Source organism: Pseudophryne corroboree, chromosome 4, assembly GCF_028390025.1.
Source record: "Pseudophryne corroboree isolate aPseCor3 chromosome 4, aPseCor3.hap2, whole genome shotgun sequence".
Taxonomy (NCBI): domain Eukaryota; kingdom Metazoa; phylum Chordata; class Amphibia; order Anura; family Myobatrachidae; genus Pseudophryne; species Pseudophryne corroboree.
In genome coordinates, this window is record NC_086447.1 from 914,913,767 (window position 1) to 914,985,855 (window position 72,089).

Below are 72,089 nucleotides of genomic sequence, written 5' to 3' on the forward strand. Positions count from 1 at the left end.
GCAAATGGTCCGGGTCCCATCTCCAGATGCAGCAAGCGGATAACCCTGTCGGCAAGGACCAGGGTGTCGCTGCTGTGGTGGCTGCAGAGGGCTCATCTACTAGAGGGCCGCAGATTCGGAATACAGGACTGGGTCCTGGTGACCACGGATGCCAGCCTTCGGGGCTGGGGTGCAGTCACACAGGGAAGAAATTTCCAAGGGACTATGGTCAACTCAGGAGATTTCACTTCACATAAATATTCTGGAGCTAAGGGCCATTTACAATGCCCTAAGCCAAGCAAGACCCCTGCTTCAGAACCAGCCGGTTACTGATCCAATCAGACAACATCACGGCGGTCGCCCATGTAAACAGACAGGGCGGCACAAGAAGCAGGAGGGCAATGGCAGAAGCCACAAGGATTCTCCGATGGGCGGAAATCACGTGTTAGCACTGACAGCAGTGTTCATTCCGGGAGTGGACAACTGGAAGCAGACTTCCTCAGCAGGCATGACCTCCACCCAGGAGAATGGGGACTTCATCCAGAAGTCTTCCAAATGCTGATAAACCGTTGGGAAAGACCACAGGTGGACATGATGGCGTCCCGCCTCAACAAAAAGCTAAAAAGATATTGCGCCAGGTCAAGGGACCCTCAGGCGATCGCTGTGGACGCTCTAGTAACACCGTGGGTGTACCAGTCGGTTTATGTGTTTTCTCCTCTGCCTCTCATTCCCAAGGTACTGAGAATAATACGAAGGCGAGGAGTGAAAACTATACTCGTGGTTCCGGATTGGCCAAGAAGAGCTTGGTACCCGGAACTTCAAGAGATACTTTCAGAGGACCCATGGCCTCTACCGCTACGGCGGGACCTGCTGCAGCAGGGGGCCCTGCCTGTTCCAAGACTTACCCGCGGCTGCGTTTGACGGACATGGCGGATTGAACACCGGATCCTGAAGGAAAAAGGCATTCCGGAGGAAGTCATCCCTACCCTGATCAAAGCCAGGAAGGATGTCACTGCAAAACATTATCACCGCATATGGCGGAAATATGTTGCTTGGTGTGAGGCCAGGAAGGCCCCAACGGAGGAATTTCAACTGGGTCGATTCCTGCATTTCCTGCAAGCAGGGGTGACGTTGAGCCTCAAATTGGGGTCCATTATGGTCCAGATTTCGGCTCTGTCGATTTTCTTCCAGAAAGAACTGGCTTCACTGCCTGAAGTTCAGACTTTTGTCAAAGGAGTTCTGCGTATTCAGCCTCCTTTTGTGCCCCCAGTGGCACCTTGGAATCTCAATGTGGTTTTGGAGTTCCTGAAATCACATTGGTTTGAGCCACTTAAGACTGTGGATTTGAAATATCTCACGTGGAAAGTGGTCATGCTGTTGGCCCTGGCTTCGGCCAGGCGCGTATCAGAATTGGCGGCTTTGTCTTGTAAAAGCCCTTATCTGATTTTCCATATGGATAGGGCAGAGTTGAGGACTCGTCCTCAGTTTCTCCCGAAGGTTGTTTCAGCGTTTCACTTGAACCAACCTATTGTGGTGCCTGCGGGTACTAGGGACTCCAAGTTGCTGGATGTAGTCAGGGCCCTGAAAATGTATGTTTCCAGGACGGCTGGAGTCAGGAAAACTGACTCGCTGTTTATCCTGTTTGCACCCAACAAGCTGGGTGCTCCTGCTTCTAAGCAGACTATAGCGCGCTGGATTTGTAGCACTATTCAGCTGGCGCATTCTGCGGTGGGATTACCGCAGCCTAAATCTGTAAAAGCCCATTCCACAAGGAAGGTGGGCTCATCTTGGGCGGCTGCCCGAGGGGTCTCGGCTTTACAACTTTGCCGAGCTGCTACTTGGTCAGGGGCAAACACGTTTTCAAAATTCTACAAATTTGATACCCTGGCTGAGGAGGACCTGGAGTTCTCTCATTCGGTGCTGCAGAGTCATCCGCACTCTCCCGCCCGTTTGGGAGCTTTGGTATAATCCCCATGGTCCTTACGGAGTCCCCAGCATCCACTAGGATGTCAGAGAAAATAAGAATTTACTCACCGGTAATTCTATTTCTCGTAGTCCGTAGTGGATGCTGGGCGCCCATCCCAAGTGCGGATTGTCTGCAATACTTGTACATAGTTATTGTTACACAAATCGGGTTGTTATTGCGAGCCTTCTGTTCAGAGGCTCCGTTGTTATCATACTGTTAACCGGGGTTCCTATCACGAGTTATATGGTGTGATTGGTGTGGCTGGTATGAGTCTTACCCGGGATTCAAAATCCTTCCTTATTGTGTCAGCTCTTCCGGGCACAGTGTCCTAACTGAGGCTTGGAGGAGGGTCATAGGGGGAGGAGCCAGTGCACACCAGATAGTCCTAAATCTTTCTTTAGATGTGCCCAGTCTCATGCGGAGCCGTCTATTCCCCATGGTCCTTACGGAGTCCCCAGCATCCAATACGGACTACGAGAAATAGAATTACTGGTGAGTAAATTCTTATTTTTTTATGCTTTGAATTAGTTACTCTGTTATTGAACATCTATAGTTAGCATGGGATATTTTTAGCTTGTATAACAAGTTGCTATTTATTTTCAACATATAGAAGTTATATATATTTCTCTTACGTCCTAGAGGATGCTGGGGACTCCAAAAGAACCATGGGGTATAGACGGGATCCGCAGGAGCTTGGGCACACTAAAAATAAGAATTTACTCACCGATAATTCTATTTCTCGTAGTCCGTAGTGGATGCTGGGGACTCCGTAAGGACCATGGGGAATAGCGGCTCCGCAGGAGACTGGGCACAAATAGAAAGCTTTAGGACTACCTGGTGTGCACTGGCTCCTCCCCCTATGACCCTCCTCCAAGCCTCAGTTAGGATACTGTGCCCGGAAGAGCTGACACAAAAAGGAAGGATTTTGAATCCCGGGTAAGACTCATACCAGCCACACCAATCACACCGTACAACTTGTGATATGAAACCCAGTTAACAGCATGATAACAGAGGAGCCTCTGGATAGATGGCTCACAACAATAACCCGATTAGTTAACAATAACTATGTACAAGTATTGCAGACAATCCGCACTTGGGATGGGCGCCCAGCATCCACTACGGACTACGAGAAATAGAATTATCGGTGAGTAAACTCTTATTTTCTCTGACGTCCTAGTGGATGCTGGGGACTCCGTAAGGACCATGGGGATTATACCAAAGCTCCCAAACGGGCGGGAGAGTGCGGATGACTCTGCAGCACCGAATGAGAGAACTCCAGGTCCTCCTCAGCCAGAGGGTCAAATTTGTAAAATTTTACAAAGGTATTTGACCCTGACCAAGTAGCAGCTCGGCAAAGTTGTACAGCCGAGACCCCTCGGGCAGCCGCCCAAGATGAGCCCACCTTCCTTGTGGAGTGGGCTTTTACAGATTTTGGCTGTGGCAGGCCTGCCACAGAATGCGCAAGCTGAATTGTACTACAAATCCAGCAAGCAATAGTCTGCTTAGAAGCAGGAGCACCCAGCTTGTTGGGTGCGTACAGGATAAACAGCGAGTCAGATTTTCTGACTCCAGCCGTCCTGGAAACATATATTTTCAGGGCCCTGACAACGTCCAGCAACTTGGAGTCCTCTAAGTCCCTAGTAGCCGCAGGCACCACAATAGACTGGTTCAGGTGAAATGCTGAAACCACCTGAGGGAGAAACTGAGAACGAGTCCTCAATTCCGCCCTGTCCGAATGGAAAATCAGATAAGGGCTTTTACAGGATAAAGCCGCCAATTCCGACACGCGCCTGGCCGAAGCCAGGGCCAACAGCATGACCACTTTCCACGTGAGATATTTTAAATCCACCGATTTAAGTGGTTCAAACCAATGTGATTTTAGGAACCCCAAAACTACATTGAGATCCCAAGGTGCCACTGGAGGCACAAAAGGAGGCTGTATATGCAGCACTCCCTTGACAAACGTCTGAACTTCAGGAACTGAAGCCAGTTCTTTCTGGAAGAAAATCGACAGGGCTGAAATCTGAACCTTAATGGATCCCAATTTGAGGCCCATAGATACTCCTGTTTGCAGGAAATGCAGGAATCGACCCAGTTGAAATTCCTCCGTTGGGGCCTTCCTGGCCTCACACCACGCAACATATTTTCGCCAAATGCGGTGATAATGCTTTGCGGTTACATCCTTCCTGGCTTTTATCAAAGTAGGGATGACTTCCTCTGGAATGCCTTTTTCCTTCAGGATCCGGCGTTCAACCGCCATGCCGTCAAACGAAGCCGCGGTAAGTCTTGGAACAGACAGGGTCCCTGCTGGAGCAGGTCCCTTCTTAGAGGTAGAGGCCACGGGTCCTCTGTGAGCATCTCTTGAAGTTCCGGGTACCAAGTCCTTCTTGGACAATCCGGAGCCACGAGAATAGTTCTTACTCCTCTCCGTCTTATAATTCTCAGTACCTTGGGTATGAGAGGCAGAGGAGGGAACACATAAACCGACTGGTACACCCACGGCGTTACCAGAGCGTCCACAGCTATCGCCTGAGGGTCCCTTGACCTGGCGCAATAACTTTTTTCTGCTGAGGAAGTCTGCTTCCCAGTTGTCCACTCCCGGAATAAACACTGCTGACAGTGCTATCACATGATTTTCCACCCATCGGAGAATCCTGGCAGCTTATGCCATCGCCCTCCTGCTTCTTGTGCCGCCCTGTCTGTTTACGTGGGCGACCGCCGTGATGTTGTCCGACTGGATCAACATCGGCTGGTCCTGAAGCAGAGGTCTCGCTTGACTTAGGGCATTGTAAATGGCCCTTAGCTCCAGGATATTTATGTGAAGTGAGGTCTCCAGGTTTGACCACAATCCCTGGAAATTTCTTCCCTGTGTGACTGCTCCCCAGCCTCGAAGGCTGGCATCCGTCGTCACCAGGACCCAGTCCTGAATGCCGAATCTGCGGCCCTCTCAAAGATGAGCACTCTGCAACCACCACAGGAGAGACACCCTTGTCCTTGGTGACAGGGTTATCCGCTGATGCATCTGAAGATGCGATCCGGACCATTTGTCCAGCAGGTCCCACTGGAAAGTTCTTGCGTGGAATCTGCCGATTGGAATTGATTCGTAAGAAGCCACCATTTTTCCCAGGACCCTTATGCATTGAAGCACCGATACTTGACCTGGTTTTAGGAGGTTTCTGACTAGATCGGATAACTCCCTGGCTTTCTCCTCCTGGAGAAATACCTTTTTCTGGACTGTGTCCAGAATCATCCCTAGGAACAGAAGACGTGTCGTCGGGATCAGCTGCGATTTTGGAATATTGAGAATCCAACCGTGCTGTCGTAACACTTCTTGAGATAGTGCTACCCCGACTACCAACTGTTCCCTGGATCTCGCCCTTATCAGGAGATCGTCCAAGTACGGGATAATTAAAACTCCCTTCCTTCGAAGGAGTATCATCATTTCGGCCATTACCTTGGTAAAGACCCGCGGTGCCGTGGACAATCCAAACGGCAGCGTTTGGAACTGATAGTGGCAGTTCTGTACCACAAACCTGAGGTGCCCTTGGTGAGAAGGGTAAATAGGGACATGCAGGTAAGCATCCTTGATGTCCAGTGACACCATATAATCCCCTTCCTCCAGGCTCGAGATAACCGCTCTGAGTGACTCCATCTTGAATTTGAACTTCTTTATGTAAGTGTTCAATGACTTTAGATTTAAAATGGGTCTCACCGAGCCGTCCGGCTTCGGTACCACAAACATTGTGGAATAATACCCCTTTCCTTGTTGCAGGAGGGGTACCTTGGTTATCACCTGCTGGGAATACAGCTTGTGAATAGCTTCTAATACCGCCTCCCTGTCGGAGGGAGTCGTCGGTAAGGCAGACTTTAATAAACGGCGAGGGGGAGACGTCTCGAATTCCAATTTGTACCCCTGAGATACTACCTGAAGGATCCAGGGATCTACTTGTGAGCGAGCCCACTGTGCGCTGAAATTCTTGAGACGGGCCCCCACCGTACCTGAGTCCGCCTGTAGAGCCCCAGCGTCATGCTGAGGACTTGGCGGAAGCGGGGGAGGACTTCTGTTCCTGGGAACTGGCTGTTTGCTGCAGCCTTTTTCCTCTCCCTTTGCCACGGGGCAGAAAAGAGGAACCCTTTGCCCGCTTGCCCTTATGGGGCCGAAAGGACTGCGTATGATAATACGATGTCTTCTTTTGCTGAGAGGCGACCTGGGGTAAAAACGTGGATTTCCCAGCAGTTGCCGTGGATACCAGGTCCGACAGACCTATCCCAAATAACTCCTCCGCTTTATAAGGCAATACTTCCATATGCCTTTTAGAATCGGCATCACCTGACCACTGCCGAGTCCATAACCCTCTTCTGGCGGAAATGGACATAGCACTTAATCTTGATGCCAGTCGGCAAATATCCCTCTGTGCATCACGCATGTATAAAAATGCATCTTTTAAATGCTCTATAGTCAGTAATATACGGTCCCTATCCAGGGTATCAATATTTTCTGTCAGGGAGTCTGACCAAGCCACCCCAGCACTGCACATCCAGGCTGAGGCGATCGCTGTTCGCAGTATAACACCAGTGTGTGTGTATATACACTTTAGTATAGTCTCCTGCTTTCTGTCAGCAGGTTCCTTAAGGGCGGCCATATCCGGAGACGGAAGTGCCACCTGTTTGGACAAGCGTGTGAGCGCTTTATCCACCCTAGGGGGTGTTTCTGAACGTGCCTTATCCTCTGGCGGGAAAGGGTACACTGCCAATAACCTCTTAGGAATTATCAGTTTTTTATCGGGAGAAACCCACGCTTCATCACACACTTCATTTAATACCCTTTTTAGTGGTATCTGTGGTATTATCAGAAATGTGTAAAACATTTTTCATTGCCTCAATCATGTAACGTGTGGCCCTACTGGAAGTTACATTTGTCTCCTCGTCGTCGACATTGGAGTCAGTATCCGTGTCGGCGTCTGTATCTGCCATCTGAGGTAGCGGGCGTTTTAGAGCCCCTGATGGCCTTTGAGATGCCTGGACAGGCACAAGCTGAGAAGCCGGCTGTCCCATGTCATCAAACTTCTTATGTAAAGAGTTGACACTTTCACGTAGTTCCTTCCATAAGCCCATCCACTCAGGTGTCGACCCCCTAGGGGGTGACATCTCCACTACAGGCAATTGCTCCACCTCCACATCATTTTCCTCTTCATACATGTCGACACAGCCGTACCGACACACAGCACACACACCGGGAATGCTCTGAAAGAGGACAGGACCCCACTAGCCCTTTGGGGAGACAGAGGGAGAGTATGCCAGCACACACCAGAGCGCTATATATACACAGGGATATCACTATATAGAGTGTTTTCCCTTATAGCTGCTGTTATATGTAATACTGCGCCTAAATAGTGCCCCCCCCTCTCTTTTTTACCCTTTTCTGTAGTGCAGGACTGCAGGGGAGAGTCAGGGAGACGTCCTTCCAGCGGAGCTGTGAGGGAAAATGGCGCCAGTGTGCTGAGGGAGATAGCTCCGCCCCCTTTCCGGCTGACTTTTCTCCCGCTTTTTTGTAAAATCTGGCAGGGGTTAATGTACATCCATATAGCCCTGGGGGTTATATGTGATGTATTTTTGCCAGCCAAGGTGTTAATATTGCTGCTCAGGGCGCCCCCCCCCAGCACCCTGCACCCATCAGTGACCGCAGTGTGAGGTGTGCATGAGGAGCAATGGCGCACAGCTGCAGTGCTGTGCGCTACCTTGATGAAGACTGATGTCTTCTGCCGCCGATTTTCCGGACCTCTTCTTGCTTCTGGCTCTGTAAGGGGGCCGGCGGCACGGCTCTGGGACCGGACTCTGAGGCTGGGCCTGTGTTCGATCCCTCTGGAGCTAATGGTGTCCAGTAGCCTAAGAAGCCCAAGCTGGCTGCAAGCAGGCAGGTTCGCTTCTTCTCCCCTTAGTCCCTCGGTGCAGTGAGCCTGTTGCCAGCAGGTCTCACTGAAAATAAAAAACCTAAAACTAACTTTCTTCTAAGAAGCTTAGGAGAGCCCCCTAGATTGCACCCAGCTCGGCCGGGCACAAAAATCTAACTGAGGCTTGGAGGAGGGTCATAGGGGGAGGAGCCAGTGCACACCAGGTAGTCCTAAAGCTTTCTATTTGTGCCCAGTCTCCTGCGGAGCCGCTATTTCCCATGGTCCTTACGGAGTCCCCAGCATCCACTAGGACGTCAGAGAAAAGACTTAATCTGGGTGTGAACTGGCTGCTCCCTCTATGCCCCTCCTCTAGACCCCAGTTAGACTTTGTGCCCAGGAGTGACTGGATGCACACTAGGGGAGCTCTCCTGAGTTTCTCTAGAAAAATACTTTTGTTAGGCTTTTTATTTTCAGGGAGTCCTGCTGGCTACAGGCTCCCTGCAGCGTGGGAGTGAGGGGAGAGAAGTCAGACCTACTTCTTCTTAGTTTAAGGGCTCTGCTTCTCGGCTACTGGACACCATTAGCTCCAGAGGGTTCGATCACTTGGTGCTCCTAGCTGCTTGTTCCCGGAGCCACGCCGTCGCCCCCTCACAGAAGCCAGAAGTCGGGTGAGTATGAGAAGAACAGAAGACTTCAGGACGGCAAAAGACTTCAGTAAAGGTACAGCACAGCGGCAACGCTGTGCTCCATGCTCCCACACACATCACCAACGGTATTTCACTGGGTACAGGGCACTGGGGGGGAGCCCTGGGCAGCATGTTACTGGAGTTGAGGGCGGCATAAAGAGATTGTAGGTGCCTTGTCACCCTTTACAGACCCCCGCCGGCATTTTCTTTCAATTTTGAAATTGGCGGGCCGAAGCCCGCCAGGAAGGGGGCGGAGCTTCGTCCCGCAGCTCACGGGCGCCATTTTCTCCCTACACGCAGCTGAGAGATAGGCGCTGCCGGGACCTCCACGCTTCTCTACAAAGTAACGGGGGGCATTTCCAAAGGGGGGCCTAAGTGTGGTGCTTGAATTTAACAAAGGCAGCGCTGGGTACATATATCGTTTGTGTCGATATAGGGGCGCTGGGGTGTGAGGTGGCATACTCCCTCTGTGTCCTCTCTCAGGGCTTCATTGTCACCTAGCTGGGACGTTCTGTGTGTTGAGGTGTGTCGGTACTACATGTCGGCATGTCTAAGGCTGAATGTTATTCACCAGAGGAGGTTATTGAGGGTGTGGATGCGGGGCTAGAATTGGGACTGTTGACGCAGCCGACACCTGATTTGCCAGCACTGCTCAATACGATAAATTCCAATGTAGCTTCCTTATCAAAGAGGTTAGATAAGTCTGAGTCACAGACGCAGGTGTGGAAAAAGTCCATGGAAGAGGCTTTGTCTCAGGTACAGACCCCATCCGGGTCCCATAAGAGGCCATTTACTCAAGTGGTAGATACTGATACCGACACGTACTCTGATTCCGAGGTCGATTTCACTGAGGCAGTTTTACATCCACGGTTAGTTAAGAGTATTCAGTACATGATTGTGGCTATAAAAGATGTTTTACACATTTCTTATGAACCTGCGGTACAGGAAACAAGGATTTGCTTGTTCAAGGAGAAAAAACCTGAGGTGAAGTTTCCCCCCTCTCATGAAATGAATACTCTTTGTGAAAAGGCTTGAGAGTCGCCGGATAAGAAATGGCAGATTCCCAAGAGGATTTACATGGCGTATCCGTTCCCCTCTGATGACAGGGAAAAATGGGAGACATCTCCAAATGTTGATAAAGCTCTGTCCCGTTTGTCTAAGAAGGTGGCACTTCCGTCTCCTGACACGGCAGCTCCCAAAGATCCGGCGGATCACAAGTTGGAGACGTGTCTGAAGTCCATTTTCGCTAATTCGGGGGCTTTGCTCAGACCCGCTGTGGCGTCGGTATGGGTGAGTAGTGCTATTGCTAAATGGGCTGAGAATTTAGCTAGTGATATGGATACCCTTGACAAAGATAATGTCTTTTTAACTCTCGGTTATATTAAGGACGCTGCAGATTACCTAAAGGACGCGGCAAGGAATGTCTGTCTCTTGGGTTCAAGAACCAATGCCATGTCGATATCTGCCAGGAGGGCCCTGTGGATCCATCAGTGGAACGCTGATGCCGACTCCAAGAGGTCTATGGAAGCACTACCCTTCAAAGGTACTGTCTTGTTTGAGGACGGCTTGGCGGACCTGCGGGTAAGTCTTTTCTTCCTTATGTGCCCACACAACAGAAAAAGGCACCACATCAGCAAATGCAGTCCTTTCGTCACAATAAATACAGGCGTGGAAAAGGTTTGTCCTTCCTCGCTTCAAAGGGTAGAGGAAGGGGAAGGAAACCTCCTGCAGGCTCAGGCGCACAGGACCAAAAGTCCTCCCCTGCTGCTACCAAGTCCACCGCATGACGCTGCGACTTCCCTGGGGGAGTCCGGACCGGTGGGGGGCCGTCTTCGGATATTCAGTCAGGTCTGGATTCAATCAGACCTGGATCCTTGGGTGTTAGAGATCGTGTTTCAAGGATACAAACTGGAGTTTCAGGAGATGCCCCCTCACCGGTTCTTCATTTCGGCATTACCAGTAGTTTTTCCGGACAGGGAGGTGGTGCTAGCAGCAATTCAAAAATTGTGTCTACAGAGGGTCATTATTCCCGTTCCCTCGTCCCAGCAGGGGGAGGGGTTCTACTCGAGCCTCTTTGTGGTGCCAAAACCGGACGGTTCGGTCAGACCAATTCTAAATCTAAAATCCCTTAATCCATACTTGAAAGTGTTCAAGTTCAAGATGGAATCCCTTTGAGCGGTGATTGCCAGCCTGGAGGGGGAGTATTTTATGGCGTCAGACGACATAAAGGATGCCTACTTACATGTGCCGATATATCTTCCTCATCAGGCTTTTCTCAGGTTTGCGATACAGGATTCTCATTGCCAATTTCAGACGTTGCCATTTGGGCTTTCCACGGCTCCAAGGATTTTCACCAAAGTCATGGTGGAAATTATGGTTCTTCGCAAACAAGGGGTTTCAATCATCCCGTAGTTGGACGATCTCCTGATAAAGGCGAGATCCAAGGAACGGTTGCTGAGAAGTGTAGAGTTGTCACTGTTGGTTCTGCGACAGCACGGTTGGGTGCTCAATTTGCCAAAATCCCAGTTGATTCCGACCACTCGGCTTCCTTTTCTGGGCATGATTCTGGACACGATTTACAGAAGGTATTTCTTCCAGGAGAAAAGGCTCTGGAACTGCAGACGATGGTCAGGGAACTTCTGAGGCCGACGAGTGTGTCGATCCATCATTGTACTCGGGTTCTGGGGAAGATGGTTGCGGCATACAAAGCCGTACCATTTGGCAGGTTTCACGCCCAGGTGTTTCAGTGGTACTTGCTGAGCAAATGGTCCGGGTCTCACCTGCACATTCACCGGAAGATAAGTTTATCTCCCAGAGCCAGAATTTCTCTCCTGTGGTGGCTACAAGGTCATAACCTCCTAGGGGGACACCGATTCGGTATCCAGGATACGGTACTTCCGACAACAGATGCAAGTCTCCGAGGCTGGGGCGCAGTCACCCAAGGAAGAAACTTCCAGGGAAAATGGTCGCTCCAGGAAGCCTGTCTCCACATAAATATTCTCGAGTTAAGAGCCATTTACAACGGCCTGCTACAAGCAAGAAGCCTTCTTCAGGGTCGTCCTGTCCTGGTACAGTCAGACAACATCACAGCGGTGGCACATATAAACCGTCAAGGCGGAACAAGGAGCAGAGCGGCAATGGCGGAGGCCACAAAAATCCTTCGCTGGGCGGAACAACACGTGAGCGCACTGTCAGCGGTCTTCCTACCGTGGGTGGACAACTGGGAAGCAGATTTCCTCAGCAGACACGATCTCCATCCGGGAGAGTAGGCTCTTCACCAAGAGGTATTTGCTGAGGTGACAGAACCCTGGGGAATTCCGTTGATCGACATGATGGCATCTCGTCTCAACAAGAAGCTCCCGAGGTATTGTTCCAGGTCAAGGGACCCCCAAGCCAGTGTAGTGGACGCCCTGGTGTCTCCGTGGGTGTTCCAGTCGGTGTATGTGTTCCCTCCACTTCCTCTCATTCCAAAGGTACTGGGGATCATTCGCCGTGCAGGGGTTCAGGCGATTCTCATCATCCCAGACTGGCCAAGTAGGGCCTGGTATCCGGATCTTCAGGACTTACTGGTGGAAGATCCTTGGCCGCTTCCTCTAAGAGAGGATCTGTTGTTGCAGGGTCCATGCGTGTTTCCAGACTTAACGCAGCCGCGTTTGACGGCATGGAGGTTGAGCGCCAGATCTTAGCTCGTAAGGGTATTCCCAGGGAGGTCATTCCAACTCTAATTAAGGCTAGGAAGGAGGTTACGGTGAAACATTATCACCGTATTTGGAGGAAGTATGTTTCCTGGTGTGAGTCTAAAATGGCTCCTGCAGAAGATTTTCACTTGGGTCGCTTTCTCCACTTTTTACAGGCGGGCGTAGATGCAGGCCTGAAATTGGGTTCCATCAAAGTGCAGATTTCGGCTTTGTCTATTTTCTTTCAAAAAGAATTAGCTGCCCTCCCAGAGGTTCAGACCTTTGTGAAAGGAGTAATGCATATCAATCCTCCGTTTGTACCTCCTGTAGCTCCATGGGACCTTGATGTGGTCTTACGGTTTCTCATGTCTTCCTGGTTTGAACCTTTGCGTAAGGTTGAGTTGAAGTTTCTCACTTGGAAGGTGGTTATGCTTTTGGCACTGGCATCTGCCAGGCGGGTGTCAGAGTTGGCGTCTTTATCTCATAAGAGCCCTACTTAATTTTTCATTCGGATAGGGCGGAATTGAGGACTTGCCAACAATTTCTACCGTAGGTGGTTTCTTCATTTCACATTAACCAACCTATTGTGGTTCCGGTGGCTACAGAAGCGGTGGCGATTCCAAAATCTCTGAATGTTGTAAGAGCGTTGAAGATCTACGTTTCTAGGACAGCTGTTGCTAGGAAGACTGAGGCGTTGTTTGTCTTGTATGCTACCAACAAGATTGGTCATCCTGCTTCAAAACAGACTATTGCACGCTGGATTTGTAGTACGATCCAGCAGGCTCACTCTTCGGTCGGACTACCGGTGCCGAAGTCAGTAAAAGCCCATCCTACCAGGAAGGTGGGCTCATCTTGGGCGGCTGCTCAGGGCGTTTCGGCGTTACAACTTTGCCGAGCGGCTACTTGGTCGGGGTCTAACACATTTGCTAAGTTCTATAAGATGAGGACCTGGCATTTGTTCAGTTGGTGCTGCAGAGTCGTCCGCACTCTCCCACCCGTTCTGGAGCTTTGGTATAATCCCCATGGTCCTTTTGGAGTCCCCAGCATCCTCTAGGACGTAAGAGAAAATAGGATTTTGGTACTTACCGATAAATTTTTTTCTCCTAGTCCGTAGTGGATTCTGGGCGCCCGTCCCGGTGCGGACTATTACTTGCAGTGTTTTTCTTGCTGGTTAAATTGGTTTATACACGGGTTGTGTATTGTTCATTGCAGCTTGTTGCTGGTGTTAATGCATATTAGGGGTAATTCCAAGTTGATCGCAGCAGGACAATTTTTAGCAGTTGGGCAAAACCATGTGCACTGCAGGTAGGGCAGATATAACATGTGCAGAGAGAGTTAGTTTTGGGTGGGTTATTTTGTTTCTGTGCAGGGTAAATACTGGCTGCTTTATTTTTACACTGCAGTTTAGATTGCAGATTGAACTCACCACACCCAAATCTATCTCTCTCTGCACATGTTATATCTGCCTCCCCTGCAGTGCACATGGTTTTGCCCAACTGCTATCAAAATTCCTGCTGCGATCAACTTGGATTTACCCCCATTGTTATCTGGTTTAAAGTTACTCCAGTTGTACGGTATGTTTGTGGTGTGGGCTGGTAGTTTTGTAGCCCTTAGTTTAAACAAAAATCTTTCCTTGAAATGTCCGTCTCTCCTGGTCACAGTTCTTATAACTGGGGTCTGGAGGAGGGGCATAGAGGGAGGAGCCAGTTCACACCCAGAGTAAGTCTTTTTAGTGTGCCCAAGCTCCTGCGAATCCCGTCTATACCCCATGGTCCTTTTGGAGTCCCCAGCATCCTCTACGGACTAGGAGAAAAGGATTTATCGGTAAATACCAAAATCCAATTTTTTTTTCATTTACCGTGTCTTTAGTATTCTTGTTGTATCTCACATATAGGGCCAGATGCATCATCGCTTGGAAAATGATAAAATGGAGAGTGAAAAAGCACGAGCCAATCAGCTCCTAACTGACATTTTTCAAACACAGCATGTGACACGGAAGTTAGGAGCTGATTGGCTGGTACTTTTTCACTCTCCATTTTATCACTCTCCAAGCGATGATGCATCTGGCCTATAGGGAGCTAGGCGTATGCTGGTCTCCTCAGTCCTGCTCCCTGTGATCCCTATAAGATGTGTCAGTAATGCCGCAATCACCCAGGGAACTCCGCTACAGCGATGATCTACAATATGTAAGAGTAGGAAACATCTACAATAATGCGTGTAAGACCAGGTCAGGTCCTATAGAGAAAGGCCAATGTAACGGCCACATGAGCTGTGGCGATGTACAGACCTAACCTATTTTATCATGTGTTCAGGGTTAGCGGATGTACAAGCCCTAGTAGTGAGGCAATGGGCTGTGTAGATGGTTAATGCTCTGCAATCAATTTTTCTCTAATGTCCTAGTGGATGCTGGGGACTCCGTAAGGACCATGAGGATAGACGGGCTCCGCAGGAGACATGGGCACTTTAAGAAAGAATTTAGGTTCTGGTGTGCACTGGCTCCTCCCTCTATGCCCCTCCTCCAGACCTCAGTTTGATACTGTGCCAAGACGAGCTGGGTGCTTTTCAGTGAGCTCTCCTGAGTTCCCTGAGAGAAAGTATTTTGTTAGGTTTTTTTATTTTCAGGGAGCTCTGCTGGCAACATACTCCCTGTATCGTGGAAGCAGCCCTACTCTCTGAAGCTAGGTCCTGCTTCTTAGGCTACTGGACACCATTAGCTCCAGAGGGATTATACGCAGGATCTCACCCTCGCCGTCCGATCCCAGAGCCGCGGGGCGCCGTCCCCCTCGCAGAGCCGGAAGACAGAAGCCGGGTAAGTATGAGAAGCAAGAAGACTTCAAATCGGCGGCAGAAGACTCCATTCTTTACTGAGGTAACGCACAGCACTGCAGCTGTGCGCCATTGCTCCCACACACCTCACATACTCCGGTCACTGTAAGGGTGCAGGGCGCAGGGGGCGGGGGCGCCTTGGGCATCATTTGGAACCTCTTTTTGGCAAAAGTAAACTTATATACAGTTGGGCGCTGTATATATGTATGAGCCCCCGTCAAGAAAATGCATATTTAAGCGGGACAGAAGCCCGCCGTCGAGGGGGCGGGGCTTCTTCCTCAGCGCTCACCAGCAACATTTTTTCTCTACAGCTCCGCTGACCGGAAGCTCCCCAGGCTCTCCCCTGCAGATTCACGATAGAAGAGGGTAAAAAGAGAGGGGGGGCACATAAATTAGGTGCAAAAACACAATATAAACAGCAGCTACTGGGTTAACATTTAGTTACTGTGTTATTCCTGGGTTATAGAGCTGGGGTGTGTGATGGCATACTCTCTCTCTGTCTCTCCAAAGGGCCTTGTGGGGGAACTGTCTTCAGTAAAGGCATTCCCTGTGTGTGTGGTGTGTCAGTACGCTTGTGTCGACATGTCTGATGAGGAAGGCTATGTGGAAGCAGAGCGGGAGCAAATTAATGTGGTGTCTCCGCTGACGGCGCCAACACCTGATTGGATGGATATGTGGAAGGTTGTAAATGATAATGTTAATTCCTTACATAAAAGGTTAGAAAAAGCTGAAGCCTAAGGAAAGTCAGGGTCCCAACCCATGCCTGATCCTATGTTGCAGAGGCCAACAGGGTCTCAGAAGCGCCCACTATCCCAAATTGTTGACACGAATACGACATGGATTCTGACTCCAGTGTCGATTACGATGATGCAAACTTACAGCTAAAATTGGCTACATCCATCCGTTATATGATTATAGCAATTAAGGATGTGTTGCACATCACAGAGGAAACCCCTGTCCCTGACAGGAGAGTACATATGTATGGGGAAAAGAAGCCACAGGTAAACTTTCCCAAGCCTTTCACATAACTCATTTAGCTCATGTGAGGAGGGAATCTCCAGATAAAAAACTGCAGATTTCCAAAAGGATTCTTATGGCGTATCCTTTCCCGCCAACGGACAGGTTACACTGGGAATCCTCCCCTAGGGTGGACAAAGCTTTAACACGCTTATCCAAGAAGTTAGCCCTGCCGTCACAGGATACGGCTACCCTCAAAGATGCTGCGGATAGAAAACAGGAGGGTACCCTGAAGTCCATTTAATACCTTAGACAAGGATACTATATTATTGACCCTGGGGCATATTAAAGACGCTGTCCTATATATGAGAGATGCTCAAAGAGACATTAGTCTACTGGGTTCTAGAATAAACGCTATGTCGATTTCTGCCAGAAGGGTCCTGTGGACTCGGCAATGGACAGGTGATGCCAACTCAAAAAGGCATATGGAGGTTTTACCTTACAAGGGTGAGGAATTGTTTGGGGAGGGTCTCTCGGACCTGGTCTCCACAGCTACTGCTGGAAAGTCAAATTTTTTGTCTTATGTTTCCTCACAGCCTAAGAGAGCACCGTATTCTCAAATGCAGTCCTTTCGATCACAGAAACACAAGAAAGTCCGAGGTGCATCCTTTCTTGCCAGAGGCAGGGGCAGAGGAAAGAAGCTGCACAATACAGCTAGTTCCCAGGAACAGAAGTCCTCCCCGGCCTCTAAAAAATCCACTGCATGACGCTGGGGCTCCACAAGCAGAGCTAGGACCGGTGGGGGCACGTCTGCGAAATTTCAGCCACAAGTGGGTTCACTCCCAGTTAGATCCCTGGGCAATAGATATTGTGTCTCAGGGATACAAGCTGGAATTCGAGGAGATGCCCCCGCACCGATACCTCAAATCGGCCCTGCCATCTTCCCCCCACAAGAGGGAAATAGTGTTAACTGCAATTCACAAATTGTATCTTCAACAGGTGGTGGTCAAGGTTCCCCTCCTTCAACAAGGAAGGGGTTATTATTCGACCATGTTTGTAGTCCCAAAACCGGACGGTTCGGTCAGACCCATATTGAATTTAAAATCCCTGAACATATACCTGAAAAGGTTCAAGTTCAAGATGAAATCGTTGAGAGCAGTCATCGCATTGGGGGATTTTATGGTGTCTCTGGACATAAAGGATGCATACCTTCATGTCTCCATTTATCCACCTCATCAGGCGTACCTCAGATTTGTGGTATAGGATTGTCATTACCAATTTCAGACGTTGCCGTTTGGTCTCTCCATGGCACCGAGAATATTTACCAAGGTAATGGCGGAAATGATGGTACTCCTGCGGAAGCAAGGAGTCACAATTTTCCCATACTTGGACGATCTCCTCATAAAAGCGAGATCAAGAGAGCAGTTGCTGATCAGCGTAGCACTTTCTCTGGAAGTGTTACGCAACATGGCTGGATTCTAAATATTCCAAAGTCGCAGTTGGTTTCTACGACTCGTCTGCATTTCCTGGGCATGATTCTAGACACAGACCAGAAAAGGGTTTATCTCCCGATGGAGAAAGCTCAGGAACTCATGACACTGGTCAGGAACCTATTAAAACCAAAACAGGTGTCAGTGCAACACTGCACTCGTGTCCAGGGAAAGATGGTGGCATCATATGAGGCCATTCCCTTCGGCAGGTTCCATGTGAGGACTTTTCAATGGGACTTACTGGACAAGTGGTCCGGATTACATCTTCAGATGCATCGGTTAATCACCCTATCCCCCAGGGCCAGGGTATCACTCCTGTGGTGGCTGCAGAGCGCTCACCTTCTCGAGGGCCGCAGATTTGGCATTCAGGACTGGGTCCTGGTGACCACGGACGCAAGCCTCCGAGGTTGGGGTGCATTCACACAGGGAAGAAATTTCCAAGGTCTGTGGTCAAGTCAAGAGACTTGCCTTCACATCAACATTCTGGAACTAAGGGCCATATACAACGCCCTACGTCAAGCGGAGACCCGGCTTCGCAAGCAACCGGTTCTGATTCATTCAGACAACATCACCACAGTGGCTCATGTAAACCACCAAGGCGGCACAAGGAGTAGAGTGGGGATGGCGGAAGCCACCAGAATTCTTCGCTGGGCGGAGAATCACGTAAGCGCACTGTCGGCAGTGTTCATCCCGGGAGTGGACAACTGGGAAGCAGACTTCCTCAGCAGACACGACCTCCACCCGGGAGAGTGGGGACTTCATCAGGAAGTCTTCGCACAGATTACAAGTCGGTGGGAACTGCCACAGGTGGACATGATGGCATCCCGCCTCAACAATAAGCTACAGAGGTATTGCGCCAGGTTTAGAGACTCTCAGGCGATAGCTGTAAACGCTCTGGTGACACCGTGGGTGTTCCAGTTGGTCTATGTATTTCCTCCTCTTCCTCTCATACCCAAGGTGCAGAGAATCATAAGAAAAAGAGGAGTGAAAACAATACTCATTGTTCCAGATTGGCCAAGAAGGACTTGGTATCCAGATCTGCAAGAAATGCTCACAGAGGACCCGTGGCCTCTTCCTCTAAGACAGGACTTGTTGCAACAGGGACCCTGTCTGTTCCAAGACTTACCACGGCTGCGTTTGACGACATGGTGGTTGAACGCCGGATCCTAGCAGAGAAAGGCATTCTGGATGAGGTCATTCCTACGCTGATAAAGGCTAGGAAGGACGTGACAGCTCCACATTATCACCGTATATGGCAAAAATATGTTGTTTGGTGTGAGGCCAGGAATGCTCCTACAGAGGAATTCCAGCTGGGCCGTTTCCTTCATTTCCTACAGTCCGGAGTGAATTTGGGCCTAAAATTGGGTTCCATTAAGGTCCAGATTTCGTCCCTATCCATTTTCTTTCAAAAAGAGTTGGCTTCTCTACCTGAAGTTCAGACATTGGTAAAGGGAGTGCTGCATATTCATCCCCCTTTTGTGCCTCCAGTGGCAGCTTGGGATCTTAACGTGGTGTTGAGTTTCCTGAAATACCACTGGTTTGAACCACTCAAAACGGTGGAGCTGAAATATCTCACGTGGAAGGTGGTCATGCTATTAGCCTTGACTTCGGCTAGGCGTGTGTCAGAGTTGGCGGCTTTGTCACATAAAAGCCCCTATCTGGTTTTCCATGCGGATAGAGCAGAATTGCGGACCCGTCCACAATTTCTGCCGAAAGTGGTTTCATCCTTTCATATAAACCAACCTATTGTGGTGCTGGTGGCTACTACTGACTTGGAGGATTCCAAGTTACTTGATGTGGTCAGGGCTTTGAAGGTTTATGTAGCCAGAACGGCTAGGGTCAGGAAAACAGAGTCTTTGTTTATCCTGTATGCTTCCAACAAGCTTGGTGCTCCTGCTTCAAAGCAAACTACTGCTCGCTGATCTGTAACACGATTCAGCAGGCTCATTCTGCGGCTGGATTGCCGCTGCCAAAATCAGTTAAGGCCCATTCCACTAGGAAGGTGGGCTCTTCTTGGGCGGCTTCCCGAGGGGTATCGGCATTACAGCTTTGCCGAGCGGCTACTTGGTCAGGTTCAAACACTTTTGCAAAGTTCTACAAGTTTGATACCCTAGCTGAGGAGGACCTTGTGTTTCCTCAATCGGTGCTGCAGAGTCATCCGCACTCTCCCGCCCGTTTGGGAGCTTTGGTATAATCCCGATGGTCCTTACGGAGTCCCCAGCATCCACTAGGACGTTAGAGAAAATAAGATTTTACTTACTGGTAAATCTATTTCTCGTAGTCCGTAATGGATGCTGGGCGCCCGTCCCAAGTGCGGAATTCTTCTGCAATACTTGTATATAGTTATGACTTCAATAAGGGTTATGTTATGGTTGCCTCAGGGTTGACCTAATGCTCTGTTGTTTAACATACTGTTAACTGATTGTTATCACATGTTATACGGTGTGATTGGTGTGGGCTGGTATGAATCTTGCCCTGGATTACCAAAATCCTTTCCTTGTACTGTCAGCTCTTCTGGGCACAGTTTCTCTAACTGAGGTCTGGAGGAGGGGTATAGAGGGAGGGGCCAGTGCACACCAGAATCTAAATTCTTTCTTAAAGTGCCCATGTCTCCTGCGGAGCCCGTCTATCCCCATGGTCCTTACGGAGTCCCCAGCATCCACTACGGACTACGAGAAATAGATTTACCGGTAAGTAAAATCTTATTTTCCAAAATACACTGATAAATATATCCGACTAATTATTAGCTCTTCAAAATGCCGGAACATTGTCGCGCCAAGAGAAGGCGGGTGTAGCCGTGTAAAGCAGCTTAACCCGACCAAAGTAATGGGTGCAATGTGGAAAGTCCCATTTGAGCATTTAAACAGGTAACTTCGCTCATTTCTGCTCGTGAGCTCAGGGGGCTGCGAGCAGAAATTTCAGCACCAGCGGCTGTGCGCGCCGGAATGGAATAGCAATTGAATTGCTCTGCCAGAAGCAGGCTAATGGTGGCCGGCATGCAACAAACTTGATTCCCCCCTTAGAGGTGAGGTGCAGTGTTAGCCTTTTATATATATACAGTGTGTGTATGTGTGTGTATTTATTTATATATATATATATATATATATATATACACATCCAACAATGCTGCTTAGATGTCTGCAGTATATATACGGCTATCCCGCATCACGCCGGCTTATTAGCTATGAGGAATTTCTTAAGGGCTGAACTTCCTGTACAGCTTTTTGACCACGACCTGTTTTTGTCCCTCCTTGAATTAACCCTCAATCGCAATTATTTTTTATTTGATGGCTCTTTTTTTCTTCAGCTCAGAGGCTGTGCGATGGGGTCCCCTGTGGCCCCGTCATACGCAAACATTTTTATGTTTGAACAAGAGCAAAATATTTTTTTCTCCAATTCATCGATAGGCGACAGTATTTTATTATACTGTCGCTATATCGATGATATTTTTCTATTGTGGGGTGGAGGTCTTGATAAGCTTGTGGAATATATAGATGGTGTTAACAGTTCGGATATTCCTATTAAATTCACATACTCGTGCAGTTTGACGGACATCCATTTTCTTGATGTGAAGATTCACCTTGAAAATGGCTGTCTGTCTACTGAGGTTTTTCATAAACCGACCGACCGGAATACCCTTTTATTAGCGTCTAGTCACCATCCCGAGCCCCTGAAGAAAGGGCTCCCTCGGTTGCAGATGATGCGAATAGCTCATATAGCTTCAGACCCCTCCAAAGTTCCTGAAGAACTTGACTCCTTGGTCCATAGGTTTGCCTCACGTGGGTATGATCCTGTCATGCTTAACAGACAGAAAGAGGAAGTGCTGGGTATGTCTCGGCAAACCCTTCTGGAACCAGAGTTCAGACATCTCACTCGTAGGATTCCCTTCCCCAGTGACTACACCTCTTCTAGTGGGGGTGTCAGTAGAGCCACCAAGGCCTTGTAGCCTATTGTGTCATCAGACCCTGAGTTAAAAGTGTTCCATCATACCACTCCTCTGATGTTGTTTCGTCGGGGGCGTAACATCAAGGATAGAGTAGTGAGAACTGACATCACTGGTATGGGTCTGACTAGGCACCCTAATGTTCACTATAAATCTAATGGATGTTACCGTTGTAGTGGATGTGCGACATGTAAATTTATGCTGAACTGTAAATCTTTTAAGCATCCCCGTTGCAACAAAACATATGATATCAGGTTTGTTTTAACCTGTTCATCTATGTTTGTTGTATATATCATCATTTGCCCTTGTGGGCTCATGTATGTCGGCCAGACTACACGCAAGTTTTCTGAAAGGATGGCCGCACATAGATCGGCCATCAAACTCACCCTGGAAGGTAAACCTATTGACCAACCGGTGGCCAAACACTTTAAGAGTGCGTGCCATTCGTTGGAGTCTTTGCGATACTTTATCATCGATCATGTGCCCTCAATTTAAGGGGTGGTGATCGTGCTAAGTCTCTGCTAGTTAAAGAAACCAAGTGGATCATGAGACTGGGTACTTGTGCTCCCGGTGGTTTAAATGAAAAAATCAACTGGAATATGCTTGTGTAATCTTGTTGCTTCATTTGTGTCTATTTTGGGATGTTGGGTTAAATGTTATCTGTGACAAGTTCTATAGATACTGTTTATTTTTCTTCGGTATGTCTTTTATATGTACAGTGTCTCATTACAGTGTCCGTCCCTTTCTCGTTACAGCTCTGCCTCCTCTGTTTGCGCGGCCTGCGTCTCACCCCGCTGTTGGAACGCAGCCGGGGACGTTGTGAACCGCAAGCTGTGGTTCCCATGGAAACCGCGGCTTCCGGAAGTGGAGGGTTAGAGACGTCGGCGGAAGCAGTGAGAGCTGCGGGCGTGCGCCGAAGGATTGGCGGCGATGAGCACTGCTCGGGTATTTAGGAGGGTAAGTGATCGTCTTGTCTGTTACTTTGCTGTGTATTTGTCCTGACGACGGGGATTGTCTCCCCGAAACGTTGACTGATGGTTTGGAATACAATTTTTCTCATGTTTTGTCTCTGAGTGCCGTTCTTTGTTGGATGTGTGCATATGCTTCGTTCTGGCACCTGAGCATCAGTGACTTTGTTATAGGAGTGCCGGCTGCTGCTGGATTTGTGTATATATATATATATATATATATATATATATATTTATATAAATATAGTAAAAATAAGAATTTACTTACCGATAATTCTATTTCTCGTAGTCCGTAGTGGATGCTGGGGACTCCGTAAGGACCATGGGGAATAGCGGCTCCGCAGGAGACAGGGCACAAAAGTAAAAGCTTTAGGATCAGGTGGTGTGCACTGGCTCCTCCCCCTATGACCCTCCTACAAGCCTCAGTTAGGATACTGTGCCCGGACGAGCGTACACAATAAGGAAGGATTTTGAATCCCGGGTAAGACTCATACCAGCCACACCAATCACACTGTACAACCTGTGATCTGAACCCAGTTAACAGCATGATAACAGCGGAGCCTCTGAAAAGATGGCTCACAACAAGAATAACCCGATTTTTGTAACAATAACTATGTACAAGTATTGCAGACAATCCGCACTTGGGATGGGCGCCCAGCATCCACTACGGACTACGAGAAATAGAATTATCGGTAAGTAAATTCTTATTTTCTCTGACGTCCTAAGTGGATGCTGGGGACTCCGTAAGGACCATGGGGATTATACCAAAGCTCCCAAACGGGCGGGAGAGTGCGGATGACTCTGCAGCACCGAATGAGAGAACTCCAGGTCCTCCTCAGCCAGGGTATCAAATTTGTAAAATTTTTCAAACGCGTTTGCCCCTGACCAAGTAGCAGCTCGGCAAAGTTGTAAAGCCGAGACCCCTCGGGCAGCCGCCCAAGATGAGCCCACCTTCCTTGTGGAAAGGGCAGTTACATATTTTGGCTGTGGCAGGCCTGCCACAGAATGTGCAAGCTGAATTGTACTACACATCCAACTAGCAATCGTCTGCTTAGAAGCAAGAGCACCCAGTTTGTTGAGTGCATACAGGATAACAGCAAGTCAGTTTTCCTGACTCCAGCCGTCCTGGAAATATTTTCAGGGCCCTGACAACATCTAGCAACTTGGAGTCCTCCAAGTCCCTAGTAGCCGCAGGTACCACAATAAGCTGGTTCAGGTGAAACGCTGACACCACCTTAGGGAGAAACTGGGGACGAGTCCGCAGCTCTGCCCTGTACGAATGGACAATCAGATATGGGCTTTTGTGAGACAAAGCCGCCAATTCTGACACTCGCCTGGCCGAGGCCAGGGCCAACAGCATGGCCACTTTCCATGTGAGATATTTCAAATCCACAGATTTAAGCGGTTTAAACCAATGTGATTTGAGGAATCCCAAAACTACATTGAGATCCCACAGTGCCACTGGAGGCACAAAAGGGGTTGTATATGCAGTACTCCCTTGACAAACTTCTGGACTTCAGGAACTGAAGCCAATTCTTTCTGGAAGAAAATCAACAGGGCCGAACTTTGAACCTTAATGGACCCAAATTTGAGGCCCATAGACACTCCTGTTTGCAGGAAATGCAGGAATCGACCGAGTTGAAATTCCTCCGTGGGGGCCTTCCTGGCCTCACACCATGCAACATATTTTCGCCAAATGCGGTGATAATGTTGTGCGGTCACCTCCTTCCTGGCTCTGACCAGGGTAGGGATGACCTCTTCCGGAATGCCTTTTTCCCTTAGGATCCGGCGTTCAACCGCCATGCCGTCAAACGTAGCCGCTGTAAGTCTTGGAACAGACATGATCCTTGCTGAAGCAAGTCCCTTCTTAGTATCTCTTGAAGTTCCGGTTACCAAGTCCTTCTTGACCAATCCGGAGCCACGAGTATAGTTCTTACTCCTCTCCGTCTTATAATTCTCAGTACCTTGGGTATGAGAGGCAGAGGAGGGAACACACACACCGACTGGTACACCCACGGTGTTACCAGAGCGTCCCAGCTATTGCCTGAAGGTCTCTTGACCTGGCGCAATACCTGTCCAGTTTTTTGTTCAGACGGGACGCCATCATGTCCACCTTTGGTTTTTCCCAACGGTTCACAATCATGTGGAAGACTTCCAGATGAAGTCCCCACTCTCCCGGGTGGAGGTCGTGCCTGCTGAGGAAGTCTGCTTCCCAGTTGTCCACTCCCGGAATGAACACCACTGACAGTGTTATCACATGATTTTTCGCCCAGCGAAGAATCCTTGCTGCCATTGCCCTCCTGCTTCATGTGCCGCCCTGTCTGTTTACGTGGGCGACTGCCGTGATGTTGTCCGACTGGATCAGCACCGGTTGACTTTGAAGCAGAGATCTTTCTAGGCTCAGAGCATTGTAAATTGCCCTTAGCTCCAGTATATTTATGTGGAGAGAAATCTCCAGACTTGACCACACTCCTTGGAAATGTCTTCCCTGTGTGACAGCTCCCCAGCCTCTCAGGCTGGCATCCGTCGTCACCAGGACTCAGTCCTGAATGTCGAATCTGCTGCCCTCTAGTAGATGAGCACTCTGCAGCCACCACAGAAGAGACACCCTTGTCCTTGGAGACAGGATTATCCGCTGATGCATCTGACGATGCGATCCGGACCATTCGTCCAGCAGATCCCACTGAAAAATTCTTGCGTGAAATCTGCCGAATGGAATCGCTTCGTAAGAAGCCACCATTTTTCCCAGGACTCTTGTGCATTGATGCCCTGACACTTGGCCTGGTCCTAGGAGGTTCCTTAACTAGCTCGGATAACTCCCTGGCTTTCTCCTCTGGGAGAAACACCTTTTTCTGCACTGTGTCCAGAATCATCCCTAGGAACAGCAGACGTGTCGACGGAATCAGCTGCGATTTTGGAATATTTAGAATCCACCCGTGCTGTCGTAGAACTACTTGAGATAGTGCTACTCCGACCTCCAACTGTTCTCTGGACCTTGCCCTTATCAGGAGATCGTCCAAGTAAGGGATAATTAAGACGCCGTTTCTTTGAAGAAGAATCATCATTTCGGCCATTACCTTGGTAAAGACTCGGGTTGCCGTGGACAATCCAAACGGCAGCGTCTGAAACTGATAGTGACAGTTCTGTACCACAAACCTGAGGTACCCTTGGTGAGAAGGGCAAATTGGGACATGGAGGTAAGCATCCTTGATGTCCAGGGACACCATTAGTCCCCTTCTTCCCGGTTCGCTATCACTGCTCTGAGTGACTCCATCTTGATTTGAACCTTTGTATGTAAGTGTTCAAAGATTTCATATTTAGAATAGGTCTCACCGAGCCGTCTGGCTTCAGTACCACAAATAGTGTGGAATAATACCCCTTTCCTTGTTGTAGGAGGGGTACTTAGATTATCACCTGCTGGGAATACAGCTTGTGAATTGTTTCCAATACTGCCTCCCTGTCGGAGGGAGACGTTGGTAAAGCAGACTTCAGGAACCTGCGAGGGGGAGACGTCTCGAATTTCCAATCTGTACCCCTGGGATACTACTTGTAGGATCCAGGGGTCCACTTGCGAGTGAGCCCACTGCGCGCTGAAACTCTTGAGACGACCCCCCACCGCACCGGAGTCCGCTTGTACGGCCCCAGCGTCAGAAGGCGCTTGGCAGAAGCGGTGGAGGGCTTCTGCTCCTGGGAAGGGGCTGCCTGCTGCAGTCTTCTTCCCTTTCCTCTACCCCTGGGCAGATATGACTGGCCTTTTGCCCGCCTGCCCTTATGGGGACGAAAGGACTGAGGCTGAAAAGACGGTGTCTTTTCCTGCTGAGATGTGACTTGGGGAAAAAAGGGTGGATTTTCCAGCTGTTGCCGTGGCCACCAGGTCCGATGGACCGACCCCAAATAACTCCTCCCCTTTATACGGCAATACGTCCATGTGCCGTTTGGAATCTGCATCACCTGACCACTGTCGTGTCCATAAACATCTTCTGGCAGACATGGACATCGCACTTACTCTTGATGCCAGAGTGCAAATATCCCTCTGTGCATCTCGCATATATAGAAATGCATCCTTTAAATGCTCTATAGTCAATAAAATACTGTCCCTGTCAAGGGTATCAATATTTTCAGTCAGGGAATCCGACCAAGCCACCCCAGCGCTGCACATCCAGGCTGAGGCGATCGCTGGTCGCAGTATAACACCAGTATGTGTGTATATACTTTTTAGGATATTTTCCAGCCTCCTATCAGCTGGCTCCTTGAGGGCGGCCGTATCTGGAGACGGTAACGCCACTTGTTTTGATAAGCGTGTGAGCGCCTTATCCACCCTAGGGGGTGTTTCCCAACGCGCCCTAACTTCTGGCGGGAAAGGGTATAACGCCAATAATTTTCTATCGGGGGAAACCCACGCATCATCACACACTTCATTTAATTTATCTGATTCAGGAAAAACTACAGGTAGTTTCTTCACACCCCACATAATACCCTTTTGTGGTACTTGTAGTATCAGAAATATATAACACCTCCTTCATTGCCCTTAACATGTAACGTGTGGCCCTAATGGAAACTACGTTTGTTTCTTCACCGTCGACACTGGAGTCAGTGTCTGTGTCTGTGTCGACCGACTGAAGTAATGGGCGTTTTAAAGCCCCTGACGGTGTTTGAGACGCCTGGACAGGTACTAATTGGTTTGCCGGCCATCTCATGTCGTCAACCGACCTTGCAGCGTGTTGACATTATCACGTAATTCCCTAAATAAGCCATCCATTCCGGTGTCGACTCCCTAGAGAGTGACATCAGCATTACAGGCAATTGCTCCGCCTCCTCACCAACATCGTCCTCATACATGTCGACACACACGTACCGACACACAGCACACACACAGGGAATGCTCTGATAGAGGACAGGACCCTCACTAGCCCTTTGGAGAGACAGAGGGAGAGTTTGCCAGCACACACCAAAACGCTATAATTATACAGGGACAACCTTATATAAGTGTTTTCCCTTATAGCATCTTAATATATTATAATATTGCCACACAAAATGCCCCCCCCTCTCTGTTTTAACCCTGTTTCTGTAGTGCAGTGCAGGGGAGAGCCTGGGAGCCTTCCTAGCAGCGGAGCTGTGTAGGAAAATGGCGCTGTGTGCTGAGGAGAATAGGCCCCGCCCCCTTTTCGGCGGGCTTCTTCTCCCGTTTTTCTGACAACCTGGCAGGGGTTAAATACATCCATATAGCCCCAGAGGCTATATGTGATGTATTTTTAGCCAGCATAGGTACTTTCATTGCTGCCCAGGGCGCCCCCCCCCAGCGCCCTGCACCCTCAGTGACCGTTGGTGTGAAGTGTGCTGAGAGCAATGGCGCACAGCTGCCGTGCTGTGCGCTACCTTAAGAAGACTGGGAAGTCTTCAGCCGCCGATTTCTGGACCTCTTCACTCTTCAGCATCTGCAAGGGGGTCGGCGGCGCGGCTCCGGTGACCCATCCAGGCTGTACCTGTGATCGTCCCTCTGGAGCTAATGTCCAGTAGCCTAAGAAGCCAATCCATCCTGCACGCAGGTGAGTTCACTTCTTCTCCCCTAAGTCCCTCGTTGCAGTGAGCCTGTTGCCAGCAGGACTCACTGAAAATAAAAAAACCTAACAAAACTTTTACTCTAAGCAGCTCTTTAGGAGAGCCACCTAGATTGCACCCTTCTAGGCCGGGCACAAAAACCTAACTGAGGCTTGGAGGTGGGTCATAGGGGGAGGAGCCAGTGCACACCACCTGATCCTAAAGCTTTTACTTTTGTGCCCTGTCTCCTGCGGAGCCGCTATTCCCCATGGTCCTTACGGAGTCCCCAGCATCCACTTAGGACGTCAGAGAAATTGGAATGAAGGCAAAAGCGACAAATGGTGTATAACAAGGTGATATGCCCAATTGATAAAATATAAATATACAATTTATTAAACAATTATACAGTTTTTAAAAAAAATGGGACAATAAATACAAAACACAAATGAACTATAGTACTTAATATCAAAATGAAAAGACTATTAAAAGATAATTCCTTATCTGGATATGTGGTCAGTACAGGTCTTCCAATGCGTTTCGTCACTTAGACTTCATCATGGGGTTAAGGTGGTCTGGGACTGAATGGCCTTTTAGTGATATTAATCAGGAATCAATTATGACATCACTTCCTGTCTATGAGATCATGAATTAATAGAGATCTTATAAAATCATACAGATCTGGGCAGAGCGTCCCAACTGGTTGGCTCATTTACAGTATTTGTGTGTGTGTATAAATATACAGTGTGCGTGTGTATGTGTGTGTGTATGTATATATATATATATATACATACTGTGTGATGTGTAGGCACTGTCCCTGCTGGTAATGTCACATTGTGCACTATGTTGAGGTGTCAGAGGTGGCTGCCTGTGTGGTGTGGTGTCAGTGTGACCAGGATGTATGGAAGTGAGGTGCTGTGAGTGCAGGTTATACTCTTCTATAAGATCTATGGCCCTCATTCCGAGTTGTTCGCTCGTTCTTTTTCATCGCATCGCAGTGAAAATCCGCTTAGTACGCATGCGCAATGTTCGCACTGCGACTGCGCCAAGTAACTTTGCTATGAAGAAAGTAATTTTACTCACGGCTTTTTCATCGCTCCGGCGATCGTAATGTGATTGACAGGAAATGGGTGTTACTGGGCGGAAACACGGCGTTTTAGGGGCGTGTGACTGAAAACGCTACCGTTTCTGGAAAAAACGCAGGAGTGGCCGGAGAAACGGTGGGAGTGCCTGGGCGAACGCTGGGTGTGTTTGTGACGTCAAACCAGGAATGACAAGCACTGAACTGATCGCACAGGCAGAGTAAGTCTGAAGCTACTCTAAAACTGCTACGAGGTTTGTGATCGCAATATTGCGAATACATCGGTCGCACTTTTAAGAAGCTAAGATACACTCCCAGTAGGCGTAGGCTTAGCGTGTGTAACTCTGCTACATTCGCCTTGCGAGCGAACAACTCGGAATGAGGGCCAATGATGCTTGCTGTACAGTGCAGATGTTTGTTACCAACCTCGATACTGGAGAGAACACCATCAGACATGATACTTTTTCTGTTCTTTATCAGGGTGTACTGATTCTCTGGGCCTATGTATACACACGCTTTCTCCTCATGCCTCTCCCCATGTCTCTCTCTTCTCCCCATGTCTCTCCATCACTTTCCTCATACCTCTCCCTCCGTCTCTCCCCAAGCCTCTCTCTTACTCTCTCCCAATGACTCTCTTTTTCTCTGCCCCTGGTCTCTGCCTCTTTTTCTCCTCCATCTCTCTCTCCTCCCCCGCCTCTCTCTTCCCATGCCTCCCCCTCTCTTTCCTCCCTCTCTCCCCATGCCTCTTTCTCACAGTTACTCGCCAAAAAAGTTAAACCACGCCCCTCTCATAGATGACCATGTCCATTTTCCGGAGGCGGAGCGCGTGCTTGGATACTGTTTTTATTTGAAAGGAGGGGATTCAGTATTTTGCCCTGGGTACGAGAGGCAGAGGAGGGAACACACACACCGACTGGTACACCCACGGTGTTACCAGAGCGTCCCAGCTATTGCCTGAAGGTCTCTTGACCTGGCGCAATACCTGTCCAGTTTTTTGTTCAGACGGGACGCCATCATGTCCACCTTTGGTTTTTCCCAACGGTTCACAATCATGTGGAAGACTTCCAGATGAAGTCCCCACTCTCCCGGGTGGAGGTCGTGCCTGCTGAGGAAGTCTGCTTCCCAGTTGTCCACTCCCGGAATGAACACCACTGACAGTGTTATCACATGATTTTTCGCCCAGCGAAGAATCCTTGCTGCCATTGCCCTCCTGCTTCATGTGCCGCCCTGTCTGTTTACGTGGGCGACTGCCGTGATGTTGTCCGACTGGATCAGCACCGGTTGACTTTGAAGCAGAGATCTTTCTAGGCTCAGAGCATTGTAAATTGCCCTTAGCTCCAGTATATTTATGTGGAGAGAAATCTCCAGACTTGACCACACTCCTTGGAAATGTCTTCCCTGTGTGACAGCTCCCCAGCCTCTCAGGCTGGCATCCGTCGTCACCAGGACCCAGTCCTGAATGTCGAATCTGCTGCCCTCTAGTAGATGAGCACTCTGCAGCCACCACAGAAGAGACACCCTTGTCCTTGGAGACAGGATTATCCGCTGATGCATCTGACGATGCGATCCGGACCATTCGTCCAGCAGATCCCACTGAAAAATTCTTGCGTGAAATCTGCCGAATGGAATCGCTTCGTAAGAAGCCACCATTTTTCCCAGGACTCTTGTGCATTGATGCCCTGACACTTGGCCTGGTCCTAGGAGGTTCCTTAACTAGCTCGGATAACTCCCTGGCTTTCTCCTCTGGGAGAAACACCTTTTTCTGCACTGTGTCCAGAATCATCCCTAGGAACAGCAGACGTGTCGACGGAATCAGCTGCGATTTTGGAATATTTAGAATCCACCCGTGCTGTCGTAGAACTACTTGAGATAGTGCTACTCCGACCTCCAACTGTTCTCTGGACCTTGCCCTTATCAGGAGATCGTCCAAGTAAGGGATAATTAAGACGCCGTTTCTTTGAAGAAGAATCATCATTTCGGCCATTACCTTGGTAAAGACCCGGGTTGCCGTGGACAATCCAAACGGCAGCGTCTGAAACTGATAGTGACAGTTCTGTACCACAAACCTGAGGTACCCTTGGTGAGAAGGGCAAATTGGGACATGGAGGTAAGCATCCTTGATGTACAGGGACACCATTAGTCCCCTTCTTCCCGGTTCGCTATCACTGCTCTGAGTGACTCCATCTTGATTTGAACCTTTGTATGTAAGTGTTCAAAGATTTCAGATTTAGAATAGGTCTCACCGAGCCGTCTGGCTTCAGTACCACAAATAGTGTGGAATAATACCCCTTTCCTTGTTGTAGGAGGGGTACTTTGATTATCACCTGCTGGGAATACAGCTTGTGAATTGTTTCCAATACTGCCTCCCTGTCGGAGGGAGACGTTGGTAAAGCAGACTTCAGGAACCTGCGAGGGGGAGACGTCTCGAATTTCCAATCTGTACCCCTGGGATACTACTTGTAGGATCCAGGGGTCCACTTGCGAGTGAGCCCACTGCGCGCTGAAACTCTTGAGACGACCCCCCACCGCACCTGAGTCCGCTTGTACGGCCCCAGCGTCAGAAGGCGCTTGGCAGAAGTGGTGGAGGGCTTCTGCTCCTGGGAAGGGGCTGCCTGCTGCAGTCTTCTTCCCTTTCCTCTACCCCTGGGCAGATATGACTGGCCTTTTGCCCGCCTGCCCTTATGGGGACGAAAGGACTGAGGCTGAAAAGACGGTGTCTTTTCCTGCTGAGATGTGACTTGGGGAAAAAAGGGTGGATTTTCCAGCTGTTGCCGTGGCCACCAGGTCCGATGGACCGACCCCAAATAACTCCTCCCCTTTATACGGCAATACGTCCATGTGCCGTTTGGAATCTGCATCACCTGACCACTGTCGTGTCCATAAACATCTTCTGGCAGACATGGACATCGCACTTACTCTTGATGCCAGAGTGCAAATATCCCTCTGTGCATCTCGCATATATAGAAATGCATCCTTTAAATGCTCTATAGTCAATAAAATACTGTCCCTGTCAAGGGTATCAATATTTTCAGTCAGGGAATCCGACCAAGCCACCCCAGCGCTGCACATCCAGGCTGAGGCGATCGCTGGTCGCAGTATAACACCAGTATGTGTGTATATACTTTTTAGGATATTTTCCAGCCTCCTATCAGCTGGCTCCTTGAGGGCGGCCGTATCTGGAGACGGTAACGCCACTTGTTTTGATAAGCGTGTGAGCGCCTTATCCACCCTAGGGGGTGTTTCCCAACGCGCCCTAACTTCTGGCGGGAAAGGGTATAACGCCAATAATTTTCTATCGGGGGAAACCCACGCATCATCACACACTTCATTTAATTTATCTGATTCAGGAAAAACTACAGGTAGTTTCTTCACACCCCACATAATACCCTTTTGTGGTACTTGTAGTATCAGAAATATGTAACACCTCCTTCATTGCCCTTAACATGTAACGTGTGGCCCTAATGGAAACTACGTTTGTTTCTTCACCGTCGACACTGGAGTCAGTGTCTGTGTCTGTGTCGACCGACTGAAGTAATGGGCGTTTTAAAGCCCCTGACGGTGTTTGAGACGCCTGGACAGGTACTAATTGGTTTGCCGGCCATCTCATGTCGTCAACCGACCTTGCAGCATGTTGACATTATCACGTAATTCCCTAAATAAGCCATCCATTCCGGTGTCGACTCCCTAGAGAGTGACATCAGCATTACAGGCAATTGCTCCGCCTCCTCACCAACATCGTCCTCATACATGTCGACACACACGTACCGACACACAGCACACACACAGGGAATGCTCTGATAGAGGACAGGACCCTCACTAGCCCTTTGGAGAGACAGAGGGAGAGTTTGCCAGCACACACCAAAACGCTATAATTATACAGGGACAACCTTATATAAGTGTTTTCCCTTATAGCATCTTAATATATTATAATATTGCCACACAAAATGCCCCCCCTCTCTGTTTTAACCCTGTTTCTGTAGTGCAGTGCAGGGGAGAGCCTGGGAGCCTTCCTAGCAGCGGAGCTGTGTAGGAAAATGGCGCTGTGTGCTGAGGAGAATAGGCCCCGCCCCCTTTTCGGCGGGCTTCTTCTCCCGTTTTTCTGACAACCTGGCAGGGGTTAAATACATCCATATAGCCCCAGAGGCTATATGTGATGTATTTTTAGCCAGCATAGGTACTTTCATTGCTGCCCAGGGCGCCCCCCCCCCAGCGCCCTGCACCCTCAGTGACCGTTGGTGTGAAGTGTGCTGAGAGCAATGGCGCACAGCTGCCGTGCTGTGCGCTACCTTAAGAAGACTGGGAAGTCTTCAGCCGCCGATTTCTGGACCTCTTCACTCTTCAGCATCTGCAAGGGGGTCGGCGGCGCGGCTCCGGTGACCATCCAGGCTGTACCTGTGATCGTCCCTCTGGAGCTGATGTCCAGTAGCCTAAGAAGCCAATCCATCCTGCACGCAGGTGAGTTCACTTCTTCTCCCCTAAGTCCCTCGTTGCAGTGAGCCTGTTGCCAGCAGGACTCACTGAAAATAAAAAACCTAACAAAACTTTTACTCTAAGCAGCTCTTTAGGAGAGCCACCTAGATTTCACCCTTCTAGGCCGGGCACAAAAACCTAACTGAGGCTTGGAGGAGGGTCATAGGGGGAGGAGCCAGTGCACACCACCTGATCCTAAAGCTTTTACTTTTGTGCCCTGTCTCCTGCGGAGCCGCTATTCCCCATGGTCCTTACGGAGTCCCCAGCATCCACTTAGGACGTCAGAGAAATTGGAATGAAGGCAAAAGCGACAAATGGTGTATAACAAGGTGATATGCCCAATTGATAAAATATAAATATACAATTTATTAAACAATTATACAGTTTTTAAAAAAAATGGGACAATAAATACAAAACACAAATGAACTATAGTACTTAATATCAAAATGAAAAGACTATTAAAAGATAATTCCTTATCTGGATATGTGGTCAGTACAGGTCTTCCAATGCGTTTCGTCACTTAGACTTCATCATGGGGTTAAGGCGGTCTGGGACTGAATGGCCTTTTAGTGATATTAATCAGGAATCAATTATGACATCACTTCCTGTCTATGAGATCATAAATTAATAGAGATCTTATAAAATCATACAGATCTGGGCAGAGCGTCCCAACTGGTTGGCTCATTTACAGTATTTGTGTGTGTGTGTATAAATATACAGTGTGCGTGTGTATATATATATATATATATATACTGTGTGATGTGTAGGCACTGTCCCTGCTGGTAATGTCACATTGTGCACTATGTTGAGGTGTCAGAGGTGGCCGCCTGTGTGGTGTCAGTGTGACCAGGATGTATGTAAGTGAGGTGCTGTGAGTGCAGGTTATACTCTTCTATAAGATCTATGGCCCTCATTCCGAGTTGTTCGCTCGTTCTTTTTCATCGCATCGCAGTGAAAATCCGCTTAGTACGCATGCGCAATGTTCGCACTGCGACTGCGCCAAGTAACTTTGCTATGAAGAAAGTAATTTTACTCACGGCTTTTTCATCGCTCCAGCGATCGTAATGTGATTGACAGGAAATGGGTGTTACTGGGCGGAAACACGGCGTTTTAGGGGCGTGTGACTGAAAACGCTACCGTTTCTGGAAAAAACGCAGGAGTGGCCGGAGAAACGGTGGGAGTGCCTGGGCGAACGCTGGGTGTGTTTGTGACGTCAAACCAGGAATGACAAGCACTGAACTGATCGCACAGGCAGAGTAAGTCTGAAGCTACTCTAAAACTGCTACGAGGTTTGTGATCGCAATATTGCGAATACATCGGTCGCACTTTTAAGAAGCTAAGATACACTCCCAGTAGGCGTAGGCTTAGCGTGTGTAACTCTGCTACATTCGCCTTGCGAGCGAACAACTCGGAATGAGGGCCAATGATGCTTGCTGTACAGTGCAGATGTTTGTTACCAACCTCGATACTGGAGAGAACACCATCAGACATGATACTTTTTCTGTTCTTTATCAGGGTGTACTGATTCTCTGGGCCTATGTATACACACGCTTTCTCCTCATGCCTCTCCCCATGTCTCTCTCTTCTCCCCATGTCTCTCCATCACTTTCCTCATACCTCTCCCTCCGTCTCTCCCCAAGCCTCTCTCTTACTCTCTCCCAATGACTCTCTTTTTCTCTGCCCCTGGTCTCTGCCTCTTTTTCTCCTCCATCTCTCTCTCCTCCCCCGCCTCTCTCTTCCCATGCCTCCCCCTCTCTTTCCTCCCTCTCTCCCCATGCCTCTTTCTCACAGTTACTCGCCAAAAAAGTTAAACCACGCCCCTCTCATAGATGACCATGTCCATTTTCCGGAGGCGGAGCGCGTGCTTGGATACTGTTTTTATTTGAAAGGAGGGGATTCAGTATTTTGCCCTGGGTACGAGAGGCAGAGGAGGGAACACACACACCGACTGGTACACCCACGGTGTTACCAGAGCGTCCCAGCTATTGCCTGAAGGTCTCTTGACCTGGCGCAATACCTGTCCAGTTTTTTGTTCAGACGGGACGCCATCATGTCCACCTTTGGTTTTTCCCAATGGTTCACAATCATGTGGAAGACTTCCAGATGAAGTCCCCACTCTCCCGGGTGGAGGTCGTGCCTGCTGAGGAAGTCTGCTTCCCAGTTGTCCACTCCCGGAATGAACACCACTGACAGTGTTATCACATGATTTTTCGCCCAGCGAAGAATCCTTGCTGCCATTGCCCTCCTGCTTCATGTGCCGCCCTGTCTGTTTACGTGGGCGACTGCCGTGATGTTGTCCGACTGGATCAGCACCGGTTGACTTTGAAGCAGAGATCTTTCTAGGCTCAGAGCATTGTAAATTGCCCTTAGCTCCAGTATATTTATGTGGAGAGAAATCTCCAGACTTGACCACACTCCTTGGAAATGTCTTCCCTGTGTGACAGCTCCCCAGCCTCTCAGGCTGGCATCCGTCGTCACCAGGACCCAGTCCTGAATGTCGAATCTGCTGCCCTCTAGTAGATGAGCACTCTGCAGCCACCACAGAAGAGACACCCTTGTCCTTGGAGACAGGATTATCCGCTGATGCATCTGACGATGCGATCCGGACCATTCGTCCAGCAGATCCCACTGAAAAATTCTTGCGTGAAATCTGCCGAATGGAATCGCTTCGTAAGAAGCCACCATTTTTCCCAGGACTCTTGTGCATTGATGCCCTGACACTTGGCCTGGTCCTAGGAGGTTCCTTAACTAGCTCGGATAACTCCCTGGCTTTCTCCTCTGGGAGAAACACCTTTTTCTGCACTGTGTCCAGAATCATCCCTAGGAACAGCAGACGTGTCGACGGAATCAGCTGCGATTTTGGAATATTTAGAATCCACCCGTGCTGTCGTAGAACTACTTGAGATAGTGCTACTCCGACCTCCAACTGTTCTCTGGACCTTGCCCTTATCAGGAGATCGTCCAAGTAAGGGATAATTAAGACGCCGTTTCTTTGAAGAAGAATCATCATTTCGGCCATTACCTTGGTAAAGACCCGGGTTGCCGTGGACAATCCAAACGGCAGCGTCTGAAACTGATAGTGACAGTTCTGTACCACAAACCTGAGGTACCCTTGGTGAGAAGGGCAAATTGGGACAGGGAGGTAAGCATCCTTGATGTACAGGGACACCATTAGTCCCCTTCTTCCCGGTTCGCTATCACTGCTCTGAGTGACTCCATCTTGATTTGAACCTTTGTATGTAAGTGTTCAAAGATTTCAGATTTAGAATAGGTCTCACCGAGCCGTCTGGCTTCAGTACCACAAATAGTGTGGAATAATACCCCTTTCCTTGTTGTAGGAGGGGTACTTTGATTATCACCTGCTGGGAATACTGCTTGTGAATTGTTTCCAATACTGCCTCCCTGTCGGAGGGAGACGTTGGTAAAGCAGACTTCAGGAACCTGCGAGGGGGAGACGTCTCGAATTTCCAATCTGTACCCCTGGGATACTACTTGTAGGATCCAGGGGTCCACTTGCGAGTGAGCCCACTGCGCGCTGAAACTCTTGAGACGACCCCCCACCGCACCTGAGTCCGCTTGTACGGCCCCAGCGTCAGAAGGCGCTTGGCAGAAGCGGTGGAGGGCTTCTGCTCCTGGGAAGGGGCTGCCTGCTGCAGTCTTCTTCCCTTTCCTCTACCCCTGGGCAGATATGACTGGCCTTTTGCCCGCCTGCCCTTATGGGGACGAAAGGACTGAGGCTGAAAAGACGGTGTCTTTTCCTGCTGAGATGTGACTTGGGGAAAAAAGGGTGGATTTTCCAGCTGTTGCCGTGGCCACCAGGTCCGATGGACCGACCCCAAATAACTCCTCCCCTTTATACGGCAATACGTCCATGTGCCGTTTGGAATCTGCATCACCTGACCACTGTCGTGTCCATAAACATCTTCTGGCAGACATGGACATCGCACTTACTCTTGATGCCAGAGTGCAAATATCCCTCTGTGCAGCTCGCATATATAGAAATGCATCCTTTAAATGCTCTATAGTCAATAAAATACTGTCCCTGTCAAGGGTATCAATATTTTCAGTCAGGGAATCCGACCAAGCCACCCCAGCGCTGCACATCCAGGCTGAGGCGATCGCTGGTCGCAGTATAACACCAGTATGTGTGTATATACTTTTTAGGATATTTTCCAGCCTCCTATCAGCTGGCTCCTTGAGGGCGGCCGTATCTGGAGACGGTAACGCCACTTGTTTTGATAAGCGTGTGAGCGCCTTATCCACCCTAGGGGGTGTTTCCCAACGCGCCCTAACTTCTGGCGGGAAAGGGTATAACGCCAATAATTTTCTATCGGGGGAAACCCACGCATCATCACACACTTCATTTAATTTATCTGATTCAGGAAAAACTACAGGTAGTTTCTTCACACCCCACATAATACCCTTTTGTGGTACTTGTAGTATCAGAAATATGTAACACCTCCTTCATTGCCCTTAACATGTAACGTGTGGCCCTAATGGAAACTACGTTTGTTTCTTCACCGTCGACACTGGAGTCAGTGTCTGTGTCTGTGTCGACCGACTGAAGTAATGGGCGTTTTAAAGCCCCTGACGGTGTTTGAGACGCCTGGACAGGTACTAATTGGTTTGCCGGCCATCTCATGTCGTCAACCGACCTTGCAGCGTGTTGACATTATCACGTAATTCCCTAAATAAGCCATCCATTCCGGTGTCGACTCCCTAGAGAGTGACATCAGCATTACAGGCAATTGCTCCGCCTCCTCACCAACATCGTCCTCATACATGTCGACACACACGTACCGACACACAGCACACACACAGGGAATGCTCTGATAGAGGACAGGACCCTCACTAGCCCTTTGGAGAGACAGAGGGAGAGTTTGCCAGCACACACCAAAACGCTATAATTATACAGGGACAACCTTATATAAGTGTTTTCCCTTATAGCATCTTAATATATTATAATATTGCCACACAAAATGCCCCCCCTCTCTGTTTTAACCCTGTTTCTGTAGTGCAGTGCAGGGGAGAGCCTGGGAGCCTTCCTAGCAGCGGAGCTGTGTAGGAAAATGGCGCTGTGTGCTGAGGAGAATAGGCCCCGCCCCCTTTTCGGCGGGCTTCTTCTCCCGTTTTTCTGACAACCTGGCAGGGGTTAAATACATCCATATAGCCCCAGAGGCTATATGTGATGTATTTTTAGCCAGCATAGGTACTTTCATTGCTGCCCAGGGCGCCCCCCCCCAGCGCCCTGCACCCTCAGTGACCGTTGGTGTGAAGTGTGCTGAGAGCAATGGCGCACAGCTGCCGTGCTGTGCGCTACCTTAAGAAGACTGGGAAGTCTTCAGCCGCCGATTTCTGGACCTCTTCACTCTTCAGCATCTGCAAGGGGGTCGGCGGCGCGGCTCCGGTGACCCATCCAGGCTGTACCTGTGATCGTCCCTCTGGAGCTAATGTCCAGTAGCCTAAGAAGCCAATCCATCCTGCACGCAGGTGAGTTCACTTCTTCTCCCCTAAGTCCCTCGTTGCAGTGAGCCTGTTGCCAGCAGGACTCACTGAAAATAAAAAACCTAACAAAACTTTTACTCTAAGCAGCTCTTTAGGAGAGCCACCTAGATTTCACCCTTCTAGGCCGGGCACAAAAACCTAACTGAGGCTTGGAGGAGGGTCATAGGGGGAGGAGCCAGTGCACACCACCTGATCCTAAAGCTTTTACTTTTGTGCCCTGTCTCCTGCGGAGCCGCTATTCCCCATGGTCCTTACGGAGTCCCCAGCATCCACTTAGGACGTCAGAGAAATTGGAATGAAGGCAAAAGCGACAAATGGTGTATAACAAGGTGATATGCCCAATTGATAAAATATAAATATACAATTTATTAAACAATTATACAGTTTTTTAAAAAAATGGGACAATAAATACAAAACACAAATGAACTATAGTACTTAATATCAAAATTAAAAGACTATTAAAAGATAATTCCTTATCTGGATATGTGGTCAGTACAGGTCTTCCAATGCGTTTCGTCACTTAGACTTCATCATGGGGTTAAGGCGGTCTGGGACTGAATGGCCTTTTAGTGATATTAATCAGGAATCAATTATGACATCACTTCCTGTCTATGAGATCATAAATTAATAGAGATCTTATAAAATCATACAGATCTGGGCAGAGCGTCCCAACTGGTTGGCTCATGTACAGTATTTGTGTGTGTGTGTATAAATATACAGTGTGCGTGTGTATATATATATATATATATATATATATATACTGTGTGATGTGTAGGCACTGTCCCTGCTGGTAATGTCACATTGTGCACTATGTTGAGGTGTCAGAGGTGGCCGCCTGTGTGGTGTCAGTGTGACCAGGATGTATGTAAGTGAGGTGCTGTGAGTGCAGGTTATACTCTTCTATAAGATCTATGGCCCTCATTCCGAGTTGTTCGCTCGTTCTTTTTCATCGCATCGCAGTGAAAATCCGCTTAGTACGCATGCGCAATGTTCGCACTGCGACTGCGCCAAGTAACTTTGCTATGAAGAAAGTAATTTTACTCACGGCTTTTTCATCGCTCCAGCGATCGTAATGTGATTGACAGGAAATGGGTGTTACTGGGCGGAAACACGGCGTTTTAGGGGCGTGTGACTGAAAACGCTACCGTTTCTGGAAAAAACGCAGGAGTGGCCGGAGAAACGGTGGGAGTGCCTGGGCGAACGCTGGGTGTGTTTGTGACGTCAAACCAGGAATGACAAGCACTGAACTGATCGCACAGGCAGAGTAAGTCTGAAGCTACTCTAAAACTGCTACGAGGTTTGTGATCGCAATATTGCGAATACATCGGTCGCACTTTTAAGAAGCTAAGATACACTCCCAGTAGGCGTAGGCTTAGCGTGTGTAACTCTGCTACATTCGCCTTGCGAGCGAACAACTCGGAATGAGGGCCAATGATGCTTGCTGTACAGTGCAGATGTTTGTTACCAACCTCGATACTGGAGAGAACACCATCAGACATGATACTTTTTCTGTTCTTTATCAGGGTGTACTGATTCTCTGGGCCTATGTATACACACGCTTTCTCCTCATGCCTCTCCCCATGTCTCTCTCTTCTCCCCATGTCTCTCCATCACTTTCCTCATACCTCTCCCTCCGTCTCTCCCCAAGCCTCTCTCTTACTCTCTCCCAATGACTCTCTTTTTCTCTGCCCCTGGTCTCTGCCTCTTTTTCTCCTCCATCTCTCTCTCCTCCCCCGCCTCTCTCTTCCCATGCCTCCCCCTCTCTTTCCTCCCTCTCTCCCCATGCCTCTTTCTCACAGTTACTCGCCAAAAAAGTTAAACCACGCCCCTCTCATAGATGACCATGTCCATTTTCCGGAGGCGGAGCGCGTGCTTGGATACTGTTTTTATTTGAAAGGAGGGGATTCAGTATTTTGCCCTGGGTACGAGAGGCAGAGGAGGGAACACACACACCGACTGGTACACCCACGGTGTTACCAGAGCGTCCCAGCTATTGCCTGAAGGTCTCTTGACCTGGCGCAATACCTGTCCAGTTTTTTGTTCAGACGGGACGCCATCATGTCCACCTTTGGTTTTTCCCAATGGTTCACAATCATGTGGAAGACTTCCAGATGAAGTCCCCACTCTCCCGGGTGGAGGTCGTGCCTGCTGAGGAAGTCTGCTTCCCAGTTGTCCACTCCCGGAATGAACACCACTGACAGTGTTATCACATGATTTTTCGCCCAGCGAAGAATCCTTGCTGCCATTGCCCTCCTGCTTCATGTGCCGCCCTGTCTGTTTACGTGGGCGACTGCCGTGATGTTGTCCGACTGGATCAGCACCGGTTGACTTTGAAGCAGAGATCTTTCTAGGCTCAGAGCATTGTAAATTGCCCTTAGCTCCAGTATATTTATGTGGAGAGAAATCTCCAGACTTGACCACACTCCTTGGAAATGTCTTCCCTGTGTGACAGCTCCCCAGCCTCTCAGGCTGGCATCCGTCGTCACCAGGACCCAGTCCTGAATGTCGAATCTGCTGCCCTCTAGTAGATGAGCACTCTGCAGCCACCACAGAAGAGACACCCTTGTCCTTGGAGACAGGATTATCCGCTGATGCATCTGACGATGCGATCCGGACCATTCGTCCAGCAGATCCCACTGAAAAATTCTTGCGTGAAATCTGCCGAATGGAATCGCTTCGTAAGAAGCCACCATTTTTCCCAGGACTCTTGTGCATTGATGCCCTGACACTTGGCCTGGTCCTAGGAGGTTCCTTAACTAGCTCGGATAACTCCCTGGCTTTCTCCTCTGGGAGAAACACCTTTTTCTGCACTGTGTCCAGAATCATCCCTAGGAACAGCAGACGTGTCGACGGAATCAGCTGCGATTTTGGAATATTTAGAATCCACCCGTGCTGTCGTAGAACTACTTGAGATAGTGCTACTCCGACCTCCAACTGTTCTCTGGACCTTGCCCTTATCAGGAGATCGTCCAAGTAAGGGATAATTAAGACGCCGTTTCTTTGAAGAAGAATCATCATTTCGGCCATTACCTTGGTAAAGACCCGGGTTGCCGTGGACAATCCAAACGGCAGCGTCTGAAACTGATAGTGACAGTTCTGTACCACAAACCTGAGGTACCCTTGGTGAGAAGGGCAAATTGGGACAGGGAGGTAAGCATCCTTGATGTACAGGGACACCATTAGTCCCCTTCTTCCCGGTTCGCTATCACTGCTCTGAGTGACTCCATCTTGATTTGAACCTTTGTATGTAAGTGTTCAAAGATTTCAGATTTAGAATAGGTCTCACCGAGCCGTCTGGCTTCAGTACCACAAATAGTGTGGAATAATACCCCTTTCCTTGTTGTAGGAGGGGTACTTTGATTATCACCTGCTGGGAATACAGCTTGTGAATTGTTTCCAATACTGCCTCCCTGTCGGAGGGAGACGTTGGTAAAGCAGACTTCAGGAACCTGCGAGGGGGAGACGTCTCGAATTTCCAATCTGTACCCCTGGGATACTACTTGTAGGATCCAGGGGTCCACTTGCGAGTGAGCCCACTGCGCGCTGAAACTCTTGAGACGACCCCCCACCGCACCTGAGTCCGCTTGTACGGCCCCAGCGTCAGAAGGCGCTTGGCAGAAGCGGTGGAGGGCTTCTGCTCCTGGGAAGGGGCTGCCTGCTGCAGTCTTCTTCCCTTTCCTCTACCCCTGGGCAGATATGACTGGCCTTTTGCCCGCCTGCCCTTATGGGGACGAAAGGACTGAGGCTGAAAAGACGGTGTCTTTTCCTGCTGAGATGTGACTTGGGGAAAAAAGGGTGGATTTTCCAGCTGTTGCCGTGGCCACCAGGTCCGATGGACCGACCCCAAATAACTCCTCCCCTTTATACGGCAATACGTCCATGTGCCGTTTGGAATCTGCATCACCTGACCACTGTCGTGTCCATAAACATCTTCTGGCAGACATGGACATCGCACTTACTCTTGATGCCAGAGTGCAAATATCCCTCTGTGCATCTCGCATATATAGAAATGCATCCTTTAAATGCTCTATAGTCAATAAAATACTGTCCCTGTCAAGGGTATCAATATTTTCAGTCAGGGAATCCGACCAAGCCACCCCAGCGCTGCACATCCAGGCTGAGGCGATCGCTGGTCGCAGTATAACACCAGTATGTGTGTATATACTTTTTAGGATATTTTCCAGCCTCCTATCAGCTGGCTCCTTGAGGGCGGCCGTATCTGGAGACGGTAACGCCACTTGTTTTGATAAGCGTGTGAGCGCCTTATCCACCCTAGGGGGTGTTTCCCAACGCGCCCTAACTTCTGGCGGGAAAGGGTATAACGCCAATAATTTTCTATCGGGGGAAACCCACGCATCATCACACACTTCATTTAATTTATCTGATTCAGGAAAAACTACAGGTAGTTTCTTCACACCCCACATAATACCCCTTTGTGGTACTTGTAGTATCAGAAATATGTAACACCTCCTTCATTGCCCTTAACATGTAACGTGTGGCCCTAATGGAAACTACGTTTGTTTCTTCACCGTCGACACTGGAGTCAGTGTCTGTGTCTGTGTCGACCGACTGAAGTAATGGGCGTTTTAAAGCCCCTGACGGTGTTTGAGACGCCTGGACAGGTACTAATTGGTTTGCCGGCCATCTCATGTCGTCAACCGACCTTGCAGCGTGTTGACATTATCACGTAATTCCCTAAATAAGCCATCCATTCCGGTGTCGACTCCCTAGAGAGTGACATCAGCATTACAGGCAATTGCTCCGCCTCCTCACCAACATCGTCCTCATACATGTCGACACACACGTACCGACACACAGCACACACACAGGGAATGCTCTGATAGAGGACAGGACCCTCACTAGCCCTTTGGAGAGACAGAGGGAGAGTTTGCCAGCACACACCAAAACGCTATAATTATACAGGGACAACCTTATATAAGTGTTTTCCCTTATAGCATCTTAATATATTATAATATTGCCACACAAAATGCCCCCCCCTCTCTGTTTTAACCCTATTTCTGTAGTGCAGTGCAGGGGAGAGCCTGGGAGCCTTCCTAGCAGCGGAGCTGTGTAGGAAAATGGCGCTGTGTGCTGAGGAGAATAGGCCCCGCCCCCTTTTCGGCGGGCTTCTTCTCCCGTTTTTCTGACAACCTGGCAGGGGTTAAATACATCCATATAGCCCCAGAGGCTATATGTGATGTATTTTTAGCCAGCATAGGTACTTTCATTGCTGCCCAGGGCGCCCCCCCCAGCGCCCTGCACCCTCAGTGACCGTTGGTGTGAAGTGTGCTGAGAGCAATGGCGCACAGCTGCCGTGCTGTGCGCTACCTTAAGAAGACTGGGAAGTCTTCAGCTGCCGATTTCTGGACCTCTTCACTCTTCAGCATCTGCAAGGGGGTCGGCGGCGCGGCTCCGGTGACCCATCCAGGCTGTACCTGTGATCGTCCCTCTGGAGCTAATGTCCAGTAGCCTAAGAAGCCAATCCATCCTGCACGCAGGTGAGTTCACTTCTTCTCCCCTAAGTCCCTCGTTGCAGTGAGCCTGTTGCCAGCAGGACTCACTGAAAATAAAAAACCTAACAAAACTTTTACTCTAAGCAGCTCTTTAGGAGAGCCACCTAGATTGCACCCTTCTAGGCCGGGCACAAAAACCTAACTGAGGCTTGGAGGAGGGTCATAGGGGGAGGAGCCAGTGCACACCACCTGATCCTAAAGCTTTTACTTTTGTGCCCTGTCTCCTGCGGAGCCGCTATTCCCCATGGTCCTTACGGAGTCCCCAGCATCCACTTAGGACGTCAGAGAAATTGGAATGAAGGCAAAAGCGACAAATGGTGTATAACAAGGTGATATGCCCAATTGATAAAATATAAATATACAATTTATTAAACAATTATACAGTTTTTAAAAAAAATGGGACAATAAATACAAAACACAAATGAACTATAGTACTTAATATCAAAATTAAAAGACTATTAAAAGATAATTCCTTATCTGGATATGTGGTCAGTACAGGTCTTCCAATGCGTTTCGTCACTTAGACTTCATCATGGGGTTAAGGCGGTCTGGGACTGAATGGCCTTTTAGTGATATTAATCAGGAATCAATTATGACATCACTTCCTGTCTATGAGATCATAAATTAATAGAGATCTTATAAAATCATACAGATCTGGGCAGAGCGTCCCAACTGGTTGGCTCATTTACAGTATTTGTGTGTGTGTGTATAAATATACAGTGTGCGTGTGTATGTGTGTGTATGTATATATATATATATATATATATATATATATATACTGTGTGATGTGTAGGCACTGTCCCTGCTGGTAATGTCACATTGTGCACTATGTTGAGGCGTCAGAGGTGGCCGCCTGTGTGGTGTCAGTGTGACCAGGATGTATGTAAGTGAGGTGCTGTGAGTGCAGGTTATACTCTTCTATAAGATCTATGGCCCTCATTCCGAGTTGTTCGCTCGTTCTTTTTCATCGCATCGCAGTCAAAATCCGCTTAGTACGCATGCGCAATGTTCGCACTGCGACTGCGCCAAGTAACTTTGCTATGAAGAAAGTAATTTTACTCACGGCTTTTTCATCGCTCCAGCGATCGTAATGTGATTGACAGGAAATGGGTGTTACTGGGCGGAAACACGGCGTTTTAGGGGCGTGTGGCTGAAAACGCTACAGTTTCTGGAAAAAACGCAGGAGTGGCCGGAGAAACGGTGGGAGTGCCTGGGCGAACGCTGGGTGTGTTTGTGACGTCAAACCAGGAATGACAAGCACTGAACTGATCGCACAGGCAGAGTAAGTCTGAAGCTACTCTAAAACTGCTACGAGGTTTGTGATCGCAATATTGCGAATACATCGGTCGCACTTTTAAGAAGCTAAGATACACTCCCAGTAGGCGTAGGCTTAGCGTGTGTAACTCTGCTACATTCGCCTTGCGAGCGAACAACTCGGAATGAGGGCCAATGATGCTTGCTGTACAGTGCAGATGTTTGTTACCAACCTCGATACTGGAGAGAACACCATCAGACATGATACTTTTTCTGTTCTTTATCAGGGTGTACTGATTCTCTGGGCCTATGTATACACACGCTTTCTCCTCATGCCTCTCCCCATGTCTCTCTCTTCTCCCCATGTCTGTCCATCACTTTCCTCATACCTCTCCCTCCGTCTCTCCCCAAGCCTCTCTCTTACTCTCTCCCAATGACTCTCTTTTTCTCTGCCCCTGGTCTCTGCCTCTTTTTCTCTTCCATCTCTCTCTCCTCCCCCGCCTCTCTCTTCCCATGCCTCCCCCTCTCTTTCCTCCCTCTCTCCCCATGCCTCTTTCTCACAGTTACTCGCCAAAAAAGTTAAACCACGCCCCTCTCATAGATGACCATGTCCATTTTCTGGAGGCGGAGCGCGTGCTTGGATACTGTTTTTATTTGAAAGGAGGGGATTCAGTATTTTGCCCTGGGTACCAAAGACCCTAGTTACACCTTTGCTAATGGGCCAATTGAATTTCTCCCTCGCCATGCTCAAACAATTGACTTCCCCCCAATGTGTGTTTATTTTCCTGTGGGGGCCAATGTGTTTTATTTTGTTCTTGTGCAATGTTATTCGCCTGGTTTGAGTTGCACCGTGAATGCGACACATTCATACAGAGTTGGAGTATGGATTCACAAGCATGCACAAAGAAGTGTATCAGAAATGTGTTGGGTGTTCCTGGGTGGTTTCAGGAGGGTAACTAATCAGACACAGATGTAACATAGTATGGGCGTGATATTGGAGTAACAGGGTGTGTTGCTGTAGTGGTTGCATACAGAGACGTTGAATCACAATGGAGGCCTACTCATATGGATGATCTGCACTTAGCTCTGGGCAGGTGAAAGTTTCAGTGTTGCGGCCGCTGGTGACGGATAAGGACGCACAATGCATGGTTGCAGCGTCTGCAGACACGGACGGGGGCATCTCAGTCTAACATCATTTCGTTAATAGGTTTTCCGACGGTTTTGGCGTTAGTAAATGTGTGGCTTTGGTCAGTTTACACAACCAACCGAAAATCGTCCCAACACCCAAAACTGATGGTCTGTGAATTTAACCCCCTGTCCATTTTTTGGACCAACGCTGTTTAACCCTTTCACAACTACATCTTATTCAAAATGACAAAATCTGGTGCCTGTGCCCGATCCACAAGCCAGTGTCGTGCCCAAATGCTTGTTGGTCCAGGCAAATTGCATTTTAAATTGGTGTAAGGAACACAATTTTATGTTATACAAGGTTAACGTAGTGATCTAACCTTACTTAATTGTTTTACTATAATGTTCTGAATGAAGCTGGAGCCAAATGAGGAGCTAACTTCAGCCTCATTTTCCAGCTCTCATGAAGCAATAATAAGAAATGGTGATTGCCTGTGCTGTGACTGTCTGTTATTGCGGCAAGCCAGCCGCAGCCGCTCCACCACCATGGCGTGCAGGGCAGAAGGATGGAGAGGCCGACTTACCGGCGACCCGCCTTGTTGCCAACCAATAACTGAGACGAGACCACGTAAATTGAGCAATAAAATTCGGTCACAGCTTTATTTCCATAACACAATCACAACAAAACAATCGCAGAGCAAGGAAAGGGGAGTGGTGCACACAAAAGGTCTCTCAACGCTGAAACCACCTGGGGCATGCCCCTCCCAACCTTGTAGGTACGCGACCACGCCCCCTACCATTTGGGACCAGCTACCATCTGCACAACACCCTCACCTGGCGCGCAACCCGTATGGGCCATATTGCTGGAACCAGGCGTGCGGCCACCTATTGGTGAATATGCGAGGCATTCTGACAATCCCCTACTTATCATGCCTTGTGCACCACTCCCTCCCCGCCACACGAGGACCCAGAGACCTTTGCACCAGACCCCCTTTGGTTCCTCACCAAGCTAGCCTTGCTATGATTATGACCATATTATGCGCAGCACTGCCCCGTTATTCAAGCTGTGACCTCCCGGGCAGGCTTTGATGGGGGCTAACAACATAATCTCACCAATGTCATTCCTTCTGAGGCACTGTGCTTTTGCCACAGGCCACCCTGCTCCTGGCTCCACCTCTGGTGGGGCCTCTCTAGCCCTTACCCACCACCTGCCAGTGCTGCCCAACCAAAATGCAGATCCTGACACTTTCTGCAGCTCCCATATGCCCCAGTAATGGCCATATGTAGGCCCACCCTTGAGCATTACCTGTCAGCAACCTTGTGCCCGCCTCTGGCCTGGGAACAGCTATTGGATTTCTCAATCCTCTGTGCCCAGATTTCCCATGGAGTGCGCAGGCTTCCCATTCCTGTAAGGATCAGTCGAAGGTCTCATCCCCTGCGCCGCATGTGGCACAGAGCCATAGACTAGGAAAACTAACCGTCAAATTGAACAGGGAAACAATGACATTGCCGATGCCCTCCCTGGCTTTTGCTAGCAAGGCTGCCATTCTTCGCCTTCTGATTGCGCTGATTATTCAGCTGCCCGACTGCTATTACACCAGATACTGTCCCTTGTCCGGGGCGTCGTTAACAGCTGCCCCCTACAGAGAGGATAGGTGCTGAAATAAGCGTGCAACTTACCTTTCTGTCTTGCGCTCTTGCCTGCACTTTCACCCCCCAGCCCGCTATCATGCGCCAAGATTACACTGCCTGCAGGGGCCACCTACTCTACTAGGGATCGTGTTCCAGACTGATTCCTTGAATTATACGCCTTACATTATATTGTACAAGACTATAGTGCATTTTCTACCAAGTATTGCTGCAAGAGAGCCGTTACGCTATACTAATGCACTAGCAATGCCTTTTAAATATATTCTTGACTTGGGCCCGGACCATGCTCACTCTGCAGTGGCTGGCCACGTCCCCTCTTGCAGATGGCCACGGATCTACGCGAGGGCCTCTATCCTTACTTTCCCCCGTTGGACCCTTACTGGCCTGAGCCGACACTGGACGAACCTGAAGTATCTCATCGCATTCAGACCATGTTAGAGTATGCTTCCCCGCAACCGTACGTAACACACAACTGTCCTCATTTATCATGAAGAAAAATACAGTTTTCCACCGCCGTGGCATAGTGGCATCGCGCTCTTCTATTTAAGAAGTGCCTATGCCACGGTGAGCAAATGCAGCACTTGCCGCGTCAGTGCTGATGTTTACCTTACATTAGCGCTGACAAAGGGAGAGTCTGCGCATGTGCCGGAATATGGAAATTTCCAGGACATGCACAGTAGTGATTTGCAGCCATGGTGGCCATTTGGGACTCCTCAGGCTTCCTGTCTCTATAGCGTGCTGCATGCCGGGATTGCTGCGGGAGGGTGGAGCTGGAGCGCAGGACGGACTCCACTGCAGCGGTGTCCTAACGTCTGGCCGGAACAGACGAAGCCATTTCAGGTAAACGAGTGCTATTTCAGAAATAGGGCTCGTTCTTAAATACAGTTTATATGGCCGCAGTATGGGGAATATGAAAGGCCAATAGCGCTGCTAATTAGCCTTGTTAAATAGCGATTAATCCCATTTAACTTCAAAAACGAGTTTCCGGCAAGGAAACTCGTTGTTAAATGGGGGCCAACATGTCAGAAGTGGGATTGGCACCCACGCCTCCATTCGGGTCCCTGAACACCCACATCCCGGCAAGGAAACATCCCTGCGTCTGGCACCTTATACCATTCAGCCATCATGCTGTGACCCTGCCAAATGGCGCTGTGTTTTCAGCTCTTGTCAGGATCCATTGTCCTCTGAAGTAACCCGGTGGCTCGCCTGCGCGCTCCCAGTACCCTCAGTCTGTGCCTCAGGAAGCTTACTTATAACTTGCCCCTCGCTGGCATTACTATTATGACCTTCGCTTGCTATATTTGAATTAACGCCGCTTTGCGTGTTAACGCACCTTATTGTGCTGCCAACTCTCATTATCCCCCCTTGCGGGTACCCTTGAGCGAGATACAGGAGATATACAAATGTACTCCTTGCAGTTATCCCCCCTCTATAGTGTGCTGCCACCTGGGGCGTTAGCGTAAGAATTGAATGTTAATCTTTCTGTATTTACACATTAGAATTACTCTGAGTATCTGGTGACAGAAAGCTGTATGGGGAATAGAACCTGTGTTTCCATGTCACTAATGTGGACAGTATCGGGCTACAAGCCCTGTGCGTCAGCACAGCACCTTCCTTAATGATTTGGTTAATGCTGTAACGGTATGAAAAAAATAGCACATACCATAAATATAGGTAAAGCCTGCAAGATGTAAGCGAGCCGATGCTCATGATAGAGACATTCCATACCCCAAACTCATAATGTTCTTGTGTGTCTAGGGATGCCTTCACAGGTCTAATGCATAAGCAATGTATTGTATGGGGATCACCCCTTTATCTACAGTATGTGAATAAAAGACATGTCATAGTAAATGTATATTGCAAACAAGAAACCCAAATTGCAGACAGCACCGCTAACATCCATACTTGCAAAACTACCTAAATTACATTACTACTGTCACCTAGAAATATCTTACCTCAATGAGTCTTTAGGCCTAGACACTACCATATGTGGAACTAGCCACGTCTTTTGTGCAGCGTTTGCCCTTGGTGGCGCGATTTTCCTTATTGTAACTTCCACAAGTAAGCAGGCATGCCCTTGTAAATGCTGATTTACTTACAGGACTAAAAGCAATACCTTAATACATTCAATACACTTTAAAACCTAGCCGTTGCGGCTGCTGTATTCAATCCTTAACCTACGTACTTTTTCCTCAATTAGCATACAAAGGCCCGTACCGTGTACGCACTTTGCGTACATACGCCGCGATGGACATACAAAGTACACGCAGTGCATACACACACACCGACACGCTGAGAGCACAATGCAGCTTCACGTGTGGCTGAAATACACCTATAACCTTAGCAGGGAAAGAGACAAGACACCAATTGTATTTAAGAAGTTGGGATCCGACCCGCCAACATATAATTAATAAAAGGGGGTTACAACAAATATATAATTACAATAAAAGAAAAGAGGCTACAATACAATGGTACATACGTTTGGTTTCGCCAGCGCCACACGGTCCCGGTGCTCAGATCAATCAAGCAAGATGGCCTTCAGAGAGAGAGAGAGAGAGAGAGACCGCCTAGGCAGCTTTGGCTTTTATACAGTTGGTAAAAACACAATACAATGGAAACTGTAACCTCTTCATGTATAGGTCAATGGGCTGGTCATTTACAGTACAGGAGAGATCATAGGTTGGTTTCAATAGGTGGGCGATGTCTGTTCCAGGTGTACTTGCAGTTGGTCTCCACTGGGTTCCCGCCGAATATCAAAGTACAGTAAACACAGTATAATATTAATATGCTATTGCTGGGCATCACTATGTGCAGGAGCGTGGTATCTTCTGCAAACTGCTACCGGAATGTTGCCCTTAAAATACCCTACAGCTGGATACCAAACACCACCTCATAACCTAAGATAAAGTTATACAGCGCTAGATTGACACAGAATAATTTTCACAATGGATTTGTTTAATTATATAAAAAATCAATTACACCATAAAAAATGGTTAAGATAACACTATAATAAATATAGGTAGAGCTTCATACCCATGTATGTCTCACTAATATGACCTTGGTGTGTTTACTGACCCTTTTGAGTTCTTGCACCAATAACAATACAGTCACTAATTAGGACCAACATAAGAATGAATCATCCAATTTGATGTGTTTTACCACAGCTGTGTTCCAATTTGGGAGGCTCCTATAAAGACTGGTTCGTATGGCAACGGCAGCGGATGAGTCCTGGTTCACAGAGGTCAACAAACACCAGTGGTGGAGTCCTGGTTTTGGCAAATATTCTGTGTTCCAAATGGTTGAGATCTCCAGAGAAGATTTATAATCAGTAGCACTGCCGGAACTGGAGTCCTGGTCCACAGAAGGAAATAGGTCCACAAAAGTCCTGACTGTAAGCGTATGGATGGTAATGGTGCTGGTCACAATTGATACACCCAAGGTCACAACCTGGCGCGTTTCGCTGCACCAGGCAGCTTTATCAAAGGTCATAACCTAATGCTGTCCCCTCATATCCTGTAAAGGTGAATCCCTTTGTTGTTGTACCATTTAAACAAGTATAAATTGCTGGTGTGGTGCATGTGGGCTATGTGTTCATTGTGCACTATGTGGATCAAATATGTCATATGTCTTTGTGGCTTTTCCATGCGAGTACAAATGCTACCGTAATTACTCATACCACGCGCTAATACGCAGGACCGCGTGAGCGGTCATACGCAACTTGCGAATATGTGCACGAACGGCAGAACAAGTACGTGCACGGAGGCCATCAGTGTGGAGTTTGTACGTGATGTGTGTGCTGTAATATTTTCCACCCATTGGTAGTCATCAATAACTGCCACTCTTTACTAATAAACTAAAAATATTACCTATACAATTTATATACAAGCTTGGATGATCGGGGGGAGAGTTGTAGGTGGGAAATGTATAGCCTAGTGGGATAGTAAAAGCATGTATGTATGAATCAATGGCCCTCATTCCGAGTTGATCGCTCGCAAGGCGAATTTAGCAGAGTTGCTCACGCTAAGCCGCCGCCTACTGGGAGTGTATCTTAGCATCTTAAAATTGCGAACGATGTATTCGCAATATTGCGATTACAAACTTCTTAGCAGTTTCTGAGTAGCTCCAGACTTACTCGGCATCTGCGATCAGTTCAGTGCTTGTCGTTCCTGGTTTGACGTCACAAACACACCCAGCGTTCGCTCAGACACTCCCCCGTTTCTCCGGCCACTCCTGCGTTTTTTCCGGAAACGGTAGCGTTTTTAGCCACACGCCCCTAAAACGCCGTGTTTCCGCCCAGTAACACCCATTTCCTGTCAATCACACTACGATCGCCGGAGCGATGAAAAAGCCGTGAGTAAAAATACTATCTTCTTAGCAAATTTACTTGGCGCAGTCGCAGTGCGAACATTGTGCATGCGTACTAAGCAGAAAAACGCTGCGATGCGAAGAAATTTACCGAGCGAACGACTCGGAATGAGTGCCAATGTCTGGGGGCCATGTATCAACGTGCCATATATGATCTAAGTAAGCTTCGAGGTATTGCGAAGTATACATTAAACCCTTCTCATCTCGTATTAAGGGTCTGTAAATGGGCAAACAAGCACTACCGAGCTCTTTTCAGCTACTTATTCCAACAAATGGGGAGCACATTTAGTTGATGATACATGGGGGGGGGAACATATGTGAATGCTACTATATGTGGGTATCACCTGTCGACTATGTGTGCCATTAACTGAGGGTTGCAGAGATGAAGATATATATATATATATATATATACATATATACAAGGACGTGTGGTGGCACTCAGAAAAAACGACAGCAGAGGCAACGCTGATGCGGTCAACGTTTCAGGGATGGTTCCCTTTTATCAAGACACAACCAGCAACCTGTGATACAAAACATTTAAATACTCACCTGGTACCTAGCAGGACTCCAATCGCGCGACTCCGGCCGTCCCTCCCTGCCGCCGAACGATGACATCATCAGTGCAGGACTGCACAGAGATACCACGTCAGGCGGGTAGGGTGCACGGCCACACACACGTCGGGGCATTGCTAGGCAACCAGAAACAACAGGAAGTGCAGACGGACTGGAACAACAATTTAACAATACAACAACGTGAAAAATGACAGACAGTTAAAAACACCTAAGAAAAAGTGTATCAATGTACCTAGTAGTACTACTTAGTATAGCAGGCAGACTAAATACTGTAAACATATAATAATATGATGTAGATCGTTTAACCGTCACAAAATAGAATGTACCATAGCGCAGACATCCTGGACATAGAATGCTATGCGCCCTAAAAAATATATAATGGTACGATAGCATAAACATCTGATAGGACGGACCATACAATAGACTAACACAAAATGAGTAGTAATATTCAGCAATGTCTAGTGTAATGTGATACATTACATACTGGCGATATTCTAATAAATGATAGTGCCTGCCTACAATGCATACAAAGCACATATTAAAGGAAAAAATTGGACAAACTGTAGATGATTTACAGGAAACAATTGAAGCTGAGGGCTTCATTGAGGCCCTGCGGGTGGACCGTTTGGAGGGTGTGGATCCACCATGCTTCTTTTCTCAACAGCACCTGACCTCTATCACCACCTGTATAACTAGGTGGAACGTGGTCGATCATTTTGTAGCGTATGGAAGACAGGCTATGATTGGAATTTTTAAAATGTCGTGCCACTGGGAGATCACTGCCTCTCCCTTCCAACGCTGCTCGTATACTAGACCTGTGTAAGGCAATTCTCTCTTTGAACTGTCTGATACTTTTGCCAACATATAACAGCCCACACGGGCATTTGATGTAATAAACAATAAATTTACTACTACATGTCAGTGTAAACTTGATATTAAAAAGCTTACCCGATCTGGGATGATTAAAAGTACTACCGGGTTCTAGACAACTACAGGTGGTGCACCCTGTGCATCTGTAGTTACCCGGTTTACGAGTCAAGAAGTGTGGCAATTTTACTTGGCCAAGATTAGAAATGTCGTTGTGGACTACTATATCTTTTATATTGCGACCACGTTTATATGCTGCCATAAGTGTAGTATCTTTGAAACAAGGAAGTTCCTTGTCTCTGGCAATCACTGGCCAAATGCCTTTGGCTTGACCCTGTAATTTCTTACTGGCTGTCGTATAATCTTGAGTCCAAATCATTCTATTGCATTCCCTTGTTGGATTTTTACGAACTAAGGTGTCTAGTCTAGGAGTGCTTAAAGCTTTTAACATCGCCAGCCTGAGAGATTCCGAAGAATACCCTCTAGCTGTGAATTTAGCAGCCATATTTTGCATCTGGATTTTAGCATCTGCCTCATCACTGCAGATCCGTCTAATTCTCAGAAACTGCGAAAATGGAAGACTCCATTTCATGGGTTCTGGATGATGGCTGTTGGCCCTCAGCAAGGTGTTACGATCAGTGGGTTTGTAATACATACTGGTAACGATATTGCAATCAGTATCTATGGAGATGGCTACATCTAAATAGTGTACCATATTGTAGCTACTCTCAAAGGTGAATTTAATAGCAGAATCTTTTTGGTTCACCTGAAACATCATTTCTTCAAATTCCTGTGGTGTACCTGACCAAATCATCAGAATATCGTCGATGTAGCGACGAAATAAGACAATATGTTTAGAGAATGTCACATTCTCAAAAAACAACTGCTTCTCTATTTCGCTCATAAAGATATTCGCGAAACTGGGTGCCACACATGATCCCATGGCGCACCCAGTTCGCTGGCGAAATATTTTCTTGTCAAACAAGAAATAATTACGGTCTAAGGTTAATGCAAGCAATTTAACAAAAAAATTTATGTCAGGACCTGAATATTCAACATTGGAATCAAGAAACTCTTGTATTACTGCTAAACCCCTATCATGGGGGATGCTAGTGTATAAATTAACTACATCAATTGTACATAGTAAATACCGAGCTGGAAGAGGTGAAACAGATTGCAATGTTCGAATTAGAAAAGTAGTGTCAGTAAGGCATAAAGGCAATCCCAATATTAAAGGTTGTAAATAAAAGTCGAGATATCTGGATAAATTGGATAAAAACACCTAAGAAAAAGTGTATCAATGTACCTAGTAGTACTACTTAGTATAGCAGGCAGACTAAATACTGTAAACATATCTATTTTTGGTAGTTACATTTAGTGTTGCTGCCAGTCAAGGCACCTGCTGCTTATTCATAAAGTCGTTGTTAATCAGACACAGTGAATGTGGGACTTACACTGTATATAATTTTTTACACATGTGGTGATTTGATATGTCTGCATTGGAAGATGTACCCGGCTTTTGTATTCCTGTGTTACCGGAGGGAGATACCCTCACACACACTGACACAGAGGCAGAATTGATTCTTTTTCCATCTTCGGCATTAACAGCAACTAGTGAGGAATCTGTTGATGCTTTGATTTCACAATTAACTAAATTAAAAAAGAAGGAAGTGGACTTTTTGTTACACGGTGTGACACTCTCAGATTATTTTAGAGATAAGCGTATTCCTAGAGGCTTTCGCATCAGGAACACTCCGACAATCGGACGCCAAAATCCGGAGTTCTGCCGCAAATGGGCCGCAGTGCTCAATCGTTGTTCCTTTGATTTAATCCTTTTGGTGGTAGCTGAATCTAGAAGAGAACTAGATATCACTAAAGAAAAAATTGAGGCCTTTGAAAGTATCCACCTGCCTAAAATTCAATCTGAAGCACCGCTTGATTGGCAAGAGAAATTATCAGTACAAATTGATAAATATCAATCTGATTTAATTGCCTTCAAGAAAGCTAAACGCACGACAGTGAACCGTGATTACGACCTTAATCAGGTTTATAGCTGGGTATATAACAAAGGTCAAAGACCACAAAGAAATTCTAGACAGCGTCGACCACCAAGGAAATTCCCGTTGGAGACGGACCAATCAAGTACAGCTATCTCATCAAGTGACACAGAATGTGCTACGGCATCCTCCTCAAAGAAATCCAATCCTGGAATAAAGACTCGCTCAAAAAACGAGCGCACAAAAGAGCCAGGACCCGTCGGGGTGGCCAAAACAGGAGGGAAGCCGCCAAAAACGTCACGAAAGAAAGTCTAGTATTCAACCTGTCTTCTAGACCACTCACCACTGATGAAGTTAACGTGTTGAACAAAGGCTTGTCCTTTGTCCCTACCTGTACTCCAGATGTCTTCAACAATAAGGTGGACTTGTTTAAATTAAACCGACGCATCAAACTCAAAGAATTTTTTCAAGAGAACACCTCTATTTCTGAGAAAACCCCCATTTACAAGAAGTCACTCTTCAATCCATCCTCACAGAATAAAAGTATCAAAAGTTTTTCCAGTTGCCTGGAAACATACATCAACGAAGCTACTCCACAGACATATAAAGGACCGTACAATCTCTCTAAAAATGAGCAGGTGGCACTCAGCAATCTTGGTAAATATGACGACATCACGATCCGCCCGGCGGACAAAGGGGGCGGGATCGTAGTGCAAGATTTAACCAGCTACAAGGATGAAGCCTACCGACAATTGAACAACACAGCTGTTTATGAAATCCTTTCTGAGGACCCCACCGTACAGTACAAAACGGAACTTGATCAAATTTTACAATCAGCAGTTTCTGCAAATGTTATTCCAGCGGCCACCAAAGATGCTTTAAGTGTCATTTGGCCTAAGACCCCCATCTTCTATACGATCCCCAAATTACATAAGGATGCAGTCAATCCGCCTGGACGCCCCATCATCGCTGCCAGAGATTCGCTTTATTACAATTTATCCAGATATCTCGACTTTTATTTACAACCTTTAATATTGGGATTGCCTTTATGCCTTACTGACACTACTTCTCTAATTCGAACATTGCAATCTGTTTCACCTCTTCCAGCTCGGTATTTACTATGTACAATTGATGTAGTTAATTTATACACTAGCATCCCCCATGATAGGGGTTTAGCAGTAATACAAGAGTTTCTTGATTCCAATGTTGAATATTCAGGTCCTGACATAAATTTTTTTGTTAAATTGCTTGCATTAACCTTAGACCGTAATTATTTCTTGTTTGACAAGAAAATATTTCGCCAGCGAACTGGGTGCGCCATGGGATCATGTGTGGCACCCAGTTTCGCGAATATCTTTATGAGCGAAATAGAGAAGCAGTTGTTTTTTGAGAATGTGACATTCTCTAAACATATTGTCTTATTTCGTCGCTACATCGACGATATTCTGATGATTTGGTCAGGTACACCACAGGAATTTGAAGAATTGATGTTTCAGGTGAACCAAAAAGATTCTGCTATTAAATTCACCTTTTGAGAGTAGCTACAATATGGTACACTATTTAGATGTAGCCATCTCCATAGATACTGATTGCAATATCGTTACCAGTATGTATTACAAACCCACTGATCGTAACACCTTGCTGAGGGCCAACAGCCATCATCCAGAACCCATGAAATGGAGTCTTCCATTTTCGCAGTTTCTGAGAATTAGACGGATCTGCAGTGATGAGGCAGATGCTAAAATCCAGATGCAAAATATGGCTGCTAAATTCACAGCTAGAGGGTATTCTTCGGAATCTCTCAGGCTGGCGATGTTAAAAGCTTTAAGCACTCCTAGACTAGACACCTTAGTTCGTAAAAATCCAACAAGGGAATGCAATAGAATGATTTGGACTCAAGATTATACGACAGCCAGTAAGAAATTACAGGGTCAAGCCAAAGGCATTTGGCCAGTGATTGCCAGAGACAAGGAACTTCCTTGTTTCAAAGATACTACACTTATGGCAGCATATAAACGTGGTCGCAATATAAAAGATATAGTAGTCCACAACGACATTTCTAATCTTGGCCAAGTAAAATTGCCACACTTCTTGACTCGTAAACCGGGTAACTACAGATGCACAGGGTGCACCACCTGTAGTTGTCTAGAACCCGGTAGTACTTTTAATCATCCCAGATCGGGTAAGCTTTTTAATATCAAGTTTACACTGACATGTAGTAGTAAATTTATTGTTTATTACATCAAATGCCCGTGTGGGCTGTTATATGTTGGCAAAAGTATCAGACAGTTCAAAGAGAGAATTGCCTTACACAGGTCTAGTATACGAGCAGCGTTGGAAGGGAGAGGCAGTGATCTCCCAGTGGCACGACATTTTAAAAATTCCAATCATAGCCTGTCTTCCATACGCTACAAAATGATCGACCACGTTCCACCTAGTTATACAGGTGGTGATAGAGGTCAGGTGCTGTTGAGAAAAGAAGCATGGTGGATCCACACCCTCCAAACGGTCCACCCGCAGGGCCTCAATGAAGCCCTCAGCTTCAATTGTTTCCTGTAAATCATCTACAGTTTGTCCAATTTTTTCCTTTAATATGTGCTTTGTATGCATTGTAGGCAGGCACTATCATTTATTAGAATATCGCCAGTATGTAATGTATCACATTACACTAGACATTGCTGAAAATTACTACTCATTTTGTGTTAGTCTATTGTATGGTCCGTCCTATCAGATGTTTATGCTATCGTACCATTATATATTTTTTAGGGCGCATAGCATTCTATGTCCAGGATGTCTGCGCTATGGTACATTCTATTTTGTGACGGTTAAACGATCTACATCATATTATTATATGTTTACAGTATTTAGTCTGCCTGCTATACTAAGTAGTACTACTAGGTACATTGATACACTTTTTCTTAGGTGTTTTTAACTGTCTGTCATTTTTCACGTTGTTGTATTGTTAAATTGTTGTTCCAGTCCGTCTGCACTTCCTGTTGTTTCTGGTTGCCTAGCAATGCCCCGACGTGTGTGTGGCCGTGCACCCTACCCGCCTGACGTGGTATCTCTGTGCAGTCCTGCACTGATGATGTCATCGTTCGGCGGCAGGGAGGGACGGCCGGAGTCGCGCGATTGGAGTCCTGCTAGGTACCAGGTGTGTATTTAAATGTTTTGTATCACAGGTTGCTGGTTGTGTCTTGATAAAAGGGAACCATCCCTGAAACGTTGACCGCATCAGCGTTGCCTCTGCTGTCGTTTTTTCTGAGTGCCACCACACGTCCTTGTATATATGCTCATCTAGAGAGGTTAGGCACCGGACCCGTTGTCCCTACTGCAAAGCGTGAGTGCCGGACTTTTGTCTGTATCTATATATATATATATATATATATATATATATATATACATATATATATATACCTACATTCACATAAACATTGGGTAGGGCCGACGTCTTTTCCGGTTGGATGTTTTCTGGGTAAAGGGGGAGACAGAGAAAAATGGTGAAAGAAACAGGCCATGAAATTAATTTGCAATCCTTATCATAACACTGTTTCTATTGATGGGTTATAAACCAAATCTGCTGCTGTGATAACGCCCTCGCTCCTTAGACTCATCAAATTTGTGCCGTGCTTGCGCCGCGTTAGAATTCGAACACACTTAAATATCAAGCCAATAATTATGACGACACCCAGGATACACAGGAGAAACTTTCCTACACTTGCAATTACATTCTGCACCCACTCTCCTAATCCAGAAAACCATTTGAGTGGGTTTAACCATGAGACCCAGCCGGTCAATTCATTACCTACAGCCGTCAAGGTAAGATTGTGTTTCTTCGGAACTCCCACTTCAACTGTAAGATATCATCCATCTTTTGATCGATGATCTCCGTGGGGTCGTCAGTGCTATTCATAATATATACGTACAGCACTTCACGCCATATTGAGTTGCCAGGGTAACACAGTACCCACCCATCACAGCTGTAACATAATTTAGGACCATCCTGTGCTGGATTAATTCTTCCTTGTAAGCTTGTAACTCCCTTCCTGTATACCTGAAGGTGTCATCATACATCTCAGTGATATTATCTACAGGGCCGTCTTTTCGTATGGGCTTAATGGGCTCTTTCCCAAGGACCCAGGGGTAAAAGGGCCCAAGGTTGATAGCTGAGGGTCCCCTCTTTCCAGGGGTACTAGATTTTTGAAAATCGGCCCTGTGGAACCGGAGATATCCGACTTCAAAGCAGTGGTCCCCATCCAAGCCTGTTAATTGTTCTTCCCAGCCAGATATCTCGGGTTCTGTTTGATTTAGAGTTTTTCTGAGGGTATACTCCAAAAGTTGGGACTGTCCCATTTCAGTGGACACTAGCAGCTTGTCTCTACTATGCCCAGAACCAGAGATATCAGCCTTCAAGCAGTTGGTCCCTGCTATACCTCCACACACCTAATATGCAGTTTTATATTTTTGTTGGTGGATTGCTCTGGCTACTGAATTCTGATTCCCAAGTGCCTAGTACCTCCTGAAAGGTGTGGACTCTATAGTTTTTTTTTTTTTAATCCATTAAAGCTAAGAAATCTATTTCCAGGAACTGGAGATATCTGCAGTAAAGCAAGCTGCCCTGACCCCCGGAAAATTATGAATATTAAGCCCACTCCATTATCCACCCCACTCCTGTGTATTAAAACCCCCCTGGAGGTCATGTACCAGGGCCACTTCATTCAGCACAATGTCCCCTTCTACAGTTTAGCGTTCTCCATCTCGCCCCATTTGTGCAGTAAAGGAGTAATTAACAGAAATTATTTCTCCAGGTCCTACATGCTGAGTGAAAGATAGAACCCCCTACCCCCCACGGGACATCAAAGCTGACGCAGATAGCACCCCCCACCCCTACCGTTGATGGATGGGTAGGGGCCCCAGTGCATTGCTGTGCCCAGGGGCCTACACTGCTGTTAAGACGACTCTGATTATCTATCAAGTTCGCTAGCGCATGGATGTACCTATAATTTATAGTTCCTCTGGCAGTACGGGTGATATCTAATGCGAGAAGTAACTGAATCCCGGTGGATTCATGGATCAAATCAGAGGCTACGTGCTCTGCCCCATCTATGAGGTGTCTCTTGATGATGTGTTCATAGTGGGTATGAGTATAAGGAGTCTGAGCGCTGCGGTGAATGTCTTTCATTTTGTCATGGGTTATGGTCATGACCTCTGGTAGCACTCTCCCAATATAACACAATCCCTCGGTCGGAGTAAGCCACTTGTACGCCTTCCTCCCACATATGAAATAGGCATCTGGGAGAACATAGGGAACAAAATGTAACATCACCATATTGCAAACCTTCCAGGTAAAGAAACCAATCCCTAGTTCTCTCATTTGCTCAGTACAAGTATCGGGCTGGATGATATGGGCACAATACCCCTGCGATACCTTTCCAACCCACATGGTTTTGCTTTCATGTGTATACCGGTACCGAAAATACTTTCCACTGTTGGCTATCTTGTGCACAAGTTCAGAGTCGATAGGAATCATATCAGCTCTATGTGAAAAGGTCATTGTCTGGTTACTCCAAGTCACTTCCCAATTTCCTGGTTTTCTGAAATTGGAAATATTAAAACACAACAGGGACCTATCTACGTTGTACTGGTGGAGCTTCAAATTAGGAGGCCTAGATATATTACATTTCTTGTCCACCGGTCTCCCACCCCATAATTCAAGTACCTCATCTATTGCTGAAGGGTACAGTACTAATCCTGACTTACTCTGTCCATGAGGTACTTGTGAGCACACCCAACATTCTGTCTGGTTTAAGAAAGACCTTACCCACTAATGAGTGGTAATCACTCAACGGATGTCGGTCTATGTCGATATTAATGTTGGACTGACATCTCTGGATGCACCCATCTTCCACTATGTTCTCGCAATTTCTACAAATACAATATTCATCAGACAATAACCCCTCACATTGCCTCCGAGCCCCATGACTACCAGAGCGCTTACTGATACCAGCCTTTACTCGAGTGATGTGCTGCTCCTGAGATCCTACAAATCCGTACTTGCCATCAGAACCCATTCCAGATCCTTGCTTGACCTCTCTGGGACCCTCACCAAAACAGATTGTCCTGATCAAAAACAGAATTACTAACAGAACCCGAAACGCAGTCTCTTGGGGTAGATCCAGTTTGTTAAGGGAAAAGAAGGAAGATAAGAAGGGGGAGAAAGAGAAAAGGGCAGGGGGAGGTGAAAAAGAAAACTGATACGACAACAATCTTTGATCTTGTTGCTCTCCGCGCTCAGGTGCCGTTTCAACAGTCCTGCCTCTCAGCTTTCCCGGAACAAACACTCTAGTGATACGAGGTACTCTTCACCTTGCTCTTTGAACACACAGTTCTCTGGGTCAGCGACCTTCTTGCAGTGGGACGAGTGGACCCAAGTCTCTCTTCCAATGACCTTTAGTGCTGTCGTGCTGGTTAACAAGACTTCATATGGTCCTTCCCACCTGTCTATGAGGCAACCTGAGCACAGAAAATTTTGAATCATCACATAATCTCCAGGCTCAATATCATGACAATTACTGTTCGGTAGGTCAGGAATCACCAGCTTTAGATTTCTTTGTTGATTTCTCAGCTGCTGGCTCATCTTAAACAAATATTTCACAGTTATTTTATTATTGCATTTCAAAGCATCCTGTGGATCTATCATTACATGGGGTTGTTGACCAAAAAGAATTTCAAAGGGTGATAGGATAAGCGGTGACCTGGGAGTGGTTCTGATGCTGTACAACACTAGTGGCAATGCCTCTGGCCACAACAATCCAGTTTCAGCAATCACTTTGCTGAGCTTGTTCTTAATAGTGCTGTTCATTCTCTCCACCTTTGCACTCGCTTGTGGTCGGTACGGAGTATGCAGCTTGCTATTAAATCCCTTCATTTTGCACATGACCTGAAAGACTTCACCTGTAAAATGGGTATCCCCATCACTTTCATCATTCTAGGGATACCATATCTACACACAAATTCCTGCAAGATTTTCTTTGCAGTGAACACAGCAGTATTTGTGGCAGCGGGGAATGCTTCTACCCAGTTGGAAAACACATCAGTACATACTAACACATATTTCAAATTCCTACAGGGTGGTAATTGTATGAAGTCGATTTATATTACCTGAAAAGGTCCATTTGTAGGAGGGATATGGGATGGCTCTGTTGGAATTGCCTTACCAATATTCTTCCTCAATCAAGTAAGACATGTCATTGCTTTCTTACCTGCATGAGAAGAGAATCCTGGTGCCCTCCAGTAGGCTCTTACCAGCTTGCACATACCCTCCTTGCCCAGATGAGTCAGACCGTGTGCCGCCTCAGCTAGACTTGGGACATATGTTTTGGGAGCCATGGCTTACCGTGTCCATCTGTCCAAAGTCCTGAGGACTCCTGACCATATCCCTCCACCTTCCAGACCGTCTTTTCCTGTAGTGAACACAAATTTAGAATTTTGAATTAATTATTTCATGTTATCAGTTGTGTGAAGTAAAAACATCTCTGGATGAGAGAAGAGAGGGAAGATGAAAAAGAAAATGTCAGGTTTGCCATTCACCAACAGGCCGTCACACCATCATGCATATCAGTGTCTGTGCACAATCTCCCTTCACCAGTATTCCCATTCTCCACCCTTTGTGCATGACCAGGCACACTGTAGTAATACTGGTGTCATTGTGTTGGTGAGATAAACTGGGTTTGGGCAGAACTCTGAAGGACCGAGTAGGCATGTGGTGTTTAAACTGTAATCGGGTCCACGTATTGGACCACCCTGTGTGAACGCAAAAGATGAAAAGGAAAATAGGATTTTAATTCCTACCGGTAAATCCTTTTCTCTTAGTCCGTAGAGGATGCTGGGGATGCTTCATAGACCATGGGGTATAGATGGGATCCGCAGGAGACATGGGCACTTTAAGACTTTGAATGGGTGTGAACTGGCTCCTCCCTCTATGCCCCTCCTCCAGACTCCAGTTATAGAACTGTGCCCAGGGAGACGGACATTTCGAGGAAAGAATTTGTTTAACCACGGTGAGCGTCTTACCAGCTCACACCTCAAGCATGCCGCAGAATGTGGCATTCAAGAGAACACCAGCCAACGGCATGAAGAATATGCAGCAATACGCTGACATAAAATGTAACACAACCTGTGTGTAAACACAACCAATAATAGCATAACACATGCCACGGCATGAATAACGTCAGCAACAGGCTGACTTAAACGCAACACAACATGTGTGTAACCATAACCAATAACTGCCAATACAGTACGCACTGGGACGGGCACCCAGCATCCTCTACGGACTCAGAGAAAAGAATTTACCGGTAGGTATTACAATCCTATTTTCTCATATGTCCTAGAGGATGCTTCATAGACCATGGGGTTTATACCAAAGCTTCAGAACAGTGAGAGCGGGAGAGTGCGGACGACTCTGCAGCACCAATTGACCAAACAAGAGGTCCTCATCAGCCAGGGTATCAAACTTGTAGAACTTTGCAAAAGTGTTTGAACCCGACCAAGTAGCCGCTCGGCAAAGTTGCAACGCTGAGACCCCACGGGCAGCCGCCCAAGATGAGCCCACCTTTCTGGTAGAATGGGCATTCACCGATTTCGGTAACGGCAAACCAGCCGCAGAATGAGCCTGCTGAATCGTAATACAGATCCAAAGTGCAATAGTCTGCTTAGAAGCAGGAGCCACAATCTTGTTGGGAGCATACAGGACAAACAGAGCCTCCGTTTTCCTAATCTGAGCCATTCTGGCGACATAAATTTTCAAAGCTCTGACCACATCTAGAGACTTTGATTCCACTAAGGTGCCAGTAGCCACTGGCACCAGAATAGGTTTGATAATGCTGGTTTGATTACCATATAACTTTCACTATATGAAGGTAGGAGACTCAGTACGCAATTGGCGTATGGGGTACCGTAAGGGTACGCACTTAGCGTAGCAGACGCTCAGCCGTGATCGAGACGCACGAGCGTCACGCTCGCTCACAGCTTTACGCTTGGTGTCGAACACGCTATAGGCGGCCGACTACCGTAATGATACGCTACTAGCGTAGCGGACGCAGTGACTGCGAGGGGAACACGAGCGGCGCAAACGCTAATGGCGTGACACTCAGTAAACCTTGTATGCAACACACTATGATTGAGTTTGTATTGTAAACCTTACTACTGAAATACTGCAGCGATATAGCGCTGCTTAACCTTGTTAATGTACATGCTGTTAGAGCGATTTAAACGCTCTGAATACCCTCTGCAATGTAATAAACACACGATACCTTACTAAGGTTCTAACACCTTTACTAACAGGATTAAGTTATATTAAAAGGGAAAATACAGTTGACAATTCATACACTACAAGCTAACATCAATATCTAACAAAATACCTACACATTAATACACAATAGCAGCACAATAGCAAACAATAACATACAATGAGAGAGAGAGAGATCGTGGCACAATTACATTCAGAGATTTAAGAATGGTCACAGAGAGTACTTACACACAGGGAATGAATCGCAGGCGCAAATCTGGTTACCAGCTCCTGGTTATTCAATGATGAAAACCGTTGTGGGGAGAGAAGACTCTTGTGTCCCCAAGTCTATTTCAAACTATATTTATGTACTAGCTCAAGACATACTTCAATAGATACTATGTGTCCTCTTTCCATTGGTTAGTTCAAGAAATGGGCGATGGCTAGGACTTGTCAGTATTCTAAATTCCTCTCTTGATTGTATTGGGGAAACCTATTGTTTGGATCTTCCAAACAAACTCTGTCTCTGTGCTTTGTTTACCCCCTGGTCACCTCTTTCAGTTGAGACTATGACATCTCAGCACTCAGTATTCTGGAGAGAAACCTGGACCTATTCATAAACAAAGGTATAAGCCCTCTTCATAGAATCTCAAAGCTTATTGTAAGTAAGGCTGTTTGTTTTCGGTCTGTGTGAAAGAGGTGACTGAATTCCAGTCCCCCACCCTGCATTTGTGTAATTTATTCCGAATTCAATTAATCTTGTTCTACTTCTGTGCATAACCATGAGCAGGAACTATGCGAATCCCTCCCAGCTGTCATAGGCACAACACTTCTTCATTACCCCACAGCTGGACACCAAATACTACCCTCCAACCTTTATCTGAACCCTCCCAGCATGTAATGGGAGAAGTTTTAAACTTACCATACTTGCTGACATTATTAAGGGTAATATTAACTATAAAACGCATTATATTGGTTAAATATGTAGCGATCGAGTTGCTCGCTAGTCGCACACAAACACCGCCGTAAATACCCATCTCCCTGCGCAGGCGACGTCAGAGCGTCCCCTACGCAACCTGAGGGGATGCGTACGCACGGGGGGGGGGGGGGGGTCGGTGTGCGAGCAGCGGGCACGTGCATTGGGGTTAGTACATATAGTAAATATAGGTCACTACATATAGTACATAGTAAATATAGGTCACTATATTTTTCGACTTTGACAGTCCACCCTTTGGCAGTCATCAATAACTGCCACTTCCTAAAACAGTTCAAAAAAAGAAAAATATATGTCATCACGTAAACACCTTTTTATGATTGGGTAAAGGGAGGAGAGGAGAAGGTGGGAAAAGGGTATGACCTAGTGAGATAGTAGAAGCATGTGTGTATGAATCCATGTTTGAGGGGTCATGTATCATCGTGCCGTACGTGTTTTAAATCAAGCTTCGAGGTATTGCGAAGTATACATTTGAATTCCTTCTTATCCCGTATTAAGGGTCTGTGGATGGGCTGTCAAACTCTACCGAGCTCTTTTCGGCTTTTGGGTTGCAACAAATGGGGGAGCACATTTAGTTGATGATACATGAATGGGGGATATGTGAGTGCTGATATCTGTGTCTATATTCCCTATCGACTATGTGTGTCATTACCTGAAGGTTGCAGAAATGATGATAAGAAGCAATTATTATAAATGCAGTCATAAACTATGTGAGTTTAGTTATGTATTCGTTGATTGAGGTCTTGGCTTCTGTCTTGTCTTGATGTACATGTTGACTGTAGTCTCCCGATGCTTTTGCTATAAATGGCGGCAAAAGCTTTTTCATTGTCCAGAAAATTACAGTTTCTAAAATATTTGGGGCTATCGTAAAATTTAAAGTCACTAGGGATATTGGGGGTCTGTGTTAAGGTCCATCGATGGTCTGTATAAGCGAGGTTGTCAAATTCTTCTTCCAAGCGGATGTCTTTGTACCTTGGAGGAAAACAAAGGAGAAACGGGTGAAAGAAACGGACCGTGGAATTACATTTTCATCACAACATTGTCTCTATCGTTTTGTCATAAATCAAATTAGTTGTTATTATAGTGTCTTCGCTCCTTAGACTCATCACTCTGGTATTGCCTTTACACTTCGTTAAAACCCCAACGCATCTAAATATCAGACCAATCAATATGACGGCACCCAGAATACCCAAGAGAAATTTCCTTACATCCATAATAATACCTTGGGCCCATTCTCCTAAACCAGAGAACCAATTTTGTGGGTTCAACCATGACACCCAACTGGTCAGCTCATTACCCACAGCAGCGAGAGTGAGATTGTGTTTCCTTCGGAACTCCCACTTTAATTGCAAAATGTCATCCATCTTTTGGTCTATGACCTCGGCCGGGTCCTCAGTGCTGTTTGTAATGTACGTGCAGCACTTTATTCCATATTGAGTTGCTAAGGTGACACAATACCCGCCTGTCACAGCTGTGAGATAATTGAGAATCATCCTATGCTGAACCAGTTCTGTTTTGTAAGCTTGTAACTCTCTCCCAGTATACCTGAATGTGTCGTCATACATTTCAGTGATATTGTCTAATAAATTTGCGAGCGCAGATATATACCTAAAGTTTATCACTCCCCTGGCGGTACGAGTGATATCCATCGCGAGGAGAAATTGAATCCCGGTGGATTCATGGATCAGATCAGAGGCATGATGCTCTGTCTTCTCTATCAGGTGCCTTTTAACAACGTGCTCGTAGTGAGTGTGAGTATAAGGAGCTTGGGCACCACGGTGAATATCTTTCATTTTGGTATAAGATACAGTCATTACTTCAGGCAGTACTTTTCCAATATAACATAATCCCTCTGAGTTTGGGGCGAGGAACCTATATGCCTTCCTCCCGCATATGAAATATGCCTCATCGGGGAGAACATATGGGACGGAGTATGTCATAACCATGTTACAAATTTTCCATGTGAAATCTCCTAACCCTAATTCTCCCATCTGTTCAGTACACGTATCAGTTTGTACGACATGTGCACAGCATCCTGGTGATACTTCTCCAACTCGCATAATCCTATTTCCAAGAGTGTACCTATAACGGAAATATTTTCCATTCTCGACTATCTGACGTATAAGCTCTGTGTCTATGGGTATTCGGTCAGCTCTATGTGAAAATGTCATGGTTTGATTACTCCATGACACTTCCCAATTTCCCGGCTTTCGGGGATTGGAAATGTTAAAGCAAACTAAGGATCTATCCACATGATATTGGTGGAGCTTCAAACTAGGAGGGCTAGAGATATTAAACCTCTTGTCCACCGGCCTCCCACCACTTAACTCAAGTACCTCTCCTACAGTTAAAGGGAATGGTACTAGCCCTGATTTGCTATGACCTTGAGGTACTTGAGAGCATACCCAACAGTCTGTCTTATTTAACACTTTACCCACTAATGAGTGATAGTCACTCAATGGATGCTGGTCCATGTTAATATTAAAACTGGACTGACATTTCTTGATGCACCCATCCTCAACTATGTTATTGCAATGCCTACAGATGCAGTTTTCTTCAGCTAACAATCCTTCACAATTCCTTCTATTGTCAATGCTACCAGATCGTTTTCTGATACCCGCCTTTACTTGGTGATTATGTTGTTCTTGGAAATTTATGCCTCCATCCTGGTCATCAGAACCCATTCCAGATCCCTTCTCGACCTCCATGGTACTCTCACCGAAACAGACTGCTCTGGTCAACATCATGGTCAACAGGAAAACACGGACTGCAGTCTCTTGGGGCGAGTCCATCTTACAGGAGGAGAAAGAGAAATTTGTAATGGGGGTACAAAAAAAATACTTTGAGGGGAAAGAAAAATGTTACGATGTCTCATGTCCTCTAGTCTTGTTGTTCTTCTTGCTCTGCTGTCATCTCAAATGTGCTGTCTCTCAGTCTTCCAAACGAACCCTCGGGTGATACAATATTCCTTCCAAATCTGCGATCTTTCTGTAAGGAGCAAAAATCTTGCATTACCATTTGTCTAACTGATGTGTGACATACCATCTTTAAAGCATGAGAACATGAGAGAGAAGAAAAAAACAAACGAGGGAGAGAACAATTCATATATATGTGTTACATAAAACAACAAAAAAAAACATTGTCAGATCTTCTGTTCACCATCAGGCTGTCACACCAACACATCCATTGGTATCTTTGCGCAGTCTCCCCCACCAGTATTCCCACACTCCACCTTTCTGTGCCTGGCCAGGACACACCGATGTCGGTAGGTCATACTGGGTTTAGGTAGACTTCTGCAAAGACCAAGTAGTTATGTGATGTTTGAGTTCTGACGATGAACGTCAGAGATGGGGAAAAAGAAACATTTACAAATAAATTACAACGTTTACCCGGCCGTTCTTGTGCCTGCAAGGAACTGACCTCCCATTTCATTAACTGTAACCTCAGGTTTACTATCAAGGCTACTGACTAGCTTTACTGACTGCAAATTACAGGTGCGGCCCAAAATTCTTCCTATATGATCCCTGATTACAATTTTGTGTGTCATAACTTTGCTCATGTCTTTGTCTAGGGGGTTGATATGATTTTTGTCTACTTCTTGATCTACAATCTCCTGCAAAATGTCCCTCTTTGTGACAATGGTAACAAACTACCACATTTGAATTTCTCACAGGGGTTTGGGTCTTACGTTGATGTGACTTCATTGTCAGGGCTTGCCTACTGATTGTCATTTGCTTACTGCCCTGTGACTCCAGGTGTCTTTTGATGTTCCACTCGACAATGGCTGGGAAATATACTCCTAACTGTCGGTTGATCTGTTTAATACATTCCTGAATGTGTTCCTCCGTTTGAGGTACTTCTGTGTCTAATTTACAATCAGTAATAAATTTTGCAGGGTCAACACTGGAGGGCAAACATGCCCTCAGCACTGTCCGCCAACCTTTGTTGGTGGGTTCGGTGGAGTTTCCTAGTTCTTTAATAAACCTTTGACATGCAACTAGATTTTTCCTAGGATCAGGAAATTCAGACATGATTGCTCTCAATTCCATCCGGGACCAGGGACGGCGCATTGCTCTGTTCCTGGCGGGAATGATTCCCTGAGCGTTAGTCTTCCCATTGGGGACTGTGATCACCCTGACAGGATTAAGTTCAACTACATCATCTTGTGTTGGCTCTACAATATGAGGTACATTTGTTTGTGCGTGATATATAACACCGTACGTACCTGTGGACACGACCTCACCTGACCCTCCGTTAGGGAGTTTGATTACTGCCTTTACCGATTTGGTCGCGTCCTCCTGGATGTCTTGTGTGATGGCTGCTGAAAGAGGTGCCAACATCGTGCTGGGCTCACTTTCTTGCTTGTAATCCTGAGGGAAGTTTAACATGGGGTGCGACTTGCACAGATTAACAGTTGTACATTTAACAGTTTTACTTTTATCATTGTTACATTTACTACTACCATAATTATTAATACAGTTGCTAAGTGCATTTTTATCATACACCAGTGTGCCACTCTCTGTAACCATCTTTTCTCTCGTTGCCATATTTTTTTTACCACAGTGAGAGTCAGCTGTGCAAGCTAATCCTCCTTGTCTCTCTCACCTCTGGGCTAAAACTGCCCACCCGTGGGAACTTTTCCCCATCATGCACAGTCATTCTTTCCGATTCATTGAATAAAACCTCTGTGTGTTATCCATCTCGGACCTCCTGGTCTGTATCACATGTTATAGACCTTGCCGACCTTATGGCCCGGTTTACTAAATCAACCTGAACCAGGGTTGATCGCCCCCTACCTGAACAACTGGCCCCCATCTTTGCAGGTGTTGCTTTCACTACCTCTGACCTTCAAATCAGGGTCTTCAGCAAACCCTTACATAAACCAAGATGTCCGGGGTAGGCCGACGGTGAAAGTTCGACCGAGTGATGTCACCCACTCTCGCCCACGTTGGCCAGTACTGCAATCACTGACTCAGAGCTGCTGTACCCAACCTAGGGCCCCTATGAACCTTTATTTACTGAGGCGTGTGGGAGTAGGTTACCCGTCCCCAGCAAGTATCGGTTGTTAGAGAATTCCTGAGTGACCGGCGAACCTCCCTTAAAATAAAAAAATTCCCAAATCACGTAAAAATTGACAAATAGCGTTTATGACCCCTCTAGCGTACGCAAATGGTACTGGGTCAAGTTACTAACTAATGCACACAATTACGTGCGGTACAATCGTACTGCACATAAGCAACTAATCTTATGTGCGGAACGACCAGTGGAATCGTAAATTGTGGCTGCGAATTCCTTCAGCCGGAGCTTAATGGCGATATGGGTACCGCACCAACCCTTCCTGGTTTTGTGCTTCTTGACTCTATCTATAGCAGACTTCCTAGTCTGCTGTACCTAGACCTCCTGGTCTTTGTCTAGACCTCCTGGTCTGTGACCTCCTGGTCTGTGTCTACAGTAGACTTTTTACTCTGCTATACTCTAATGCTCTTCT